General features: G+C 44.7%; 3 protein-coding genes and 1 pseudogene across 6 annotated transcripts; 1 reads left to right on the plus strand and 3 right to left on the minus strand.

The window, feature by feature from the left end:
* Positions 1 to 2,121: 2,121 nt before the first annotated feature.
* LOC146337762 (small nucleolar RNA SNORA17) lies at positions 2,122 to 2,217 on the minus strand (annotated as a pseudogene).
* Positions 2,218 to 8,596: 6,379 nt separating this feature from the next.
* On the plus strand, positions 8,597 to 28,692 carry LOC146337763 (phospholipase A2 inhibitor and Ly6/PLAUR domain-containing protein-like). 4 transcript variants are annotated; one of them, XM_084815218.1, is made up of 6 exons: positions 8,597 to 8,791; positions 18,105 to 18,197; positions 19,935 to 20,051; positions 21,874 to 22,026; positions 26,368 to 26,511; positions 28,351 to 28,692. In XM_084815218.1, the coding sequence occupies exons 2-6, from the start codon at positions 18,149 to 18,151 to the stop codon at positions 28,497 to 28,499; spliced, it is 612 nt and encodes a 203-aa protein (XP_084671344.1). In that variant the 5' UTR covers positions 8,597 to 8,791; positions 18,105 to 18,148; the 3' UTR covers positions 28,500 to 28,692. The 4 variants fall into 4 exon arrangements, with proteins under 4 accessions (XP_084671344.1, XP_084671343.1, XP_084671341.1 ...); XM_084815217.1 differs by having other exon boundaries at positions 8,597 to 9,760; positions 14,722 to 18,197; positions 28,351 to 28,673; XM_084815215.1 differs by lacking the exon at positions 28,351 to 28,692 and having other exon boundaries at positions 8,597 to 9,760; positions 14,722 to 18,197; positions 26,368 to 27,922.
* Positions 28,693 to 32,920: 4,228 nt separating this feature from the next.
* Positions 32,921 to 40,882, minus strand: LOC146337764 (phospholipase A2 inhibitor and Ly6/PLAUR domain-containing protein-like). The gene is made up of 6 exons (XM_084815219.1): positions 40,645 to 40,882; positions 38,753 to 38,837; positions 37,941 to 38,057; positions 36,403 to 36,552; positions 34,886 to 35,041; positions 32,921 to 34,225 (listed from the first exon to the last, which is right to left on the minus strand). The coding sequence occupies exons 2-6, from the start codon at positions 38,799 to 38,801 to the stop codon at positions 34,086 to 34,088; spliced, it is 612 nt and encodes a 203-aa protein (XP_084671345.1). The 5' UTR covers positions 38,802 to 38,837; positions 40,645 to 40,882; the 3' UTR covers positions 32,921 to 34,085.
* A 21,314-nt stretch (positions 40,883 to 62,196) lies between these two features.
* LOC146337765 (phospholipase A2 inhibitor NAI-like) lies at positions 62,197 to 70,297 on the minus strand. Its single transcript, XM_084815220.1, has 4 exons — positions 70,205 to 70,297; positions 68,080 to 68,204; positions 66,124 to 66,240; positions 62,197 to 62,516 (listed from the first exon to the last, which is right to left on the minus strand). Exons 2-4 carry the CDS (start codon positions 68,126 to 68,128, stop codon positions 62,329 to 62,331), a joined length of 354 nt encoding a protein of 117 aa, XP_084671346.1. The 5' UTR covers positions 68,129 to 68,204; positions 70,205 to 70,297; the 3' UTR covers positions 62,197 to 62,328.
* Positions 70,298 to 70,816: the final 519 nt, after the last annotated feature.

The following is a 70,816-nucleotide window of genomic DNA, read 5'->3' on the forward strand; positions in this document are numbered from 1 at the left end:
TTAGACTATGACGAAAATAAGGGCAACGCTATTTGCATGAACACTTTTCACAAAAACTAAAACCAAAGAGCACACAATAAAACAATACAAAATATATAAAACATTAAAACTACAGTAAACAATTGTTGTTGTTGTTTATTCAGTCAGTCGCTTCCAACTCTTCGTGACTTCATGGACCAGCCCACGCCAGACCTTCCTGCTGGCCGTCGCCACCCCTAGCTCCCCCAAGGTCGAGTCCATCACCTCCAGAATATCATCCATCCACCTTGCCCTTGGTCGGCCCCTCTTCCTTTTGCCTTCCACTCACCCTAGCATCAGCATCTTCTCCAGGGCCAAAGTACTTCAGTTTTGCCTTTAATATCCTTCCCTCAAGTGAGCAGTCTGGCTTTATTTCCTGGAGGATGGACTGGGTTGATCTTCTTGCAGTCCAAGGCACTCTCAGAATTTTTCTCCAGCACCACAGTTCAAAAGCATCTATCTACCTTCGCTCAGCTTTCCTTATGGTCCAGCTCTCACAGCCTTTGGTTACTATGGGGAATACCATTGCTTTAACTATGCAGACCTTTGTTGTCAGTGTGATGTCTCTGCTCTTAACTATTTTATCAAGATTTTGTCATTACATAGACTAAGAGGGCGAAAATAAGGGGAACGCAAATAGCGTCCACTACGCTATTTGCGTTCCCCTTATTTTTGCCGTCATAGTCTACGTAAATATTTACGTAGATTAAGATGGCCAAAAAGAAGGAACGCAAATGGCAGCGGCTGTAGCCGCCGCCATTTGCATACGTGGGTTTTTTGTTTTGTTGTTGTTGTTGTTTTTACCCAGAGCCCTCTGCGGCCGGAAATCCGGCTGCGGACAGCTCTGACCTGGCTGGGCCTGGCCGGCTGCTTCACGGAGCTGCTGCGGAGCACAGCCGGCCGCGGAGGATTCCATGGGGGAGGAACGGATTGCCTCCCCCCCCCGTCCGGGATTCCAGGGGGAGGGACGGAACGCCTTCCCCCCCCCCACCATCAGCATAATCCGTGAAATTACAAAATTTGGGGAAACGTGCACAAATTTCACATTTGATTGCAGCTTGATTTGTACAATTTTCCCTTTTGCGCAGACCAAGCAGCGATCCAAAATGCAAATAGGAATTAGGCATGAGACAAGCTGCATGATGATATTTGGAGAATCCTAGTGATCTTGAACATCACTTGTTTACCCATCGTTATTTCTAGGTGTGGTTGTGAAGCGTTGAATTGCTGTTATAGTCACGTTCATAAAGGAAGTGCTTAATAGGTTGAAGAAACATGAATCTGTCAAGTTAGAATGCATTTGTCTGTTTCATTCTGCTCTGCCTTTTTTCTTTCTCCAGTACTCAAGGAAATTGCACTCTCTCCTTCTCCATCTGTAAATCAGAAATGAGATTTCCTGCTTAATGACAGGGCAATCAACATAAAAAAACAGCACTTTAGCAGATTAGAAGTGCAATGTACACTTCAACAGAGTATCACAAATCCCCCATGTCTTGAATGTCCAACCATATTCTCCAAAAGTCTGCCGCAGAGGAAAAGATGGGAACTGAGGAAGCTTTTGCTTCCACTTTCAGTTAACTGCAGTTTAGAATTACATTTGAAACCAAAATGATGCTTTCTCTTAAATGTGGTTTGTTGAAACAAGCCAGCTTCATCAACCGTGGTTTGATGTTGTTTCAAATAAGCTATAGTTAAGATTAGCCAGTTTGTCAGGTTCAGAGAACAGAACAAGCTCCAGTTAATGAAAAATGGAACTGGAAGCTTCCAAACACCTTCTCACGGTTGAGTAGGGGTGTACGGATTACTCACCCCGTTCCGGGTGGGGCTGTCCACTGGGGGGGGGAGGTGATCCGTCCCTCCCCCCAGAATCCTCTCAGCTGGCTCCGCTCCGCAGCCAGCCTGCAGAGCCACCGGCCGGGCCTGCCCGCAGCCGGACTTCCATCCACTGCCAGGCTGTGGCCGCAAATGGCAGCCACTGTAGTGGCTGCCATTTGCATCCCTGCATTAGTTGTGATAGGCTACTTATATATTTATGTAGCCTATCACAGCAAAGAGCAGGGATGCAAATGGCACCCGCTACGCCATTTGAGTCCCTGCTCTTTTCGTGATAGGCTACATAAATATATACGTAGCCTATCACAGCTAACACAGGGACGCAAATGGCATAGCGGCCACCATTTGCATCCCTGTATTAGCTGTGATAGGCTACGTATGTATTTACATAGCCTATCACAGCAAAAGGCAGGGACACAAATGGCATAGTGTACGCATGCTACTTGTGTCCCGGCTCTTTGCCGTGATAGGCTATGTAAATACTTACGTAGCCTATTATGGCTAAAGTAGGGAGGCGAATGGCGGCCGCAGACTGGGTAGGATCCGTCCCAGGGAAGTTTTGCGGGGTGGCAGGGGGGATTACTCCATTCTGCCACGGACTCCGGGGGGCCAAATTCTAAAGAATCTAGACTCATTGGAGTCCATGGTGGAATTCTCTAACATCCCTACGGTTGAGTCAGGGAAGGAGAGGATGCCACAGTAGAGAAGGAGAAGGGAGGTAAGGCTCATTCCCATGATGATAAACTGTGGTTTATTGCAGGGGTGCTGATCAATATGTGGGTGGGGGACAGTTTCTCCACCACCAGGCCTTCCACAAGCCAGATGACATTCATGGGCATGACTGTGCCCACTGACATCATCATCCTGCTCCCCCCTTCTCCATTTTAGCTTCTTCCATGCTTCTCTCAGCTCAAAGAAAAGGATTCAGATGGAGCTGGGTCACATAGCCACTCTTTCCAATGCCAGGTGAGTACTTGGGTTCGTGTGGTGCATGGTGTTTCCAAAGGGGTGTCATGAATCACACAAAGCACCCAACTGGTACAGGAAAGAGTGGCCAATCTTACCAGTACTAGCCAAGCCCCCACTGACCACCTCACAAAGGATGGGAAGAATGTGTTTAGCCACAGCATGAAGAACTTCATCAGGAGGGCTTTAAACTGAATCCTATGGGGAAGGGAGATGTAATGTTGGGGGTAACAATGGACATAGGCACATGCACTGCAATGGAGAGAACAGCTCTGATAGCGCCCAATAATAGTCTTCGGACACATGTAGGAAGAAAGCCAGACTATGAAGCACATGGTCTTCGATATCTATATACTAATGCCCAGAGTATGGGAAACAAACAGAACGAACTTGAACTCTTAATACAAGAGGGAAATTATGACCTGATAGGTATAACTGAGACTTGGTGGGATGACTCTCATGACTGGAATACAGCAATTGAAGGATATAACTTGTTCAAAAAGAACAGGAGGAACAGAAAGGGAGGTGGGGTTGCACTGTATGTGAAAAATACATATCTCTGCACAGAAATACAGGAGGAGGAGCTTGGTAGCCCCATCGAGAGCATCTGGGTTGAAATAAATGGAGCAAAGAATAAAAGGAACCTGGTGGTCAGAGTTTACTACCGGCCACCCAATCAAGGAGAAGACAAGGATGAAACTTTTGAAAAGCAAATAGCCAATGTTTTAAGGAAGCATGATGTAGTAGTAATGGGGGACTTCAATTTCCCCGATATTTGTTGGGAGACAAATTCTGCAAAACATGGCCCCTCCAGGAAATTCCTGACTTGTGTGGTGGATAACTTCCTCCTACAGAAAGTAGAGGAAGGAACTAGAGGATCAGCTATCCTTGACTTGATCCTAACCAACAGAGATGACTTAGTGGATAAAGTAGCAGTTACAGGAACTCTGGGGGAAAGCGACCATGTTGTACTTGAGTTCTTGGTTCTAAGGGAAGCAAAAGCCAAGTGTAGTCAGACGCGTACCCTGGATTTTAGGAAAGCTGATTTTCATAAACTAAGAACAATGATCAGTAAGGTCCCATGGCAAGCGATGCTAGCGAGAAAAGGAGTCCAAGATGGGTGGGAGCTTTTAAAAAAGGAAATTCTCAAGGCACAATCACAAGCAATTCCAACAAGAAGAAAAGGTGGAAGACAACAGAAGAAGCCAATGTGGCTTCACAAAAAGCTTAGGGATGATCTGAAAACAAAAAAGCACACATATAGGAAGTGGAAAGAAGGCCAAGCAACAAAGCAAGAGTACAGGCAGATAGCACAGAATTGCAGGGATGTCGTCAGGAAGGCTAAAGCTGAGAATGAGCTGAGGTTAGCAAGGGATGTTAAAAACAACAAAAAGGCTTTCTTCAGCTACGTGCATAGGAAAAGGCAGAGGTGCTCAATTCCTACTTTGGCTCAGTCTTCTCCCAAAAGAGGGTCTATGACCCCCCTGGCAAAGGCGAAGTACAGGCTGAAGGGGCAGGATTGCAGCTTGAGATCAACAGGCATATGGTCAAGGAACACCTCATTACTTTGAATGAGTTCAAATCTCCAGGGCCAGATGAACTGCATCCTAGAGTCATAAAGGAAATGGCAGAAGAACTCTCAGAACCGCTGTCTATTCTCTTTGAGAAATCATGGAGGACGGGGGAAGTGCCAGATGACTGGAGGAGGGCTAACGTTGCCCCTATCTTCAAAAAGGGTAAAAAGGAGGAACCTGGGAACTACAGACCAGTCAGTCTGACATCAATCCCTGGGAAAATTCTGGAGCAGATCATAAAGCAATCCATCTGGAAGCACCTTGACAACAATGCCGTGATTACTCGAAGCCAACATGGATTTGTCAAAAACAAGTCCTGCCAGACAAATCTGATCTCATTTTTTGATCAAGTAACCTCCCTTGTGGACCGTGGGAATGCTGTAGACATCATAAACCTCGACTTCAGCAAAGCTTTCAACAAAGTGCCCCATGATGTCCTGATGAGCAAACTAGCTCAAAGTGGGCTAGATGAAACAACGATCCGGTGGATCCAGAGTTGGCTACAGAATCGGACTCAAAGAGTGCTTATCAATGGGACCTTCTCAAACTGGGGAGAGGTAACGAGTGGGGTACCGCGGGGCTCAGTCCTGGGCCCAGTGCTCTTCAACATTTGTATTAATGACTTGGAGGAGGAGGTGCAGGGAATTCTGATCAAATTTGTAGATGACACAAAATTGGGTGGGATAGCTAATACTTTGGAAGACAGAAACAAAATTCAAAGTGATCTGGATAGACTGGAGCGCTGGGCAGAAAACAACAGAATGACATTTAATAGGGACAAATGCCAAGTTCTGCACCTAGGAAAAAGAAACCAAATGCACAGTTACAAGATGGGGGATACATGGCTCAACCACACTACAAGCGAGAAGGATCTTGGAATTGTTGTCGATCACAAGCTGAATATGAGCCAACAATGTGATGTGGCTGCAAAAAAGGCAAATGCTCTTTTGGGCTGCATTCATAGAAGCATCGCTTCCAAATCCCGGGAAGTACTAATTCCCCTCTACTCAGCACTGGTTAGGCCTCATCTGGAATACTGTGTCCAGTTCTGGGCACCACACTTTAAGAAGGATGCAGACAAACTGGAGAGGGTTCAGAGGAGGGCAACAAAGATGATCAGGGGACTGGAAACAAAGCCCTATGAAGAGAGACTGAAAGACCTGGGCATGTTTAGCCTTGAGAAGAGAAGACTGAGGGGAGATATGATAGCACTCTTCAAGTACTTGAAAGGTTGTCACAGAGAAGAAGGCCAGGATCTCTTCTTGATCATCCCAGAGTGCAGGACACGGAATAATGGGCTCAAGTTAAAGGAAGCCAGATTCCGGCTGAACATCAGGAAAAAATTCCTGACTGTAAGAGCAATACGACAATGGAACCAATTACCTGGGGAGGTGGTGGGCTCTCCCACACTAGAGGCCTTCAAGACGAGGCTGGACAGCCATTTGTCAGGGATGCTCTGACTTGGACTCCTGCATTGAGCAGGGGGTTGGACTCGATGGCCTTGTAGGCCCCTTCCAACCCTACTATTCTATGATTCTATGACCTGCATCCCTGCTGTTATCTCCAATTGGAGATTGGAGATAATAGCATGGAATAGATTCCTTTGCACACCTCCCACTGGTGTGCACGGGAATCTGTTCCCTGCTGTTATCTCCGATTTCCAATTGGACGTAACAATTTGGATTCCTCCAGGGGTCAGGGCTTGGAGGCCAAGCTCCAACCTTGGAGCAACCCATGGCTCTGCAGGCTAAATTGGAAAGCCCAGTGGGCCAGACCAAACCCATAGGCTGTGGGTTCTGTAGCCAGTCCTGTTTTATTGTGATGTCCAAATCCATCCAATACCTCAATGTTCCTCATAATATCCATTTACCATACCAAAAGCTAACTGAAGTTTAGCAACACTAACAAGGGAGGAGGGAGAAACAAAAGGGGAAGTGGTGCACACTGATAATATGAAGTTGGGGGGAACCTCTCTGTGGATTTAATTTATTATTTTTTCCAATGTGCTGGGCAAAATCAGGAAAGAGTGCATAACATCAAAATTGCTGCTGATGAAAGTCAGTAAAAACTATGGAACAAGCAGTTTTCTTGGGTGAACTTAGCAACACAAAAAGAAGGAGACGAAGAAAGTATGATTTTGATTTTTAAAATGGTGGTAGTTTGTTTGCCATCTCCAGTGGTAGGGCACATGATTTGGAGCACTCTTTAATTTATGCTTTATTCAGTGACAGAGTTGTTCATCAAAAACTGTAGCTGTGTGTCCCTCTTCCCATCTGCTGCCTCAGCCGCTCACTGCTCCACCTCCTGTCTCCAATATCTCATGCCTCTACAACATTCCACCCACTCCCTCCTCCTATGAAGTGCTTCCTCATTCTGAATCTTGGTGCAGGGCTACTAGAGAGAGGGACTTCTTGGTGGTGGCCCCTTGTTATAGAATGCTCTCCCCAGGGAAATTTGCCTGGTGCCTGCCGCCAGCTAGGGATGTACGAAAGTGACTTACCTTTCGCAGATTATGTTGATGGGGGGGAGGCATTCTGTCCCTCCCCCCGGGATCCTCGATGGGGGGGAGGCGATCCATTCCTCCCCCCCCCGGAATCCTCGAACGGCCGGCTGTGCTCTGCGGCAGCTCCACGGAGCAGCCAGCCAGGCCCAGCCAGGCCAGAGCCATCCGCCACCGGATTTCCGGCCGCAGAGGGCTCTGGGGGGGGGGGAAGACCCAGCCATGATAGGCTACGTAAATCTTTACGTAGCCTATCACGTCTTTTTTTTTTTTTTACCAAGACTGGAAATGGCGGCGGCGGCAGCCGGCCGGAAGACCAGCTGTCGCAGCTGCCGCCACCGCAGCCACCGCTGGAGCCGCCGCCACCCAGAAGATCCGCCCCAGGTGAGTCTCATCCCGGGGGGGATCCGTGGCGGGGCGGGGGGTGGCAGGACATTCCGCCATGGAGTTCGGGGGGCCGAATGCGCTGGCATTCGGCCTCACCGAGATCTGTGGCGGAATTCTCTGACATCCCTACCGCCAGCATCGTTCTATCTGTTTCCATCTCTACTTTAAGGCTTTTTGTCCTCCTGGGCCTCTTATATCTTTGCAACTTTTGGTGGTTTTAACTCTTGTTAAAACCACCAAAATTCTTGTTATAGAATGCTCTCCCCAGGGAAATTTGCCTGGTGCCTGCCGCCAGCTAGGGATGTACGAAAGTGACTTACCTTTCGCAGATTATGTTGATGGTGGGGGGGGAGGCATTCCGTCCCTCCCCCCGGGATCCTCGACGGGGGGGAGGCGATCCGTTCCTCCCCCCCGGAATCCTCGAAAGGCCGGCTGTGCTCCACGGCAGCTCCGCGGAGCAGCCAGCCAGGCCCAGCCAGGCCACAGCCGTCCGCAGCCGGATTTCCGGCCGCAGAGGGCTCTGGGGGGGGGGGAAAGACCCAGCCATGATAGGCTACGTAAATTAGGGATGGCGGAGAATTTCTCCCCGAAACTTCGGGGGGCTGAGCGCCAACGTGTTTGGCCCCCCGAACAAGTTTCGGGGAGAAATTCTCCACACCCCCCCACCCCCCGCACCCCACCCGGGACGGGACTTACCTTTCGCGAATGTCCCTCCCGGCGGCGGGTCCGGCCGGCGGTTCGGCGGGTGTTCGTCCGGGGCGGGAGCGGCAGCCGGTCTTTCGACCGGCTGCCGCCGCCGCCATTCCAATCAAAGAAAAAAAAACAAAAACGCCCCTGTCATAGGCTACGTGACGATTAACATAGCCTATCATGGCTAGATTTGCAAAGTCAGCCATGATAGGCTACGTAAATCGTCACATAGCCTATCACGGGTGACTTAAAAAAAAAAAAAGCACGTATGGATAATGGTGGCCCCCATAGGGAGCCGCCATTCCCGTTCCTTATTTGGTCTCTGTAGTCTACGTAAAGATTTACATAGACTACTGCGAAAATAAGGGCAACGCTATTTGTGTTGCCCTTATTTTCGCCGTAGTCTACGTAAATCTTTACGTAGACTACAACGACCAAATAAGGAACGCGAATGGCGGCTCCCTATGGGGGCCGCCATTTGCGTACGTGCTTTTTTTTTTTTTAAGTCACCCGTGATAGGCTACGTGACGATTAACGTAGCCTATCACGGCTGACTTTGCAGATCTAGCCGTGATAGGCTACGTTAATCGTCACGTAGCCTATCACGGGGGCGTTTTTTTTTAAAAAAAAAACTTTTGAGTTCGCAGCCGGGCGAGGCGAGGCGCCTCCTCCCCGGCCTGAATTTCAGCCGGGCGAGGCGGGAAGCCTCCCCCCCGGCCTGAATTTCGGCCGGGCGAGGCAGGAAGCCTCCCCCCGCCGGCCTGAACTTCGCGGGTGGAGCAGCGAAGCGCCCCCCTCCCACCGCAAAAAGCTTTGAGGACAGGTAAGTGACTTTCGTCCACCCCTAACGTAAATCTTTACGTAGCCTATCACGTCTTTTTTTTTTTTACCAAGACTGGAAATGGCGGCGGCAGCAGCCGGTCGGAAGGCCAGCTGTCGCAGCTGCCGCCACCGCAGCCACCGCTGGAGCCGCCGCCACCCAGAAGATCCGCCCCAGGTGAGTCTCGTCCCGGGGGGGATCCGTGGCGGGGCGGGGGGTGGCAGGACATTGCGCCATGGAGTTCGGGGGGCCGAATGCGCTGGCATTCGGCCTCACCGAGATCTGTGGCGGAATTCTCTGACACCCCTACCACCAGCATCGTTCTATCTGTTTCCATCTCTACTTTAAGGCTTTTTGCCCTCCTGGGCCTCTTATATCTTTGCAACTTTTGGTGGTTTTAACTCTTGTTAAAACCACCAAAATTCTTGTTATAGAATGCTCTCCCCAGGGAAATTTGCCTGGTGCCTGCCACCGGCTAGGGATGTACGAAAGTGACTTACCTTTCGCAGATTATGTTGATGGTGGGGGGGGAGGCATTCCGTCCCTCCCCCCGGGATCATCGACGGATTTGCATTTTTATTGTGTTGGTTTTGTATTAGGTTCTTAGATCTTCCTGTGTTTCACTGTATTATTGTCTTCTTTTAAAATAATTGTAGTATGACCCTTAGAGAACCAGTTTTATGGACACATAATAAATTCATTAAACAATGCATAAAATAAAATGATATTCCACCACATGGCCATGTCATAGTATCAAGGAAGGGGAAATCTATCAGATCATCCTTACCTTGCCATATTAAGTTTTCAGTTTCTTGTTTGCTTCCCAGTAGTGATGTTACGGGCATTCGACTGGGTCTGGGAGTCCATCGAGCTCTGCCCCCACCCCCTGGACTACTCCTGCTGAGACATTGTCCTTGCTCACCCCCCCTCGCCCCTGCTTACAACCTTCTGGACTCTCCGTGATCCCGTCCGGTGAGCACCAGCCATTTTCCCACCATTGATTTCTGCATAAAAAAGGAAGTTTAAAAATGTGCATATTGAAATAAGCACAGTTTGGGGCCAGGAAAGCTTAATATGTGCAGTACTGGAGTATTGGATTCTGTGTCATCACAGAATCAATGTGCAAACAGGATAATAGAAGGGACCCAGTGAGTTTGGATTTCTATGTAAGTCTACAGGCCTTTCTCTCTCCAGACAATATTTATTAACCCTCCTCAAGACTGAGATGTGCTCATTTTTATTACTTATTTATTATCTATTTTATTCATTACACCTTTCTTCCACTGTGGAATTCAAGGTGGCTACATGTGATTTCTAGGTGGTCTCCCCTTCAAGTACTGACCAGACCCAGACCTAATTAGCTTCAGCAAGGTGGCTGCCTCATGTGCCTTCAGACTATGACCTTAGGCCACATTTTGTGCAATGTGGCCTAATACAAACACAAGATTATGAAGAGAAGATGAAAACAGCCACTTCCTGCCAATGTGAGCAGGCCTTATCTGTTCTGTTATCAACACATAGTGTCCCCAACAAAAATAGATTTGTTTTTAACAACTTTCTTTTTTAACTCTCTACCTCCACGTACCCCAATAGTCAGGCACCAGATTCCAGGTCACCTGCTCCTCCATCCCTGACTTGGGAGAGGGCAAAAGCAGAGAGGGACAACCAACCCTACCATTAGGCAGAGTGACAGAGCTCAGGTTGGCAGATGCTGGCTGGTGGGGATGGGGCAATGGCAGATAGGGATGGACAAAACCTCCTCCCTGCCTGCCCCACATGTGCTCACTGAATCCCTGCTACTTACCCGATCTGGTGAGCAGTGTGGGGCAAGCTGCTGGTCCATCTGGGTGGCTCTAATTTTTTCAACGAGCCTCCATTTTTGCACAAGATGATGCTCTGTTTGCACAGTACATCTACACAATGCTGACCATGGAGGTTCATTTCTATGGCTGAACACACAACTCTGTCCTCTATTGGATTTGTGTGTTCCAAGCAGCGTGAGCTGCACCCCGTAACCTAGTCAGATGCCCTTAGGTGCAGCGTAAGACAATGTACCTTTACCAGTATCAAAGTAAGATCCAAGTGCCCATCTGGTTGGCTTCTGAAGGTGGAATTTGGGAGATGGATGCCATCCTGTCCATTGACACAGGCAGAAAAATGTCTTGGGTTGGCCATGCAACCAGCTGATAGAATCCACCCATCAACAAGGAATAGTGCTGGCTGTGCTTCCCCAAGCCACAAATTAACTCATTCCATTAACTTGTGTGGGGGACGCATGCAGGGACAAGCTTGGAGGATGGTGGAGAGGGACCCACTCCTCAATAAGGACCACCTCTTTCTCACCTTATGATTTTGCCACTGCAAGGTTTCCCTAATGCAGCAAAACTTCTCCTTTAGCTAGCATGGTGGTGTTCATACCTTGCAGGGATGAAATTGGAGGGAGGGGGAGGGAGACCTCCACCCCTGCTAGTCCTCACCTATCCCTATCATCCAGTTATTCCCCAGTAGTGCCCCCACCAACACATGCTAATAGCACAAACTAGCTCCATTTGCTTATATAGGGCAGGGTTTGGAAAGACATGTCATGGTCTAAGCCAACAAACTTTCTCCAGATCAAACTGGAATCTTAGCTCAAATATCATTTGGGGACTTTTAAAACATTCATTTGAGGCAGGATTTAATCCCCCCTCCTTCTCTGACTCTGGCTTGGGGGAAAATTGACAGTATCTCTTGTAACAAGTTGCCAAGACTGAGGAAGTGGATCCAATCTTGAAAGCTTATAGCAGGCAGAATCATGAGACTGGCTCTTCAGGATCAACTGATTCCCAGGGACATGAGAATTCTAGTCAGTGATTTAATTATCCCAACTTAAACTACATGCAGTTTCCTCCTCAGGCCCACAATCCGGGTAGCTTACGGACTAGGAAAGTATCGGGTTCCTTTTTTAAGTCTTTCAGCAGTCAACACTTTCTGTACAGTGGCCAGATCGGTCATAGCTCCTAACTGGAAATCAGTAAAGGAGCTCTTATCATATGGAAACAGAAAAATCTGGGACTTTGCACTAAAGAAGAAACTCACTAACACTTTCAGGTACAAAGAAGCCAAGTAGAAACTGACATTTTAATGGAATATGGTATCCATTTATTGAATTTACTAATATTTGACGACAACCTCCTAAGACACACAGAATTCTATGGAGTGATGTATTAGGATGCTGAGTGGTAACTTCCTCAAATAATCTTGCTTGTACCAAATAGAGATCCTGAGTGATCAGAAAGACTGTACAAATGTTGACTCACATGTAGTATATTTGGATTTGTTACTGGTCATTGTTCCTTTGAAAAATTCAATTAAGAAAACACTGGTAAACATAGCAAACAAATATATCTTGCTGAAAAAGAACTTCTGATAGGTAAGATTTTCAGTTTCATCAAAGGGCTGCTCGCTCTCTCTCTCTCTCTCTCTCTCTCTATATATATATATATATACACACATACTGTGTGTGTATGTGTGTGTGTGTGTGTGTGTGTGTGTGTATGTATGTATGTATGTATGTATATATATATGTATATATATATATATATATATATATATATATATATATATCTCCTACCAGGTATACATGCATAGCAAGAAAACATGCTCATCACTTAATCACTGGTTTCACTCAGGTTCTCATTTTTTTTTCACTTTTAAGTTCATTCTGTCTCATTTTTTGCATGGGATATTAATTTGTGTCATGTGTGTTTTTCATATGCATGAAAATTTGTATGGGTTATGGTGTGCATTCTTTGACAAATACATATTATTGTATACATTTTAATGTGCAATTTTTGTGCTCACTTTTGCAAATGCGCACATTTTTAGAAGCAATTTTCCAATAAATAAAGTTTGTCTGTTTTGTTTTTAATCTATTTTTGAAATCTGTGCATTTTCTGAAATGTACATTTTGTGTCCATTTCTTGGGTGAGCTACATTACAAAATGAGTCTTAATATGACAAAACTCATATGCCATGAGATCTTCACACATGATTGTGTATACCAGTAGTGGGGAACCTTAAAAAAAAAATCTGTTTATTTACAGATGTGCAGGTTGGGTAGATGGGAAACCAACAAGCGCATGGGTAATTCTAGATCCTAAACAGGACCCATAATGCCAGAACTCAAAATTACCTAATGAAATTGATCAGCAGTAGATTCAGGACACACAAAAGGAAGTTTCCCTTCACACAGAACATAATGAATTTATGCAATTCACTGCCATGAGATGTGATTATGGCCAGTAGCTTAGATGGCTTTCTAAATCAGTTAGACAAATTCATGAAGGATAGACCTGATCATGATATGGTTATAGCTGAGAGACTATAAGCTACAGAATACCAGTTGCTGCTGGGGAATAACAGCAGGTGCCTTGCTGGTGGGCATCCCAGAAGTATCTAGATAGATCCTGTAGGGATGTATGGATTTTGTTAAATCCATTCCATCTGTGGATTTTCAGGTGCCTTGCATTCCATGGTCTGCTCATTGGAAGAATCAGATTTTTTTTAGGGAAGTACAAGAATTTTGTTCCTGTTTACAAATGCACACATGTGCAAATCCCCTCAAAAAGTAACAAAACAAAACAAAACTGGTCTGCAGAATCCATGCAACTCAGAAAAGCAGAATCCGCAGGTCAGATGTATAGAAGTGTGGACTCATTTTAACCCATTGCAGATTTCTCAAACTTCCCTAGGATCCTGTAAACAGGATGCTAGACCAGATTGACCTTTTGTTACGATCCTGCTTATGTTGTGTGTGTGTTTGGGGGAGAATTTAATTTGGTTTGCATTTTTAAGCACTTCTTACATGAATATGCAGATCAGAATGCCATTAGCCTTCGGACTGTGCACTTTTCTGAATTTCGCCTTCTCAAAAAGTGTACAAAAATGTGTATCTTAGGGAAAATGCATACCCAAATGTATATTTTCTGGAAAACGAGTAAGAAAATAAATGTGAATTTTCATGCTTTTTTTTTTTTTAATTCCCAGAGAGATGAGGAAAGGGGAACAAACTTATGAGTGACATGTTTAAATAAACACTTGAATTATTTTATGTACTGCTTATAACATTAGTTTTATAAAACTAATGTTTGGGCCCAAAAGGAGGGGGGGGAGAGAGAATTTTAATCTCTGTGGCTGTGAGATAACAATATGTTTTGAGTTGTGAGGCTGTGTGTTAAGGAACCACATTGTTATCATTTTAGGCTACTTTGAATCTGGTGTGTTACTGTAACAGAGAATGGGATAATATAAAAGAGAACCTCTAATGATGAATGATAATTTATTATTTAATCAACAAAAGCAGTATTGCACTTCCTTCAGTATCAGACACAGACACACTAAAATTGTGGTTGTATGCTGATATGCTCATGTCTATCAGTACAATCTGCTGTTTAAATCATAGCACAATCCTAAACACATTCAATCAGCAGTAAGCCCCAGTCATTTCAAGGAGACTTATTCCCTAGAAACTAAGTGTGTATAAAGTTCCAACTGTACTAGGAAGTGGGTTCCATTGAATTTAGTGGAAGTTACTTCTCAATAAATGTGCATCTGTATGCACTGCTGTGACCTAAAGCACAGAAAGGATCCAGTCCTATGGATATTTATTTGGAAGTAACTTCCACTGAGTTAAATGCATCCTAGTCAATGTGCATATAGGTTTGCAGCCCTACTTGGAAATAAGATGCATCAAAATCAGTAGCAGTAACAAATGAGTTGAACATGAAAGAGTTGTACTGAAGTTCTCATCAGTCCACAGCACTCCCAAAAATGGAAGTGAATTCACACCAGTGCAGAAACTGAAGGAATTGGATTCAGAACTGTTCTGAAATAGGTGGAGCCAGGCACAAGTTTAGGAAATATGTGATCAGATTTCTCCTTTATAAGGGTAGAAGGAGGACTGACTAAATCAAAGAGACAGGGACAACACATACCAAGGCTTCTCCAGAGAAATTGCCTCTTCCTAAAAACACCCTTCCCAATATCTGAGGACCCACAGGTGAGTCCACCATCATCCTCTGTAATGTCTCTAATCTTAATTGCATATTTCTTTCTTGGACTAAGCCAAGGAATTCTACATGCTGCTTCAGTCCATAGAGCCAGAGTCCAAGAAGAATGGGATGTGGGAGTTTGGGTTATCTGTTCATTTATTCCTATCCCTAATTCTCTTTCAGAATGGAGAGCAAGGTAAGAACTGGGGATGGGTGAGATCCCCAACATTTCCCTTGGATTAATTAAGAAATTACCAGAGTTCTTCCCCTGGGGACGGGGGAAGATATTGGAAGAACTCTGATAAATTCTCAAGCCAAAATGAGGGCTCAAAAACAAATGCTCATCATTGGTGCCCTTTCCCCACCCACATAGAAACTAGTGGATCTTCAGACAGGATTAGACCCCCTTCCTCCCGTTCTGCTCCTGCAGGCCCCCTCAAAGCAAGCTAATGGAATGGATTGGGAGATGTGAGAGGTTGTGCATGAATGGAAACTCTGCTAGGCTGATTATTTCATTTGAAGGCAATTATGTCATCCAAGGAGGAGGTGAGGATGGATGTCCCATACAATCACTGAGCCCAAGCTATGGAGGATGAGATATAAGGGGCAGGAGAGATAGGCAAAGGAAGGTCAGGGAGGCAAAAATGCTAAAAGTCCTGTTTGTGTAGATGGACAAATGGACAGGCAAGCATTGTTTCTAGCAGGATTGCTGGGGACAGCAGGACTAAGAAATGGATTGATTGAGCCAGGGAGTGGGTATAACAAAAACACCAGCCTCTGTGATGAGCTAGCTACCTCTCGTTCAAGGCCAAGTCTAGGGGTGTATGAGTATTTCATTGTTGTTTGAAATCATACAAACATGTCCTGTTCTCATCCAGAATGCAAATGCAAGCGAGAGCATAATCCTCAGAAAATGTTCACCTTTCCTGAGCTTGCGTTCACATTCAGAAGTGTGTACTTCCACAACTGAGCACTTCTGAAAATGCACATTTCTCCCCAAAAGCTGCATTTTCACACTTTAGCCTATGGGGGAAAGTGCACTTTTGGGGTGCATGTGCTTTGAAACACATGCATTTTTCATGTTCAAAAATGTACACTTTTCCAGTTAAAAAAAAAACAAATAACCCAAGATGCTCATGGCTGGGAATGAGAATGAGGCAAGATAAGCATCAAGGTGGAAAATGGAGAAGCTTGATGAGCTCAAACATCACTTGTTCTCCTATCCCTAGCCAACCTGGGAGGTATTCTCAAAGAATGTAGAGAGGCTAAATTAGTTCTAAGAAGTGAAGTTTATCACAGTTGAAGTTTGTTAAAGCCATTTTGAAGTTGGACCCACTTGTATACTGGCTCCATCTTTGAGACCCACTTTCTCCTTCTACAACAGAAAACACAGGATTATCACATCAGTAGTTAACCATGAGCAATTCTATATTTTATTCACTTATAATGTTAATATAGTTATACATGGGCAATATGAGTTTGATGGGAATAAGGGGGGAGAGAGCTCTGATGGAAGGGAGAAAATTGTCTCATTGTGTGACCCACCCCAGAACAGACTGGGACTCACCTTTGGGTCATGGCCCACAGTTTGAGAAGCATGTCTTAAATCCAACCTCAACTGACGTGAGATTTAACAAGCCCCCCAAATATTCCTTTGGCTCAGACAGATCCAACCTGGATGTGAACACTGGTGGAGGGTAGAAAGAGCTGCATGGGGAAAATCTCGTTGTGGAGGTCAGAAGCCAAGATCTCACAGGGCTGGAGTAAATTCACCCTCACACTCCAAACTTCTCCAGGAAGTATCTTTCAGCTTCTTCCTACTTTCTTCCATAGGGCCCAATAGAGTAACACCATTCCATTTGGTCTTATGTGGAAGAGCAAAGAGGCTGCAGGTGAAAATTCTAAGGATGGGGAATGAGCTAGGTCCCAGCCCTCCACCCACGAAGTTTGCCTTTGCAGCCTCTCCCTCTGGCAATGTTTTCTGGCTCAGATCAATATGTGAGCTTGGGGAGAGTTGGGGTGCTTGCTGAATCTCACTTTGGCTTTCACGTTTGTTCCCGAGCCTGCAGTGGTCCACTCTCAGTAGCATCAGAAAGTGAACAAATTCGAATAGGAAATAAGATTTAGATTCTTACATGAGGTGATTCAGTCTCAAGACTACGACAAACGGCATCAGCTCAACAAATGGAACCTCCAGGGTATGAGATGTTTCCTGCATCCCAGAAAGGAAATTTCACCAGGTGTGGCTTCTCCCCTCACTGTAGCACTGTGGTAGGAAAGGGTTCTCAGAAATTTTGCCACTGTACTACTCTTAAAGGCACCAGAACCCACACATGATCTGGACCTGTGAACTATAAATGTGTCCTTCAAAGTCAGAGTTACATCTAGTAGAATTTGGACAAACGAAGCAGCATTCCATGATAGGGATAGGGAAGAAATTTGTTCAGTTTCTGAATGCAGATTTACCTAATTTTGCACTATCAAACCAATTCATGAACTGAAACTTTGTTATCCTTCAAAATTCACATTTCTCTGAATTTTGCAATGCTGTTCTCCAAACAATGGAGAAAATAACATTAAAATGCATTATATTTGGGTAATTAGACACAAAACATTGTTAATTACAGGGAAGTGCATACAACGTATTAGGGAAAATGTGCACAAAAATGTCTTTGACTTTTCATGCTAAACTTTAACAAAAATAAGTTCCTTAAGAACATAAATTTGGAAAAAACAATCAAGGTTCAGGACGAACCAACCTTAAGAATGGGGGGGGGGTGAGAAGCTGAGAGAAAATATAACAGATGGATTTATCCATCCCTACTCTATGATAAAATCTCTCTTTTTCTGTAATGGAACGGATGATAATTAACTAATCAATTGTATCTATAACTTGCCTTTCCTCCAAGGAGTTCAAGGAAGTGTGATTGGTTCTTGCCCCTGCGACCCCCCCCCCATTTATCCTCAAAAGAACCCTGTGAGGTAGGTTAGTCTGAGAGATAGTGACTTGCGCAAGGTCACCCAGTGAGCTTCAAGGCTGATTGGGGATCTGAACCCAGGTCTCCCTGGTCCTAATCTGACACTCTGACCACTGCACCGCACTGGCTTTGCTCACTATAATGTCTTCAGCTTTCTTTTCAACTGGGAAAAAGAATATTTGGAGGAGTATTTTATGCTATACATTTTTAGACTCAGAATTGTGTAACTGGACAGGTTGTCCCCCTCTCTGCCAAATAAAGTTTGTTAAAATGTCTCAGTTTACTGCTTGACATGTCCCATTACAGGTCCAGTTTGGTTCCCAAGCTATTTGTCTGTGTTTGACATCACCATGCAGTTCCTGCTGGGACTCTTCATTTGCTTTGTGATTGTAAATACAGGTAAGGAGCAGCTCATGGTCACCTGTGGTATAATCTGGTGTATCTATCACTGTTGTATTCCACAAGCTAGAGGAGGATGGGTTTTGCAAAGGGATGCATAGGGATGCTTCAATCAGTTTGCACAGAATTTAATGCAAATTGACCCAATCTGCACCTCCTGGACTAATGTGTGGATCAAAACCTAATTATCTTTCAGAATTTGAACTTCTCAAAATTCTGTGATAAACTTCTCAGTAGGGATGAATGAGAACTTCATTTTTGCCCACAAAAATGTGAGCATGCCCTGTTTGAAGCTCCAAGCATGAGCACATCTCCACTAGAAACTGGCGAACATGTGCTCACGTTCATCTCATTCCCAATTCCCAGTTTGATTTGTGCTAATTTCCCCTGAAGGCAAAATCAGCGCCGCTTTAGGCTATGGAGGACGTTTGTGCAAATTTGGGAAATCTGTGCAAAACTCCCATTCGATTGCTGCTCGATACGTGCAATTTTCCCATTTGTGCACTGATCACACACACAATCAGGTGCAAGACTGTCTGTAAGACGATGTTCGGAGAATCCCAGTGATCTTGAACATCACTCGTTTTCCCATCCCTACTTCTCAGCTCAAATGGAATATACTAAAATGCATTGAAAACTCCTAAAAGACATATAGGAATGCATACTTGGTTAGAAAATACATTTAAAAAGCCTATTTAAATGTATATTTAAAGACAAATGTTGGTGCAGATTTTAAAAAAAAATGCAGAAACAGGCCAGGACAGAATTATGAATTAACGCCACCAAAATTACCATGGACTGGAAATCGGTTGATCGGTCCATCCCTCATTTTGCAGAATGCTAGCAGTCCACACAAAATATTCAGGCTTCTCTGGATTTCACAGCTTATGAGAGAAGGGGAGTGCATCCATCTATTGCCTTCCTCCTTCTCATCACTGTGCTCTCCCCTGGGATTCCTGAAAGAGGTGCAAGGTAGTACACCGTTTCTTGCCATGCCTATATAGCTGCCAGCAGCCTCTACATTGCCCTACACCCTCCCCCAATCCCACAAAATATCCAGACCTTGTTCCTCCAGGCACAATATTTCCATTGCTGTTCGAGATGGCTGTCACGGTGAAATCTGGCTGTTTTTAGGTTCACCAGATTTCCCCAGGGCCCCCAACTCAGCTTGCATTTGTGAGCTGAGCTGCAGGCTTTTTGCTGAAATCCGGGAACACTTCTGGGGGGGGGGGTTCCCCCTTACATTGACATTTTCAGAAATTGTGGCTGCAATTTGCGTAATTTTGCACAAACTTCAGCCATAATGTGCTTAATTTGTGCAAATTGAGGCCGTAATAACGTTTAATCCAAACTATCTTATCCAAGAATCCGAACTATCCTATGGACCCACAGACACTGTCTCGGGGCCATAAGATTGCTCTTCCTGTGGCTTATTTTCCCAGCTCCTCCAACTGTCAGGTCTAGGGATGATTAGTTGCTTGGGAGTGTGATAAGCAGAGAAGAAGAGCAGATGGTGTCTTTTACTGAAATCCCCTCCGGCTTTCTCTGCTTGCCTGTTGGAAGGGGAGACCTTAGAGTTCCTCAGTAGAGTTGGGCTGCTCTCATTGGGTGAATGCAATGTGCAGCCTGGCTCCTCTGGAACTGGAACTTGTGCACCATATCACATCAGGAATAGTGATCGGAGCACCACACCATCAGAAAACGGCATGAGTCATTTACTCTTCCCTCCTCCTCCAGGTACTTCTTTGGAATGTGAAGTCTGTGTTGGTACCGGCACCAGCTGTACTGGCAGCATGCAGACCTGTGAGGCTGGCAAAGACACCTGTTTCATCATGGTATCTGAAAGCTCGCTGGGTGAGTAAGAGGGGCTTCAAGTAAATCTGGGCCTCTGAACAGCTGGGCCAGCCCTACTGTTGGACAGGATGAGGCAATCCACAAAAAGTGGCAGATCATGGCTTCCATTCAAGCAGCAAATGGTCACAAATAGAGTTTAGTGTTGTGATATCCAGACATGGTGCCAGCGATGCCCACAAAAAAGATTGGGGAACCCTGTTCAGTATGAGTGTTCAGTGGGTGTGGGGTGGGGTTCTGAGTAGGACTGATGCAGGCACCATCTAGATTTTCCACCCTTGGCATCAAAATAGCTTAGGCAAATCAGCTTAAGGTTTGTGCACCAGAATGGCAGCAGAGTGTGTGATTTTGACTGTCAGTTCTGCATGGCTCAGGTCAAGCACTCGACTGAACACACAGAGAAATCCATCTCCTCCTCCAGGTCCCATTTTAATCAGGAGAGAGAGAGAAAGAGGAGGAGGAGATCAGTCATCATATGTGTGTTACTAATATATTTGCCCTGTTCAGGCATTCCTCTGAATGTGCGAGGGCTAAAAGTATGCAGGGGGGGCAGCAGCTCATGTGCACGCCCTGCCCACAATGTCCACATACATGTGGGCTCCACTTTAGACCTTTGTACATCCCGCGAAAAGGTCTGAAAAGGGTGCTTTTTAGTGTATTCAGCTGACCATGCCTACAAATCTCTGCACAATCAGGAACCCTAAGTGGAGACTCTAAATATGTTTGGTAAAAGGTGCTTAGAAACCTTAGCTGAAGATCCAAAGAGGAGTCCCCACATGTCAGGATGTGGAGTGGGGCTTGTGTATATGCCCCCATCCCCTACAAATTTTTAGTCCTCATGCTTTCAAGCAAATACCTGAACAGGGCTACAGTCAGTGTTACCTTGTACTTCCATCTGTCAGACCATTTAGGTAAGTATTACCTACACCAGAGGTAGGCAACCTGGTGCCCTCCAGATGTTTTCAGCTAGAACTCCCATAAGCTCCAGCCACCATGACCAATGTCAGGGATTCTGGGAGTTGGAATCTAAAACATCTGGGTGGGGGGTCAGGTTGCCTATCTCTGGACTCTGCTCTGACTGGCCATAGTTCTCCAGGACTTCAGACAGAAGCTTCTCCCAGCCCTACTTGGAGATTCTTGGGTTTGAACCAGGGGCCTTTGCATGCAAAGCAGGTGCTGTACCACCGAGCTACAGCTCTTCTGCAGAGCCTAGCACCATCAGCCTTAGAGATGATGCCAGGTGAAGTCCATCTTATTTGTTCAGGCTTCTAAAAGTAATTAAAAACAAAACCCTGAAGCTGTGATAGCTTTAATGTATACTTTATCTGCTGCATTGCCTTTTTTTACGTATTAACTTAAAAAAGAATCTATTATTGATGTTGCATATGGTTTTAGCTAATAGAAATTAAATAAGTAATTACTTATTAATTACTTCTTAGAAATAAGTAATAGTGTAATCTTATACATGTCTACTCAGAAGTAAGCCCTTTTGGGACTCTTGAGACTTACCCACAAGTGAGTATAAGACTGCAGCTTAAATTAAATAGAGGAGAAATTATATCTCTTAAAAAATAGAGCTTTGTTTTAGATTCTCCATCCCTGAAAACTTGCAAAGGTCATTGATAAGAGGAATAAACAATTAACACATAGAACAGAATCATAGGGTTGGAAGGGGCCTACAAGACCATAAAGTCCAACCCCCTGCTCACTGCAGGAAGACTGATTCCCAGGCAGTCTCCCATCCAAGTACTACTAACCACGGCTGAACCTGCTTAGCTTCATCCAATGAATCCCCTTCATATTAGTAATTACTTTATATCTGCAGCTGGAGCCCGCATTCAGACAGTAGCTAAGAGCTGTGAATCTTCCAGCATCTGTAAATACGGACCACAGTATATGCATTTGGGCCAAGAACAAGAGCTAAGGACAAGAGTGGCTTGCTGTGTGGGAGATGCCTGTAGAACTGCAACTCCTCAATGTAAGTCACACATCCTCCCCATATTTCCACCCTTCTCCTGTTCTCATCATTTGTACCAGTTCATCACCATTTCCCACCTTATTGTCAGTGACACAATATGGCTCCAGGGTCTGTATAAACTTCCTATACAGTATGGCTTTCTTGCAATTACTAATAATCTTGTTTGCTTTTCCCTTTTTCTTTTTGCAGAGATATGTGTCTGTTCCTTTTTAATATGTAAGCATTTAGAACTACGTTTTCTAAAAGAGCAACAAATACAACATTCTGTTTTTGTAACCTACTAGTATAAACACAATTCTCCACCCATGTAGCAGCAGACTACTTAAAGGTCAAGTGTCACCAAATAAGCATTTTGGTTCAGGGTGTACAGATTCCCCACCGTCTGTTCTGGTGGGAAATCTGTGGGGAATCCATGGGGGGGGAGGCAATCCGTTCCTCCCCCCACCGGAATCCTCCAGAGCGGCTCCCCTCGGCTTGGATTCCGGGGGGGGGGACTGGCTTGGGAGCCACTTACCTTCCCTCCTGCCAGTCAGAGCCATTTGCCTCCTCCCTGTCCCAGCCGATTGCCATGTCTTTAAAAAAAAAAAATGGTGATCTGGAGGATGTGCCCATAGACTTAGACGCAAATAGAGTCATGAATCTTGCATCTAAGTCTATGTGTCCATAGGCTTATATGCAAGAGTCACGGCTCTATTTTGCGTATAAGTCTATGGGCAAATCCTCCCGATAGCCTTTTTTTTTTTTTTAAGACATGGCAATCGGCAGGGACAGGGAGGAGGCAAACAGCTTTGGCTGGCAAGAAGCAGCCGAGTGCCGTTCCACCTCCAGTCCTCCTGGAGCGGAGGTAAGTGGTCCCAATCCGCTGCGGATTCCTGGGGCCAGATTCCAAAGAATCTGGCCTCATTTGAATCCGCAGTGGATTTCTCTGACATCGCTAGTTCAGATGTGCTTTCCAAAAGACCACAAGCAGATTGCAGTTAGCGTAACAACTCCTTGCTCTATTTATCCTTTCTCTCCTGTCGCGAGAGCTCATCAGTATTAAGAATGGGGAAGTTCTAAGAAAAACATATGTTTTCTGAAAATCAATCCCCTTACTCCTTTCCTCCTCAAGAATCCTAGGCACTTAGAAGCATCTCCTTACAGGAGAGTAGCATTCACACACGTATACACAGAAAGGTGCTTTGGCCTCACTGACTCTGACTTAACACATGGGAGCATCAACTGGTTAGAGTAATTTCTATTGAGCTGGAGCCCTGGAATATGGCCACCAGTAGCCCAAGGCACACCAGTAACTAGGAGAAAAAGTTCTGGAAATTGTGCCTTTAAATCTTTTCTTAAACCAAAATGGCAGACCCAACAGGTCTACCATAGCTACAAAACTGAAATTTCCCCCCACTGACCCCATACTCCCCCCAAAGTAAAAGGTTTTTGTTTTGTTTTTTTAAGAAACAACCAAAAATAGCATCTGAACCACTATTTTTATTATTATTATTATTATTATTACTATTACTATTACTATTACTATTATTATTATTTATTTCATTTCTATACCGCCCCATAGCCGAAGCTCTCTGGGCGGTTTACAACAATGATAATAAGTATTACATAGAAAAACATTAAATGCTTACTTGTCATATAAAACAATGTCTAGAATCCATATTGAATCTGAAGGGACACAAATAGATGTTATTCCAGCATACGGTCCCATTTCAGTTTTACATCAACCCATTCCTGCTTCAACCAAACATTTGTTGTCATTTCTCTCATCCACATCCACCAACTAGGTAATTGCAAGGCCAAATTTCACTTTTATTGTATCATTCAAGTGTTCCACTGGGCCAATCCATTTTTCGTAATCTTCAAATAAGTGTTTAAACAAACAGTCTTCACTTTTAGCAATAAAAGAAGGTTCAGATGTACCTGGACAAGGAGTGCCACCCGTGTCGCTCTCGGTATCGGTTCCCTCCAGGAGGGGTGGCAAGAGGAGGAGGAGGAGGAGACGGAGGCAGGTGGGCATGAGCAGAGGGTGGCCACCCAGGAAAAGGACAGCTCACCACTGAGACTCCACCCTGGCTCAGCGCAGCAAAGCTACTATGGAGAACTGCAAAGGGTCAAATCTAGATTATTGGCAAGCTAGATTTATTTAAGCCCATAGCTGCTATGGTCAGAAGGATCGAAGCTGGCCTCCAAACAAGCTAGATTTGACCTTTTTGGTGCTCCATAGTGCTCCAGACACCTTTTTTTCATTATTACTTTTAAATTCCGTTTTTTGAAGTTGCCCAGCACTGTGGCCCATGGGAGGGGCGATCCGGTGGGGATGTATGGATTGTGTAAAATACATTTCATCTGTGTTGGCGGGATTGTTGGGTGCCTTTCATTCCATCAACGGAATCAGATTTTTAAACAAAATTCTCAATTTGCATGAATTTGCAAATGCAAAAATGTGCAGATTTCCCCCAAATGCAGAATTTTCCCCAAAAATGTTCACATGTCCCTAAAATGTGCATTTTAGCAATTTAGCCTATGGGATAAATGAACTTTTTTTGCTGAGTTTTATATTTTGCATTTTTTTTCTATGACAAAGTTTGTGCAAACTTTGGGAAAGTCAGAAAAATGGTCCGCAATTCCATGGAATCCACCTGACAGGGGAAAAGCCAGTCCACTGTGGAATCCATAGGTCAGATTCATAAAAATCAAAACTCATTTGGTTTCATTGCAGATTTTGCTGACATCCCTAGGATCCAGGCAGGGGGTGAAAATGGCTCCCAAGCCTCCCAAAGTTGCCTACCCTTGATTTAAAGCAACTTGGGTTCTCCTCAACTATCTCAACTTGGTGAAAAAATAGAAGTGACTTGAAAAGGGAGGTATGAAGTGATACATGGCTAAGATTAGTAAGGGTATGGGGTAGGGGAGATCGGGAAAGGAGCTGGTATGGGGTACAGGAGAGAGGGAAGAGAAGCCAAGCTCACTTGTGATGGAACAATCTAGGAGAAATCCTACGAAGACTGAATAGTGAGGATTTGGAGTGGGGGAACCCATATAGGTTTGGTTTCATAGGGGAGGGCTCAGCCAAGAACAAAATGAGACCATGAACATTCTGGGGTACTGAGTTGTTCCAGAGTGTCACATGGATACATCATGCTAATACTCTTCCCACTACGCTATTTGCATTCCCCTTTTTTTGGTCGTTTTATCTTACGTAAATATTTACGTAAGAGAAATTGGCGAAAAATAGGGAACACAAATGGCAGCTGCCATAGCCGCTGCCATTTGTGTACGCTGGGTGTTTTTTTGTTTGTTTGTTTTACCCAGCCGTGATAGGCTATGTACATTCTTACGTACCCTATCACGGCTGCAAGCCAGGATGGCAATGGCGGCGGCAGCAGCCCAGCCATGGCCGGCCAGGAGACCAGCCGCCGGAGCTGCCGCCACCGCCACGGAAGCCACCGCCGCCACCGAATCCACCCCAGGTAAGTACCGTCCCAGGGGGATTCTGCGGGGGGGGGGGGCAGGAGGCCATTCCACCACGGATTCCAGGGGGCCAGATTCTAAAGAATCCAGCCTCACTGGAATCCGTGGCAGAATTCTCCACCATCCCTATGTTGGAAAGACAGCCCCCTGCCATCTTGGCCATTTTTTGTTGTTGTTAAAGCTTGATTGGATAGCTTGATTAGGGTAGTAGCTCAGGAAGACATTTACATAGGGATGGACAAACAAGCGATGTTTGAGATTGCTGGATTCTCTGAACATTGCCTTGATGCTTGTCTTGTGCCTGATGCCCATTCTTGTTTGCTGCCGGCTTTTCATGAAAGGGACACTTGTGCAAATCAAGCAGAGATCAAATGGGTGATTTGCACAAATCTCTGCAAATTTGCACAGATCTCTCCAAATTGGGGCAGATTTCCTCCATAGACTAAAGCAGGGCTGATTCAGTCTACTGAGGAAATTTGCACAAAATGACCTGGGAATCAGGAATGAGACGAACCCGTCATCAATTTGCAAATATTTTGGGTGGGCATGTGCTCGCACTTGCATTCAAAACTTCCCAAAACAAAATTCTCATACATACATCCCTACTACATTTACATGCCCGGGGTGAGAAAATGAGGGCCTCAGCCATGTGCTAAACTTCCCTGCTCTAGTTTATCCTATATCCAGGCTTAGGTAGCCTTCTCTTCCTTGTGTTGTTCAATAACACTCTGGCACTGGGGCCATTGCAACTTCTTAGTAAGGTACAGGGGTGCTCGTTCAGAGCTAACTATGTTCATGGACTGGTTCCCTTCTGTGTCAAGTTCTTCTTTTGCTCCAAACTGATGATGGGCTTTGACTGATTGGTTTCAGTGCCTCCAGTCATCACCAGACCCAATGGGAAGTACTGTCCAGCCTGCTACAGTTTGCTTTCTGGCACCTGCAATGAAGATGAGATGACAGACTGTGTTGGGCCAGAGACTGAATGTCTTGATTTGGCTGCAACAATCACTTATGGTAATTCTAATTACATGTACGCTGTAGGGTGGGCAGATGCACTGGGGTTAAATGGCCATGAAAAGCATGAGGCATCATTTAATATACCGTTTAACCACATAGGAGATAAGCACAGTGGTAGTAACCAAGAACAACACTTATTATATCGAATGGTGGGTTCTACTACATGCTACAATCAGCATTTGAGGTGCTCCAGGACATTGTGTTATTAAAAATGAAATCTGTCAGTCATCACATTGCTTCAGAAACATTCATATTGGGTTGAATCCAAAGTTAGCCATGCAGAAAGTAGACTAGGTGTGGGCAATTTTGAGGGATCCAGAGGCATCTTTCAAATCCATTGATCTCCCATGAGGCCCTGAATTTGGCAGAGCAGCAGTAACCCCCCCCCCCCAACAAACAGTGGTTTGCTGCTGAATTTCAATGGCAAACTGCACAGTGGACTACAATGGACAAATTTAGCTTTGGAGTTGACATTTAGCCGCTAACTGCCATTTTTGTTTTCTGCCAGTGCAAATGTCGGTGGTGTGGCAGCAGGGGATGGCAATGAATGCACTGAGGGGTCATGGGGCTACATGCAGCCAGCAGGTCATGTGTTACCCACCCCTGGAGCAGACCCATTGAAATCAATGGGACTTAAATTAGTCATGAATAATGTAAGTCATATTGGTTTCAATGGGCCTGCTGTAGGCATGATGAAGTCTGGATTCAAGCCATTGGCAAGAAACAATGTTTTCTTCCATAAAAGCAATTCCAATGTTGGGGATCAGGAATGGCTGGAGCAGGAGTGTGCTGGAGGTAGAGAGTGATCAAGGAGCAGGAGTCCTCAGAGACTACCTGAGAACATCATGAAACTGTTGAATCAGAAGGAGCCAATGCTCATGTCCTTTGGGGTGAGGTAATGTGTAAAGCACATGTAAAAGGGATCATCATGGGACATGGATCCACAACAGGATCTGAGATTCCTATCTGATTTTATTTAATGAGTCTTCTACCCAGAAAATTATATGAATGATCAGCCCTTATGGAATGCTGTCAGGGTGGAAACTGAGCCGATAGAACCCCAGAGCAGTTCTGATTCTGAGGAGGAACAGCAATCCATGGGAGAGGAGCTCGCTCATCTCTCACAGGCACAGCACCTGGTAAAGATTCCTCCAGCCAGCATTCCTGGGATAGATAGTGACCCTGGCAGCGAGAAAGTGCTGGAGGGGGGCTTGCTGGATGCTCGGCACCGGCACAGAGAGCGACAACAGATGGAGGGCGCAGAAAGGAGGCGTAGCGCCCCTTTGGCGCGCAAGCAACGGTCGCGTCCCGAGGACCCAAGGGAAAGAGGGAGGATCTCTCCCTAGCCCATAAGTTCAGGGTCTTCCCGTGATTCTCCTTCAAACGGGGACCAACTGCCTAACCTGGAGCATAGGCTACTCTGCTATCTTTCCCCAGTGCTGTTCCTTGCTTAGTCACTGGTGATTAGTATCTGAAAGAGTCATTAAGTTGTAAAAGGAATAAAGGCTTGAAAAGAATCCTTTTTGTCTGGATTCTTATAGTTGAATAGCCTTGAGTTGGCTACTGGAGTAGACTGTAAGAGGCAGCTAGGGCGCTCCTGACAAACACATCCACATGTAGGCCCTGTCATTATCCCACCAATAGGCCAACACATGAATGCAAACTGTTAGAACTGATAAGGATTGTGGAATGTCCTGGAGCTTGTAAAACCTGGATGGAGGGCCATTTGTCGATAAGGGTTGCGGAATGTTCTGGAGCTTGTAAAACCTGGGTGGAAGGCCATTGTTACTAGGAATCCATGACTCTATGTTACTACATTTTTTCTCCCATATCCAGGAAGTCTCATTGTCAACACTGCCCAGAAAGGCTGCATCACCACGGGGCTTTGTAATGATCTAAAATTAGGTGAAGCAAATGTGGTAGGGTTTCGCACCATTGTCACACGAGCTGAATGCAAAGCAGCCACCACCTCAGTGATGGCTTGATCAACTGCCTTCTCAGGGTTGCTGGGCTCCTGCTGGTGAAGAACCTGTTTTAATCCCTCTGCATTGTGCTGCATGACTCAGGAGTCGGTATAATGCCTCTGGATTGCTTATCCGTAACCTCCTCCAAAACTATTTCTGCCACTCATGGGGCTTTGTTGTTTGCTCTGTGAAACAATAAACTCTGACTTGCATTAAAACACAGGAAAGATGTTCCTTTTTATCACTGGTAGGGTGATTCAATAGGGAAGGAGACCGTTTTTGTTGGGTTTCATGTCCTGTTTGTCTAAGAAACTTCTCAATGTAAATTTTGTATTCAAATAGATACTATTCCCCATCTTGGAAGATCAATGCAATGGTTTAAAGAATTTGAAGTAGCCCAAAAAACAATTATACCAAGAATAAATACAATTCTGTAAAGAAACTACCCATGTTATATTGGTGCATTTCCAGTGCCCAATTCAAAGTGCTGGTTTTGACCTTTAAAGCCTTAAACAGTTTGGGACCAAGTTACTTGAAGGACCGCCTACACCCATATCAGCCTGCCTGCACTTTAAGATCAGAAAGAGAGACACTTCTCATTTTCCCACCTGTGAGAACAGTCAGGTGGGTGAACACATGTGAGAGGGCCTTCTCTGCAGTGTCCCCGCACCTTTGGAACAAGCTGCCATCAGAAGTCTGCCATGCTCCCTCATTGCAGACTTTTAAGAAGGCCTTGAAAACATTATTTTACCTTGGCCTTCTATTGATACAGCTGAGACTGTTGCTGCTGTTAACATCATTGTTGGTTTTTATTGTTGGCTTTTATTGTTTTTATTTTTATTGTTTTTATGTTTTTAGCATTTTTAATATTTTAACTGTTTTTATGTATGTTATTGTTGTAAGCCACCTTGGGAGGGCTTCTGCCCTGAAAGGCGGCCAAAAAATTATAAATAAATAAACAAACAAACATTACCCCCACACTCACATACACCACCAGCAGCAGCTAGTGTTAACTGTGACAATTCTAAAATCACCTGTTGTAGAAAATATTCTCATGCAGGACAGGAGCACTGCCCAAGTCCTATTCAATCTGAGCAAAGCCCACCTCTACTCCTAGAGCTATATTTGTGTCAGGATTTCTGTCACCTGCATTCTAGCCTTCGTGACACCTACTTCATCACTCCCAGCTCCAAGAAGAACCAAGGAAATGAACAAATGCTGTCCAAGACTGGTCAAGGCCCCAAGCTTCCCCACGTTCATTGGTCCATTCTTATCAGTGAAGCATGAAGAGGGAGGAGAGAAACTTGGGGACATTTCTGTTGTGGGGGGTGTGTGAAAGGCATGTGACTTTCAGATGGGCAGGGGTGAACTTAGCACTTACCATTCATATGGACTGCTCCAAAGGCTTTCTTCTTATTTTTCCTTCCTTTTTACACTTTGAAAAACCGTGCCACAACTTTTGGTATTAGAGACCCCATTTTCAAGGTGTGCAACAGCTGGGATGCTGAGTGTGTAGCCAAGTTGCAGCTTACCATACTAAGTGTCAGTTACTGAGTTCCCCTCCTCATCTGAATGTCTACCTCCACAACAAAGAAAAGCCTGCCCCTTACTGAATTTTGGGAGGCTTCAGTAATCTAACCATGGACAGACTTTCAGGCAACACTTATTTTCTATTTAACCCACAGTTAAAGTGGCAGTCACATGAATCCGTAGAACCAGATGGGGAACAAGCAGTTAACACAACACTGGGCTGCCCCTCTAGAATTAGTAATAAGACATTAGCCAGAACTTGGAAGAACTCAGTATAAATTGTATTCCAGACAAAGAAAAGAAATAATACATGCACACAATTTGATAGGTGTGGCAGCTAAAGAGTTAATTCTATGGGATGAGGTGTTGGATAGAGGGGGATGAGGACATGAAGTCTGTATGTGCATTAGTTAGGGATTGTAAATCAAATAGGGGTAGGAAAGGGCTAAAGGAGGTTAAGAGCACAAGAGCATAAGAAGAACCCTGCTGGATCAGACCAAACGCTGTTGGATCAGCCCATCTAGTCCAGCATTCTGTTCCCATGGTGGCCAACCAGATGACCCAATGGGAAGTCCACAAGCAGGACATGAGTTCAATAGCACCTTCCCATTCATGTTCCCCAGCACTTGGTATTAACTGGCCTACTGTCTCTGGTAATGGAGGCAATATCTAACTATCATGACTAGTAGCCATTGATAGCCTTATCTTCCATAAATTTGTCTAATCCCCCTTTAAAGCCATATAACTTGGTGGCCATCATGATATCTTGTGCTAGCAAATTCCACAGTTTCACTTGTTTGTGACTGACCAGAACATCCCACCATCCAGCTTCATGTGATGACCTGGGTTCTAGTATTATGGAAGGTGTAGAAAAACTGGGAGGAAATCCACTTTCTCCATGCATGCTATCAAAATGTCTGTGTCCCACTAACTCACCTTTTTCTTTATAAGTGAAGAAGTACCAAGTGCTGGTGCTCCAGCCCCTTGATCATCTTGGTTCCTCTTCTCTTCATCTTTTCCAGTTCTGAAATATCCTTTTTGAGGTATGAAGTCCAGAACTGTACACAGCATTCCAAGTGTGGTTAAACCACTGATTTGCATAAGGGAATTATGACACTGGCAGTTTTATTTCAAGTTCCTCTCAGACCACTCCTAGTGATCCCCAACAAGGATTTTGCCTTTTTCACAGCAGCGATACACTGGGTTTCATAGACCTATACACCACAACCCCAATATATCTTTCCTGTTCAGTTCACATTAAAAAATTATATGCCCTTTTGTATGCATTTCTCCTAATACATGCATTTGTGTGTGCAGTTTTGCCTAACATACACATTTTGCAAGTAATTTTCCTAATATAATGCATTTTCATGTTACTTTCATGAATATACACATTTTAGTGCACTTCTCCTTAATATATAGATTGCTGTACTCATTTTTGATTGGTTAACTCCATTGCAAAATTTGGAGAGGTGAGAATTTCAAAGGAAAATTGGTTCAGAAGTGCAAAATTATTATTATTATTATTGCATTTATATCCCGCCTTTATTCCTCTTGCAAGGAACCCAAGGCAGCTTACATTATCCTCCTCCTCTCCATTTTATCCTCACAACAACAACCCTGTGAGGTAGGTTGGGCTGAGAGTGTGTGACTGGCCCAAAGTCACCCAGTGAGCTTCCATGGCTGAGTGGGGACTAGAACCCGGATCTCCCAGCTCCCAGTCCAACACTCTTGCCACTACACCATACTGGCTCTCAGTATGTGAGAGCCAGTATGTGAAATGTGGTAAGTTTGTATTAAAATGTGAACTTCAGTGAATTTCTCTCCCATAGCTAGGGTCAAGGGAGAGCACGTAAATGTGCCCCCCACCCCTTCACTCCGGAAGTGTCAAAAGGAGGATGAAATTGGCAAGTTCTTTGACAAGTAGGAAATATGGCTCTGCTGAGCTAAACAAAGTAGTGCATGGAGATAACGAAACTGACAACGATGTTGACAAGAGAGAATATATGCCAATGCAGGGCTAAAAAGCAGACAGGCAGGCTTGTGATCACGCACACTTATGCAAGATCAGCAAATATATATATATATATATACACACACACACAGGATATATGTAAGTGTGTATATATATATCTCGCAACACCATTTGTGCAAATTTCAAGATGCCTCCCAAATTTGTGCAAATTGTAATTTGCACAAATTACAATTTGCACAAATTACAATTTGCACAAATTACAATTTGAACAAATGGCAGAAGAGGAAAAAAAGTAAAATATTTCCAGAATCGGGGGGGGGGGATCTGCTACAGTCTGCCACCACTTACCAGAATGGAAATGCTGTGGAATACCATCAGGCTTAAATGGAACAGAATTCCCAATGTTGCACATCCCTATTCCAGAGGGCCACACATCCCCACCTCTGCCCTAAAGGAAAGCAACTTCTACATTTGCAGGCCCTGCCAGCTGTGGCCAAGGAGGATTGAGCCATGCCTAATGTTGTTTGGTCCCTCCTTCTGCAGGTAAGCCTGCCTCCGTCAGTTAAAAATTCTGAGCTTGGACATTAGAAAGATGCTTTTGGTATGTGGCTATAGAAAGAGAACTCTGTGGACTAGAAATGATGATATAATTTCTTACTTCTTCTTGGCTTTGTTATCAAAGCCAATGTGCCTCTTGCCGTCTCTGCAGAAAAAAAAGAAGCCCTTTGTTTTACCCCCATCTCTAGAGATGGGTAAAACAAAGGACTTCTTTTTTTCTGCAACCAAGGACACAGATAATCCATGGTAAGAAAACATCTTGAACCAAGTAGTATGAAGATCTGTCATTGTTCTTTTTGTTTCCATCTTTTTCTTCCTTTCTTCACTTTAATGTCATATGAATGTTGCTTTTTTAAACCAATAAATGCACATATCTTTTGGATTACTTTTACTTTTTAAAAATGTTGTGCCTGGGCTTCTCAAACATTGCCCACTTATGCTACTCCTTAGCTAATTACTCCTGAACATGGAGGTCCTTTTACAAAAGGTGTTTGTTTGTTTTACTTCCCATCCTCATTCATGTTCTTTTCTTGATTCTTTTGTGTGAGGTTTTTAACAAGATTTTTACTTGTTATTTTCTGGTGTGTTAGCAACTGATATAAGTTTTAGATGAATTGACTGGTCCCTGTGCCCTTATTTTGACTCCGATCTCCTTTCACATACAGGGTGGCCCAAAAGTAGGTATACAGTTGTTTAGAATGTTGATGGGAGGGGGAGAGAATTTTCAGTCTTCCAGTACTGCTTTAGAATCCTTGACTCAAGTTCGCTGCCATCATTCACGATATCAGTAAAAAAAAATAACTAAACAAGCAACTAAACAACTGTATACCTACTTAAGGGCCTCACTCCCCTCAGTCTCTACACTTAACTGATTTAACTGTCACTCCCTGTCATTCACTCTTCCCAACTTGCATTCTGACTCCACCCGCACATCTTCTACTCACACATTCTCTCCCCCTCGCATCAACATTCTAAATAAATGTATACCTACTTTTGGGCCACTCTGTATATATGTAGACTCAGGACTCTTTGTCATTTCTATATCTAAGGCCCATCTTTTAACACTAAAATTCAGCATGGATCCCATTTTAGTTTTCTGTTCATACATCTAATTTTCATCTTCATTATATCTATCTATCTTTGTCCTTTCTCTGCTTTCTCTCACTAAATGTCTCCTTCCCAATTTCTCTCTCCTCACCTTACCCACTTCCTCTCAATTCCTTTTCTCCAAAAATTGCAACAATTGGTGTAAATCCTCCTTAAGGTCAATTCATTCTCAACCCCACTAACTGAAGATCAATGGTGTAGGCCTTAGCCTCAAGTAACCTGAGGCACCACTAGGGTTTGCCATACGCAGCAATACCAGCGTAGCTCAAGATAATTGCCATTTTCTTTATAAAACCAGTTAAGATATGTCGAGAAATACATTTTGTTTCATTGCCTTTGGGGATGCCCATCAACAGAGAGATATTATTCCTCTCAAGCTAACACAGGGGGATTACAACAGAATCTCCAACATGAGCAACAAGTGGCCAGAGAGTCATTCAAGCCACATAAGAAGCTGGGTTGCACTCAACTTTGGTGATATCAGAATGAATTCCCTCCGAAGCTGATTCAGCTTCTTTTGCAGCACACACAGCTTCAGTAACACAGCCCTTCATGATGGTGTTCACAACAAATTTACCTGGAGATGAAAATCAAGGTAGGTAGTCAGAAAAGAAAGGCTGAACACTGGCCTCAGTCATAACCATTCCTCATCTAGGTCAATACTGGCCTGAATCACAGCATACTGGGCATAATGACAACAACATTAAAAAATAAAATTAATCCTGCTTTTCAGCTACAAAGTTTCCTATAATGGCTTTTAAAATGAGACTGCCCTTGCCCACAGGCGTATACTCTAAAATATATGATAGGAAAGGAAAGGGGATTGGGAGGAAGGAGGGGAGAATAAATCCAGGTACTCGATTCTTAGACACAATTCTTAGTTCTGTTGTCCAGCAGATCATGAGGTTGGATCTAAACACAATGGAAAGGCTGCTGCTTCCTCTTCCTCTGATGTCCTCACCAGTGGCAGTTGGTTGCATGAGGGAGGGGGCGCTCAGCTGGAGGTGAACCCAAGCATGAAGGAAGGTGCTTGACTGATTCTTCTGCCTCTCTGGCCTCAACAGTGGCAATAATATTCCATTACATTGGTCCACATCTCAAATTGTGAACAGGACAACATACAGGAAGTTATCCCAAATAAAGCAAATTGCTTGGGAAAATAAGTTACACATGCTGCCCCACCACCAGCCTCAGTGGGCACCAGCTGTCAATGGCAGATCTGCAATTCAGAACTTACCGTATGTTATTTTTTCCACCAGATCAAGGCAGTGGTTCTCAGCTCCAACACAATTCACAGTTTCTGTTCCACATCCCAAAGGAGCATCAGAGAGAAGAGAGAAGGCGTAGCAAGCCGGGCATTGCTTCCCATTGGGTTTGTTCATTGCTGGTGGAACTGAAACCATACCGAGGCAATTGGTCAGTTTGTCAGGCAAAAGTAAAGGTGACTATGGATACCATGAGGCGGTCACTTTTTTTTTTTCTTTTTTCTAATCAGGTCTCCTATGTATGGACATTTCCAAATTCTCCTGATCCAATTCTATCCCTGGAGTTTCGAGTTTTGAATTACCTGGTCTAGATTCTGAGGTGGAAACAGTGCATTAGGCGTCAAACTGGACTGGATATCACACACACTTCTGTGGGGCCATTCAGGGGCTGCCAGGTTTGGGGGGGAGAAGGGAAATTTTAAGAATATTCATCTTACGTTTAAATATAAGGTGGCTGAGGGTTCTCTATCTCTTTTCTTTTAGCAACAAAAAAAGTCAAAATGTAGCATCATTCCCAGAGGGCCTTGAATCTAGGCTCCTAAGAGATGCCAAGCCACCACCTTAAGCCTGTTGTTGTTGTTGTTGTTGTCGTCGTCGTCATTGTTGTCATCAGAAAGAGAGAAACCCTCAGCTACCTCATATTTGCAAAGGGGGGCTTTCCCACCATTTTTCCTTTTTTTACCTTCAGAAAACGTCATGCCACTGCTCCCAGTATGTCTTAGCAACCCAGCTGCCAAGTGCTTTGCAAATGAAGCTAGAATGCCTCTGATCCCATGAGGGGAGCCATCATATATATATGGCCTATATCCTAAAAGTACATTATAGGACATGATTTAAATGGCATATTCATGACCAGGCAAAACTGCATCAATATTTCATTCCAGAAAAGTGAGATCATCTGGCAGCTTTGGAGGAGATGGAACAAGTCTCCTCCAGTCTGAAATGCAGCATCTGTCAGACTGTGTCAACCTCAAGGCATGGAACCAGACTGGGTTCTAGTATACCATAAGCAGAATCCTTTAACCCAGACTTTCCCTAGAGGTTGTTGGACCACAATTTCCTCCATCCCTGGCCACTGGCCATGCTGGATGAGGATAATGGGAGTTGTAGTCCAGCAACACCTGAGGACCTGAACTTGGGAAAGGCTGTTCTAACCCTATATCTTGGATCATTTTATAAAGGGACAGAACAAATCTCCAGGTGTTATAGTCTGGCAGGTTACCTACATTGAGGTAGGTTTCCAGCATACTGTCTGGTCTTGTTTTGTGGGATGATTAATTTCAGTTGCTGAAGCCTAAGGGCATAATCCAGGTGTTTGGTGGGGTGTGGCCCAGTATGGCTGATAACATGTAGCACAAGAGAATTGACTCATTGGGTTACGGAGGTGATGAATGTCTCTATAACAGAGATAACAGTCCCAGCTGCCTTGAAAGAGGCAGTCATGAGGCTGCTCCTAAAGAAAGCCTCTTTTGATGCCAAGGATACCTACACTGAGCAGCTTTTCTGCAGGCATCCCCCACGCAACAGGTGACACTTGACCGTACGTATTTCCCCTGCCCCAGATTCATATATACTGGGGGTGAAGTGCAGACATAGGAGGACTCGCAGGCCTTCACCACTGTCTGAATCATATTTCCATCTGCAAAAGAAGAAGAGAAGGGAAGCTGCACAGAGGTTCCTGCCCCAGGGACCAGATTACCTTCTGGCTCACCCCCTAGGATGATATCAGGAGGTGGCACCATCCCAACTGTAGCCCCAGCACTTCCCCTGAAGCCCTGCCTCCACCCCCAAAGCCCAGCACCCTGGCATTATGGGTCCCTTTCTCCATGCAGAGAGTGAATGCTTCTGCCTCTCTTTCCAGGGAGAAAAGAACTGTCCTTTCCTCTGTGCAGACAAAGGCATAGAGTGGTCACTCTAGTCTATGCCTGTCTGTGCATGAGAAAAAAAGGGGGTTCTCTGTGCAGAGAGAAACTGGAGGAATCACTCCTGCTTCCCTCTGCACAGAGAAAGCACAGTTTCTCTCAGTGCTAGAAAAAGGCACCCTTTCTCTAGTGTGGGGGAGAGGGAACACTCACTGTTATCTCTGATCAGTAATCAGAAATAACAGTGGGGTTTCATCTCCCAGTAGTAGAGAAAGGCTGCCTTTCTCTAGCACAGGGATTCCCTGCTCTTATCTCCTATCCATGTTGGGAGAGGGGCTGAGGCCTAGAAGAGGGGCTGTGGCAGGAAACCTCTTCAGCCTGAATCAGGCCAGAGGTTCCCCAGCCTTGCTTTAGCACCCTCAGCTGGATCCCTCGTGCACCATGTAAGTCTTGTGTAAAACGTAAGTCTTGTGTGAATCTCCTCTGGGAACCTGTGTTTCTCATTTGGTTTGGTTCCTTCGGAATTCCAACACACATCTTGCCAGCATTCATCTCAGCATTCACTTTGCTGGCATCTCCAGGAAGCTGCCATCTCTATCAGCATGATAGTACCTCCATATTAGCTCTAAAAATTGAATACTGGGGACAGACAATAGGAGATGGTGCTCCCATCACACCTTGTTTCTGAGCCTTCCAGAGGCATCTGGCTGGCCTGGCTGCTGCTGAAAGCAGATAGACCTTTAATGAACAAGATAGACCTTTGGTGTGATCTGTAACAGCATGCTGCTGCTGTTGTTGTTGTTGTTATGCAACTATAGGTGAGTGGAGCCTCCTCATTCAATGGAAGTATACTTACGATACTGGGGACAAACTTGAGGTTCCGAATGTTACTTTCGTGGCCCGCTTGTTAGCTTCCCAGAGGAATCAGGCCGAATGATCTTGGAAGATAAAAGATGGACTACATGGATCCTTGGTCTGACTGTGCAAATTAAATCTGCGCTTTGTCCAAAATGTGCAGTGTGCACACTTCTTACTTGATCTGTAGACCTGGAAACAGGACTTAGAGATACAGGAGCCCACCAACGGTCCCTGCCTACTTTAGCCAAAAGATGCCATGTTTTGCGTAAGCGTAAGCCTGGTCTGGCTTATGGTTTTGCTCACCAACCTAGAGAGTTTTCAGACAATATGATGGCACATGTGTCTTGGCCAGCATCACAGGTCTTCATTCCTCCAGCACAGCTGCTGCCGATGCCATTACAAACTTCACATTCCAGAGAAGTGCCTGAGAGGGGGAAGGCAAACAGATTCATATCCATTTGTGCAAGTGTGCTCAACTTTTGCCAGCTAAAGATTCCTTCTTACTCCATTCGACACCGCAAAACTCCGTTGGCATGGATAGGTGTATGTCTACACCACAAGGTTTTCCACCAAAGAATATTGGGAAATACAGATCGTTGAAGGTGCTAAGCATCCTCTCTGTCAGAGATTGCAGAGCTACATTTCCCGTAGTTCTCTGAGGAAAGGGGATGACTGTTGACTATGCGCACATCTCATCTTATGCAAAATGGTGTCGAGAATGGCCAGATTACAGGCATGAATGGGCCATTTATGCCTGCAATCTTACATATATCAGCCATTAATGGTGCCATTTTGCATGAGATCAGATGTGCGCATTTTCACAATTGCCATTTTATTTCCCAAAATGGTGATCACAGCCCACCAGACGGGCCTGGGATGAGTATCGGCAGCTCAGTAAGCACGGGGTGGGGGGAACTTGAGCGGGGCAGGGGGTTCAGCAGGTGTGGCTTGGGGCAGCAGGAGGTCTGGCAGCTTCCCAGACCCAACTGGATGCTCACACCATCCTTACCGCTGACCCAGTTTATGTCAGTACTGGGAAGTTCTTAAGTTACATGCCAGTTATGTGTCTCCTACCAAGGAAGCAATTCCCCACAGGGGTGCTTACTAGTCTCTCCTTACCTGTCCTTAGAAGCACAGAGAAGAGGAAGAATCCCAGGAGGGTCTGCATGTCAATGGGAAATGATCACAGGAAAACAAAGAGTATCTGTAATGACATTAACATTCAAGGAGGGAAATGTCCATGCAAGGCACTGGTATTCCCTAAAATTCCCTATATACAATAGCGGGCACAACAGAGAATGTTGGAAAAGACGGTTAGTTCCAGATTTAGTCACACTGAGAGTAGACCTACTGAAATCAATGGTACTTATGTTAGTCTTGATTATCTTGTATTCCATTGGTTTCAGTGGGTCAGTTCGAAGTGTGACTAGGTTGGGAACCCTATACATTTTTTTTTAATTTTTTACTGTAGTTGTATTTTTATTTATTTTGCAATAAGAGCTACAGCTAAAAAAAATCCAACAGAGAAAGCTTGGATTAAACCTGCTTTTAGATTACAATCTAAAATTTCAAGATCTAAGAAGCCCACCAACATATTGTGTAATTCTGAAAAAGCATTATGAGAAAGATTAGTGTGGCAACAGCTCAGATAGCAGGACAGTTTTTAGGAATGGTTGAAAAGCTCCTGCGTCAGAACAGAATGGCTCAGAATAAGGGGAACTATTTCCTTCAAATTTGGGAAATAGCTAAGGTCATTTTTGCCAAATCAAGCTGAGAAATGTAGTTTCCCCATGGACTGCTGGTATTGCATCTTCTCCAGTCCAGACCAGAACTGAGCCAGAGATGAATGTGGGAACTGTAATACCCATTTGGAATTCACGGCAAACAGTACAAGCCCCTGAGAGTTGCATCTCTAAACCAAGATACTCGAATCTTGGCATCAAGTCTAGTTCTGAGTTGTTCGAGATGGTTGCTGTGTTTTCTTTCCTGTAGAATGTTTGGGACTTGAGTGAATATGAGTGAATATTTGGTGATTCTTCCCCCAATGTCTTCCTGAGATATCCATCACCTTATTTTAAGTGCTGGAATATGCACACACAGAGAATCCATTTTGTTAAAATGTGGGAAATTGCTAACTTAGACAGTTTTCATATCTTCATTCTAAATGACTACTACTGCATACCAGCTGACAAATATTCTCAAGTCAAGTATTCTCTCCCTGCCATTCCAACCCACTGACCTGTGAGCTAGAGAGGAAGAGGAAGTTAACTGTCACTATCCCCACCTTTTCTATTGGACAGCCATCTGTCAAGGATGCTCTGACTTGGATTCCTGCATTGAGCAGGGGGTTGGACTCGATGGTCTTGTAGGCCCCTTCCAACCCTACTATTCTATGATTCTATGATTCTATTAGGTTTTTGAACAGTCGACGCTGGTGACTCCGATGGCAGTGGGGCAGTAAATCCGCTTCAGGTTTCAGTCAGAACCAGTCAGAATTCTAAAGGAGTTATCCAAGATGCTTCTTTCAAGTTCTGACTGGTTCTGATTGAAAGCTGGAGCGGATTCATTGCCCCATTGACATCAGAGTCACCAACATCCGCTGCTTTTAAAACTATTTTAATTATCTAAATCTTCCCACCTTATCCCTTATTCCTAGTGTCTCAAGTCTTACATTTATATTGTAAGCCTGAAGGCAGGGATTGTCAGGTTATTTATCTCTGTAAGGCACCCTGGGAGTCTTTTTTGGCTAAAGGCTGGGATATAAATGCTATAAATAAATGAATTCATCCATAGATCTGAGCATATTGTTAAACCAGTTGGCCGTTATAAGGCACAAGAATCAAATCACATATGATCAAACCACCTTGAACATAATCGTTCATTTCCAATATGCAGAAAAAAGGTAAAATTACCAAGACTGGTACATACATACATATGCTGAGTTACATATGCAGAGAGCTGAGCAAGGAATTTAGGCTGGAGACATGCTGGATAGAGGTGGAGAGGCTTACCAAAAGTTCCTGTGTACTGCAGAGAAGTTATTTTTCAGAGGTAGAGAACAGCTATTCTGCTCTTCCGATGAAATTTGCCTCCTGGTTCACTCCTACCTTGTCTCCTCCTTATAAAGAAGGAGCCTAACTTATGAGCTTCTTGGGTTTTGTTCTGACACCCCTGTTAATGACAAATGATTGTGATTTCTGCCCTTTCTCCACCTATTCTTCTCACAATTGCACAACCCTTTCCCTTTCTGCAAGCAATGGAAGCAAACCAACCAACAGCTTGGCACAAGGGCAAACATCAGAGGCAGAGAGGTCACTATTGTGACTTGTTATCAGCTAGTGAAAGCTGGAGGACAACAGAGAAGGAGGAAGTACATCCTAGAGAGACTTTTGTTAGGGTTACAGACTAGGGATGTGTGACATTTGTTTCAATTTGTTTTACCAAGATTTGCAAATTTCTTCATGTTCAAGATGGAAAGAACTTGATATGATTCATCCAGCCAGGCCCAGGGCTTAGAGCACTTAGTTCTTAAAGGACTGTTGAATCACTGTGCATTCAGTCATGTTAGTGTTGAATTAGGGTTGCCAGTTCTTCTCTTTAAAAAAAAAAATTCTGATAGGCTCCTCATCTTGAACAACTATATGGCAGGCAGGTACAATCCAGTTCTCTCCATGCTGGGAATAGCTATTGAATTTAGATGGGCCTGAATTTTGTGTCAATTCAGTTTGATAAGAATTTACCAAAATGCATACATTTCTTTATATTCGGGACAGAAAAAACCCTCAAGATTTTAAAAATCTGAATGCATGAGAAAGTGAAACTGATAGATTTATTCATCCCTTTTGCAGACTTGAAGGAATCTCCTGTTCTGAATCTGAACTACAGATGATTGATTTTAAAAAAAAGTCCCATCGGGCCTTGCCCCTGCAATGTCCTTCATATTGTATTAAAAAAAAACACACACAACACTATCGAGCCATCCACTTGCAAGAGAAGCAACCTAAAGTTGCAGTCCTCTGCATGTTTAGACAAAAAAAAAAAAAGCCCTGCATTCCCCATGCTGGCTGGAGAATGCTGGAAGCTGTAGGACTTTTTTTTCTGTTGCAACTTGCATGGGAGTGGGCCCTAAATGTGCTTTTAAATTTAGCGGATTCTCAGCCAGTTGATTGACCTGAAAGTCTTAGGGAGTTGTTTTATACTGAGACAGACATATCATCCACTTAGCTCAGTATTGTCTATAAGGTTGGTCTTCACAACTAGTGGATCAGAACCTACTATCACCATACAAATAGTAAACAAAATTAAGAAGCACATGCATGTTTGGGCTAAAGGTGGATCCCAGGTCTGGGAAGACCAGAACTGTATACAGTTCTGGTCAACACACTTAAAAAAAAGATATTGTAGAGCTGGAAAAAAATGCAGAAAAGAGCAACTAAAATGATCAAGGGGCTGAAGCATCTCTCCTATGAGGGAAGGTTACAACAGCTGGGATTGTTTAGCTTGAAAAAAAAGGAGGGTAAGGGGAGAGATGATAGAGGCATACAAAAGTATGCATGATGTGGAGAAGGTGGATAGGGAGACATTTTTCTCCCTCTCTCAAAAATAGAACCTGGGGTCATCCTATGAAGCTTATTAGTGGGAGATTCAGGACAGATAAAAGGAAGTATAGTGCATAGTTAAACTATGGAATTCACTACTACAGGATGTACTGATTACCACCAATTTGGATGGCTTTAAAAGGGGGGTGGACAAATTCCTGGAGGAAAAGGCTATCAATGGCTACTAGTCTTGATGGCTATGTGCTATCTCCAGTACCAGAGGCAGTGAGCCTATCTGCATCAGTTGCTGGGGAGAGTGCTGTTGTGATCACATCCTGTTCGTGGATTCCTGGTTGACAGCTGGTTGGCCACTGTGTGAACAGAATGCTGGACTAGATGGACCCTTGGTCTGATCCAGCATGGATCTTCTTATGTTCTTAAGGTTGAAAACTAGTAGGACTGTCAGTGACTCTCCAGTGTTTCAAATGAGAATTTTCCTCAGCCCTACCTAGAGATACCAAGCATAGAGCATGAAACCTTTTGCATGCAAAATATGTGTTCTACCAATGACCGATAGAGTATATTCATCTTTTAAAAAATAAACTTTATATAGAAATGGTTACAAGTACATTTCATCATGCATGGTTTTATGTGTTACGATATTTCAAATTTGTTATTCTTCAATTATTTGTGTAATGGTTATTGATCAGAGGTATGGCGGGAAGTTGCAGGAAGCAGTGTCTCCTCAGTGGTGTACCCACCTTCTGGAATGGCCTTCCAGTTGAGATCTGTCATGCATCAACAGGCTTTTCAGAAGTGCAGTTAAAACTTGGTTATTCCAGAAAGCTTTTATCTGAATATTTTCCTTATTTATGTGCTATGCTATTTTTTAAAACCTTTTGACTACAGTCGTATGAATTATTGATCTTGTGGCTTGATGAAATTTTTGGCTTGTCATGTCAAATGCAGTTTTATTGACTGTTGCCTTATGTGTTATTGTTGTAATAAAATTTTCATTGTACATTAAATCCATATATCAGCCAAGATTATTCTTTTCCCTGTTATCAACATTTCTAGAGTTAAAAGGCAACTTAACTATTGCTGGGAGCAGATGTCCAATAGTAACTTCTGTGCCATTTTTAGTCATTGTGTTTGCTATTCTAGTTATCTAGGAATAAGCCTCACTCAACACACTGGACATACATTTGAGTAAACATGTACAGCAGGGGTACAGTGGCCGTGGCACATTTGGCAATTTGAGAAGGTGTCCTGGGCACCACCACAACATGGCTGGCATGGGAGGCATGGCAAAGGACAAGTAACCTGCCCAAATGACTTGGTACAAGGCAAAGGTGGGATCTGAGCCCCAACACACTAAACAACTCTTTTGAACCCACAACTTTCAGAAACCTATTTCATAGCAATCCCAGCTGCCAGTTAAAAAAAAAAAAGTGTTATTTCTTTTTTTTTAAGTGGGAGGGTAGGGCACCTTAATGAGTGCCAAGCAGGGATGTCAGAGGAATCTGTCTGGGGGTGAAGTCTGCTGAGCTTTCATCATCTTGGCCCCACAGAGTTTGGCTCACTTACCCACGAGCTGGCCCAACTTGAAGCCGATCGAGTTGGGCCAGCTTGCTGTTTTTCATTTTTTCTTTTCTTAAATCAACCTTTGCGCAAATTGTGGTTGCAATTTGCACAAATGATGCAAATTATGGTCACAATTCACACAAATTATTCAAATTGCAGTTGCAATGTTTGCAAATGTTGATTTGAGGGGAGGGGGGGCAAAAGTTCCTGGATTTCAGGAAAAGCCTGCAGCACAGCAAGCTGAGCCGTGTGGGCAGCAGGGATCTGTTGGGCCCCAAATTGGCTGGATTTGGAAATTACAGGCATCCCTAGTGCCAAGCATGCTGTCCAGGAGGCATATTGGTATGCACGGGCACCATAGGATTGTGCTGCATATTGGACAGAATACATCCCCTTGAACAGGTGAGTAAAACCAAAACAGCAGACATATGATGTCAAATCTCTATTCTCGAATGTCAAATGTTGGAGGGAAATTTCTGTGTCAAAATCTAGAGGGTTTGAGTATGCAATTTATGGCATTAAAACAATCATTTCAATATATTTAACAAAAGGATGGATTTTTTTGTGTTATATCTTTCAAACCAGTTTTTTTCTTCTTCTTTAGAACTCTACAGGTATGATCCCATTACAAGTTTCCTACATTACTCTGCCTTTTTAGCAAAGTCAACAAAGGGGAAAGGAAGAAAGCTTTTAAATATGATATGTCTACATTTTGTTATCTACAGCATTTTTTGTACAGTTAATTCCTGTGACAACACAGCATTCCCTCTGCCCTTCCCACCAAATAAAGGACTTCCCTTTCCATTCTTTCCATTTCTCACCCTTAAACAGAGAACTGAGAGGGCAGTTTTAATCATAAGTGCCTAAGATATCGCAAAATGACCTTGAACATGGGCATTTTGATATCACATGGGAAGTCTGACAGCACCATAAACCAAACTTTAGTTGCCACATATATCACCCTTCCAAATGGAAAGGAAACATTTGTGCGGGAGAGGAGAATTCCCAACAATTCAGATGTCCTTACAAAATGCCAAACAGTAATTCTTCCCTCTTCTTTTTTCCTGCCAGTATTACCTGTTCTGGATACGACTGGATTTACAAAAGGATCATAACCTTGCTGACTTGGAAATCAGTCCTGCTGCGTTTAATAGAACTTCATCCTGAGCAAGTGCACTTAGGAATGTCATAGCAGTGTTCCCTTCCCATTTTGAGTGTCACAAAAATATTGAGTGCTCAATTCAATCAAAGCCTTGAGAACTGTTCAATACTAGCAGGACAGATACTGAAACTGAAGCTCAAATATTTTGGCCACCTAATGCAAAAAAAAAAAACTCATTGGAAAGACCCTGATGCTGGGAAAGATTGAAGGCAAAAGGAGAAGGGGATGGCAGAGGATGAGATGGCTAGATAGCATCACCGATGCAATGAATATGAACTTGAGCACACTCCAGGAGAGAGCACAGGACAGGAAGGCCTGATGTGCTATGGTCCATGGGGTCACGAAGAGTCAGACATGACTTAACGACTGAACAACAATAAACCCCTTCCCTGCTCCCCCTGCTTACATTGGGAAAGAAAGAGAGGAAACAAGGAAGCAGGTCCCATCTACAGAGGAGAGGCCTTCAGCTGAAACTAATGTAGAGCATCTTTCCCTGGCAACAAATGATGCTTTAGAGTCAATGAATGGCTCTTATTTGCTGTAGAGGAGGTTGCCCCCTAGAGCCTCTGACTGGCTGCAAAGGACATGTGGGGAGTCATTTCTTATCAGGGATTATAGGCTTCTAGTCAAGCCCCGTGATGCCTATAAGGAAAATAGGGCTTGCTTAAAATCCTGCCCACCTATGAAATTGGGGCGGGGGGAAGGGATCTTGTAGTTGCTCCATGTGCACATGCCCATATCCCCCTTGGCACCGTATCATTATGTAACATCGCACAGAAGGGGAGCTGATGGCTGCCAGCCCCTGGGGGAAGCACCAGTCCCACTGCAAAACTGGCAGCAGCGATGGCAAAAGGGTGAAATGTTAAGCCCCATGTCATACACATACACACACCTATTTTTGCCCTCCCCACCCCAACATTCAAGCCAAGCCAAGTGAGAGTGTTTGTTTGGCTCAGCCTTTGGAAAGGTGTTCTGAGTGTCAGTTGCTGGCAAAGAAAGACAGGCTCCGCTCCAGAGGGCCTGTTCTGTGCAGATAGGAACTCCCCCTCTAAAAGAAATATCTCATCTCCAGTGCAGCACTGGACTTAGTAAGTTATTATTATATAGTCCCAAAAGTTCTTAATTAAAGTAACCAGTCTCATAGGAAGTGGAATGTAGGAAGGGGTCATAGACTGAGTCATTCAATTAGTTCATCTTGTCGACCCTGACTGCTAGCAGCTCCCCAGGGTTTCAGGCAAGAATACTTCTACCCCTTGAGCCCGTGCCCTTTTGTATGCAAAGAAAGTGCTCTACCACGGAGCCACAGTCCTGCTCAAGAAGCCTTGGCATGAATTCATGCCAAGAACCCACAATTTCAGATTAGACATTTTGACTTGAATTTGAGTATGTGGGGGGTTTCCTCATCCAAGGTTTGTTCTTCTTATGTGCTGTTCGTTGTGCTTGGTTTTCTCCCCTTGGGGTGTTTTGGATCAATTGTTTTAGATCTATGAGTGACCTTAGTAGAATGTTTTGGAATTGGTAGTTGTGGTTTATATCACCCCTCCTTCATACAACCACTCACCCCAAGTGCCTCGGCAACATAATATCTCTACACACACACACACACACACACACACACACACAACATTTTCCCTGTCCAGCTTATGAACCCCACAACCTCCTGTGTATTGTCTTGGAAGGGGGAAAATAAATCATTAACACGCAAAGCTATAGAATGACTGGCTGTTAAGCTGGTGAAATATTTGCCCTTTATGCTGAAACAACTAGCCTTTTGTTCAGAGTGGCAAAGGAAATCTGATCACCGTTAAACAAAAACAAAAAAACTCTATCACAATTCTGGGACAGGGCTTGTCTTTCTTGAGGCCTGTAAATCATGGCTTCTGAATGGGCCTCTGTAATTCATGGATGGCAGCTGTGCCTTTCTCCACTGCTTGGGTCAGTTTTCCCCTCTCTGTTGACCCCTCAGTAGAGGACAATCATGTCTTAAGTGTTCAGACTTTCCACACTCCCAGCAACCTCTTTCCCACTCTTTATAAGTGTTGCTGACCACTCTTTCTTCTCTCAACTTTCAAAGCAACCATATTTTATTTTATTTTATTTTTAGCTTATCCAGTAGAGCCAACAGGGCTTGTGCTGCAGGGTCATCAGGGCACGTGCTATGTGAGGAGTTCTCTTTCTCAATACCGACAGCCTACATCTGGTTGGAATCTTTGCTACAAAAAGTCTCCATTCCCCTTCATCATCTCCAACTCCTTAGCCACCTTATTCGCCTGAGGCTCTGCATTTCTGCTGTGCAGACCTCTTTGTTTGTTTGCCTGCTTGCTTGCTTCTGTTTTTTGGTGTGTGGCTATTCAATTGTGCAGTCCCCCCATCTGCTGCCTGTAGTGATCCATCCCAGGAAAACCTCTCTGCGTTGATTCTGCTGCTTATAGACAAGAGAGGGAGCATGCCAGCCCTGCCACCTCCATCATCATCTTTGTCATTCATGGAGGGCAAGTTTCTGAAGAGGGGAGTCTCCTGTATCCACGAAGGCTTTCCATGCAATACGGAGTACTGGAAAGTCAGCATTCAAAATCACGTGGAGAGACTCCATGGAGACGGGAGGGTCTCCTCTTCAGAAACTTCCCCTGCATGAGTACAGGGTGACCAAAGCAATGATAGATGGGGGCAAGGTTAGCACACTCCCTCTCTTCTTAGGTTTGCTCTAAGTGGTTTAGTAACACCTGAATAGGGCTAATGTAAGTGCATAATTGTGAGATGTTACATATAGTTTGATCATCTATGTCAGGAGTGGGGAACCTCTGGCCCTCCAGACTATGTTGGACTACAACTCCCATTAGCTCCAGTGAGCATGGCAGATAGCTGGGGATGATCAGTATTGCAGTCAAACAACATCTGAAGGGCCACAGGTTCCCTGCTCCTGATCTAGGTAGTATTCCTATGCAGAGGATTCCATGAATACATCAAGTTAGGAATCTTATCCCCTGTTCGTGGATCCATCTGCAGGTCCTTCGACCTTCACCAAAAACTATGGGATACCAAAAACTGCTCCTGCTCCAGTGGTCTCTCTCATCTATGTGCCCAAAGAATGGCTTGGAGGCATCCTTGGCAATTCTGTGACATTACCTCAACCACTCTACCCCATTCCTGCTCCAAGCATATCTGATCCTCAAAACTAAAATTATTTGTATGGATTCTGTCTTATCAATGATAATGTCATTTGCTTGCCTGTAATCTTGCATGTATGGGCTGTTAACTGCCCCATTTTGCATATATGTGAACGTGCACCTTTGCAAAAATGTGCATATTTGCATATATGCGAATATGTGCATTTTTGAAAATGTGCATATTCACATGTATGCAAAATGGGGCTGTGAATAGCCCATATGCACAAGATTACAGGCAAGCAAACACCTGCAATCTTGCATATATGGGCAATCCACAGCCACATTTTGTGTATACGCAAATATGAACATTTTCACAATCACCATTCCCCCCGCACACCCCAAAAATGGCAATCGCAGAGCTTGACAAGGATGCCCAGATGAGTGCGGGTGGCTCGGTGAGTGGTGGGGAGCTCGAGTGTGGGTCTGGGTGCACGCAAATGGGGGCAGGGGCTCTGCAGGTGCCCAGAGAATCCAGATGGGGGGGCACCCATCAGTATTCTACTTACACATCAGCAGGGGGCATTCACTTCCCCTGAGCCTCAGCTCTGTAGCATACTTAGCCTAACAATTAATCCAGTCATATGGATATTATAGAGAAGGTGCATGATGAATTGGACTTGCAGAATGGAATGGAAACTGGAGAATCACTGGTTTGGGGGGAGCAAAAGAGGTGTTGTGGCACTGGAAAAGCTGTGTGGAAATGGTAGATTGCAATGCTATGGGTAGAATACTTCCCTAGCATACTGATTCTGTCATTTCCTTCCCATTTTGTATTTTAGGTGGCCTTGAAAGAATGCATGCCATTGACCACTCCTCCTGCCATATTGGAAGTGGTGGAGGCACAAAGGCATGCTGAATGTGAATTGTGAGATCAGAATTACCATGAGTGACAGTCACAGCCACATCAAGACAGTTTTCCTCTGGTCCAACACAGTCCACTGTCTTCTCATCAATGCAAGGGCTGATTGTCATGGACCAGCAGCCTGGGCATTGCTTCACATGGGATTTCATGATGGCTGGAGGCACTGCAACCAATCAGAAACATCCCATCACTTTAGTAGGTGGGGGAAAGGGGGAGCTTGATGCAGAGGATAAAGATCATATAAACATAATTAGGGCAGAAAGCCAGTCAACCTAAATCTTACTAACAAACAGAGTTTGCATTCTGTAGGCAGGGGTGGGTGGGCTCCAGATAAGAACATAAGAAGAGCCCTGCTGGATCAGATCAAGAGTCCACCTTGTCCAGCATTCTGTTCACGCAGTGCAGTGGCCAACCATTTGCCTGTAGGAAACCCACAAGTAGGACATGAGTTCAATAGCACTCTCCCGCTCATGTTCTGCTTCGGATCCTGGAGGGAGCATATAGCCATCAGGACTAGTCACCGTGATAGCCTTCTCCTCCATGTCGTTGGACTGCAGTTCCCTCAATCAGTCAATCAATCAATCAATTACATTTGTATACCATCCAATAGCTGAAGCTTTCCGGGCAGTCCACAGAAGTTGAGACCATAAGATACAACAACATGATATATGGGTGCAATCCTATGGCCCCTAGGCGATGTCTCAGGTGCTCTAGGAGCCTCCAGATCTCTTCCTCTGTGCCCACAGACAGACCTACAAGCAAGGAGGAGGAGATCTGATTGTGGATCTTCACTCCCCACTCCCTCCCAGCCCCTGCGGAAAGCTTCTGTTCCAAGGCTGAACTGCAATCTCATAAGATAAGTCACAGAGGGAGAAAAGAGGGTGTGATGGGGTAGGGGAAGGGAGAAGCCAGGTTGCATAGTATCTAGGGTTGGCGCAGGCACCCAATTCAGTCCAGGAGTCCAGTGGACTCCCCCTGCCCGCACCCCTGAGCTGTTCCCGCTGAGCCCCTGCCCCTGCTCAACCCCTCCACGGCGCTTGCCCAGCCGCCCACACTCACCTGGGCCCTGTCCTCTGGTGTCGCAATTGCCATTTTGCAAAAAACACGGAGTTCATGAATGTGCACACATAGAGCTATATGCAGAATGGTGCTGCAAATCGCCCATATATGCAAGATTACAGGCTTAAATAGGCTATAAATGAATAACAAAGGATGAACACCAGATTATTACCAAATACCATTAAATATATTGTGGGGAGTCAATGTAGGCTTGGGGTTGTGTCACTGAGAGTAAGGTAAGGATGCTCAAGGTTTTTGTTCTATCTACATTATAAAGTGAACCGACTTGAACCATACCTTTCGGACTAATGTGCAGATCACAATGCAATTATCCGTCTCCAAATTTTGTGATGCAGTTCTTAGCTTGAAAACAATACCAACAGGAGAGTGTGCAGAGGAAGTAAGACTTACACTGAGGAATTGCTGTTCTTCAGGCATCCCCCACACAACAAGTGATGCTTGATTTTACTTTTCTTCCCTGTCCCAAGCTTATATACTGGTCCAAGTTCACAGACGTTGGAAGATTCACAATGGTCTGAAATGGGTATCCAACTAAAGAAGAAAGAGTGAGAAGGGGGTGTTTTGGCTCACATTGTAGTCTCTGCCTCCCCTGATCAGTGTCCTTTGCAAGTTGGCACCCGAGGTAGAAAATCCATTCACAATTAACCTCATGCAAATTTCTCTCTGGATTTGGACATTCCAAATGACCTGGTCTTGTTCGCAAAGTGGAAATGATGAGCTCTGTGTGGGGCTGCCTCTGAAGATTGTTCGTAAAGTGCAATTTATTCAGACTGTGGTACTTATTTTAACTTCTGGTGGTAGCCACGGAGAGCACACACCCATTCTGTATGAGTTTCATGGGTTGCTTATTTGCTTCTGGGCTACATTCAGCATGCTTGTGCTTACTTTTAAAACCCTGAACCTGGGGAGCTTGAAAAAGCACCTTGTTCCATCAGATGGACACTTTTAAGAGCAATCGTTGAGAATCTTTTGAAGGTCTTCCTTGGGAAGGGTGTGTGTGTTCAAACCCAACCAAAATGGATTCTGACTAGAAAACAGTATACTCCTGGACTCTTCTCCAAAAACAGGAATAGGATTAAATAGGATTTTTTTGTGTGTGTGAACAAGGTTTAAGAAAATAAAGTATTAATAACAGCAGAAATAACTAATATGCTGTACTCCCAGGCATAGGAACATGAGATCTCCCTCCATTCAGGTGAAGTCTTACCTTTGACTTATAAAGTGATGCACACTGGGGCAAAAAAAACCCAACTTCAAGTATAGCCTGATGGGATCTGAGCTAGCAGTGACTGACCAGGAAAGAGATTTTGGGGTTGTGGTGGACAGCTCAGTGAAGTATGCTCAACCCAGTATGTGGCCACTGTAAAAAAAAAAAGGCAAACTCCATGTTAGGCATAATTAGAAAAGGAATTGAGAATAAAACTGCCAAAATCATACTGCCCCTATACAAATCTATGGTGTGACCATACTTTGAGTACTGTGTCCAGTTCTGGTCACCACACCTTTAAAAAAAGATATTGTAGAGCTGGGGGGGGGAGTGCGAAAAGGGTCAACTAAAATGATCAAGGGGCTGGAGCATCTCCCCTATGAGAGAAAGCTACAACAGCTGGGATTGTTTAGCTTGGGGAAAAAAGGATGGTAAAGGGAGATATGACAGAGGTCTACAAAATTATGCATGGTGTGGAGAGTGTGGATAGGGAGACATTTTTCTCCCTCTCTCAAAATACTAGAACCCAGGGTCATCCTATGAAGCTGAGGACAGATAAAAGGAAGTACTTTTTTTACACAGTGCGTACTTAAAACTATGGAATCTGCTACCACAGGATGATGGCCACCAATTTGGATGGCTTGAAAAGGGGGTCGGACAAAATCCTGGAGGAGAATGCTATCAATGGCTACTAGTCCTGATGGCTATGTGCTACCTCCAGTACCAGAGGCAGCAAGTCTATGTACACCAGTTGCTGGGGAACATGGGTTGGAAGGGTGCTGTTGCACTCATGCCCTGCTTGTGGGTTCCTGGTTGACAGCTGGTTGGCTACTGTGTGAACAGAATACTGGACTGGATGGATCCTTGGTCTGATCCATCAGCAGCAGGGCTCTTCTTGTGTTCTTATGATCGTAAGATCTTCTACCAAGCCTCTCTTTAGCATCCTGAAGATCTCTTTCATTTATTCAGAAGGCTGAGGTATGCCTCCACAATTTTTTTCCCATTGATTTCCAAGCATTTTTCAGCTTTCTCCCCAGATCATACATAGGTCTCAAGCAGATCTCTCTTCCAGCTTTCTGCTTTTCGTCCTCTCTCCAGCTGCTCACCTGACCTGAGTTGTTTCAGTTCTCATACAGTAACTCACTTACTCACTCACATTCTCACTCATCTCCCCCTGGTCTATTTTCATCTCCCTCAGTCTAATTTCACCCTGTCCCAAATGGCCGCTCCCCTTATAAGCTTTGCAACAGATCCTGCTGTCTACTGGGCTGATTCCCACTACAGAATGAGATTTTTCGGTAGTGGACCCCAACCACTACTTTAAAAACAGGTGGATAAACTTTTATTTTTGTCCTTGAGGATAAACTGTTGGCAGGGTGGGCATCAAGGTTAGGCATGGTTGGGTACCTGCTGAGGGCCCCTACTCCAGCAGGGGTCCACTTACAAGAGCCCCCTAGAGTTCCTCCTCCTCTACACCATTGCTAGGGATGGTGCAGGCACCCAATTCCATCTGGGAACCTGACAGAACCCCCTGCCTGTGACCCCAAGCTGTGCTCACTGAGCCCCTGCCCTCACTCACCCCCTGCCCACACTCGCCAAGCTGCCTGCACTCACCTGGGCAGCCTTGTCGAGCTCCACCCATATTTGCGTATACGCTGAATGTGGGCGTGAATCACCCATATACTCAAGATTACAGGTGTTTGTAATTCAAAATCAGCAGAGCCAAAGACAGAGAAAGAAAAGTGGACAGGATCATGTGTAATTTATACTAATTTGGACATTTCCCCACCATGCAGACAAAGCACTGATCAGGTCTAAGCATGTCTACTCACGAGTGAGCCCCAGTGCAACAGCTGTCATGCCTGCAAAAGCAACAGTTCATATCCTGTGCAGGGTATGCAGATTAATTGCCTTTGATATCCTCTTATCTCTGATCTTGGTAGAAGATGATCTCACTGATCAGAGATAGGAGTAAAACAAGCTTTCAGGCCAGGGGTCCACAACCAGCCCACATGCCACCTTTACTGCTTTGCAAAAACCTTTTGTAAGGTTTACAAAACCCTCCCCGTTTCTGCTTTACAAAAACCTTTCTTCCTCACACAACAAGCTGTTCCATTAGCATCTTTACTGGAATGATAAATGACAAAGCCAAGCCCCAGAAAGTTGGCAGAATGCCATGAATGACTCCAAGTGGATTGAAGGTCACTTTTGCATGATCCTTCCTTTTGTTTTCTGGCCCTGCTCCTAGGCTTTGAACAGCAGCCAGTTGTGCAGAAATTTAATCTGGTGAAATGTTTTTCTGTTGCTTTTGTCTTCATGCCAGAAGAACCTTCAGCTGCTCTTTGTCTGTGTGCCATGCTGCTGTTAGAGGAACAGGAGCAGAACATTCAATACCACTTTGCCTAATGGTTGGCTTTTTAGATTCTATAGAATATAGAATCTGTGGGATCTAGAATTGTTTATTTATTCCATTCATTTAAAACATTTCTTGGCCACCTTTTAGGACAGGAGCCGTCCCAAGGCAACTTACAGCAATGAAACACATAAAAACAGTTAAAATCTTAAAAGTGATAAAAACATAAAAACAATAAAAACAACAATAAAAGCCAACAATAAAACCAGCAATAACAACAATGGCAATAACAGCAACAATAGCAGTCATAGTAAGAGAAGGCCACCGTAAAGTAATATGTTTTCAAGGCCTTCTTAGAAGCCTGTGATAATGGAGCATGGCAGACCTCCAATGGCAACTTGTTCCAAAGGTGTGGGGCCACTGCAGAGAAGGCCCTCTCACTTGTGGTCACCCACCTGATTGCTCTCATGGATGGGCAAATGAGAAGGACCTCTCTTTCTGATCTTAAAGTGAGGGGAGGCTGATATGAGTGAAGGCGGTCCTTCAGGTAACCTGGTCCCAAACCATTTAAGGTTTTAATAGTCAAAAACAGCAGTTTGAGTTGGGCTCAGAAACACACCAGTAACCAGTGCAGCTGGCACAGTTTAGGCATTATATGATCAAATCACCTTGCCCCCACCAAACCTGGATGGCTGCATTCTGTACCAGCTGAAGTTTCTGAACTGTCTTCAAAGGCAGCCCCATGTACAGCACATTACAGCAGTCCAGCCTGAATGTCATTAGTGAGTGGATAACTGAGGCAAGGTCCATGCTCTCCAGATAGGGTCACAGCTGGTGTACCAGCTTAAACTGGTAAAATACACTCCTGGACACTGCAGCCACCTGGGCTTCTCCAGCTAGCTCAGAGTCCAGGAGGACTCCCAGGCTGCACACTTGATCTTTTAAGGGGAGTGTAACCCCATCTACAACCAGTTCTAAACCTCCATCCAGAGTAGTTGGTTTCCCAACCCACAGTACCTCTATCTTGTCTGGATTAAGTTTCCACTTGTTCACCTTCATGCATCCCAAAACAGCCTCCAGCCTCCTGAACTCCAGTTCAGAAGTTCCACAGCCTCCCTGAGATGTGCAGGTGGAAACGAGAGGTAGAGCTGAGTACCGTCCATGTACTGATGACATTCCAACCCAAACATCCTGATGGCTTCCTCCAGCGGTTTCATGTAGATGTTAAAAAGCATGAGGGACAAGATAGAACCTTGCGGCACCCCACGGGCTAATGGACATGGGGTGGAACAGAAGTCCCCCAGCACCACCTTCTGAGACTGCTCCTTCAGGAGGGGCCAGAGCCACATTACAACTGTGCCTCCCAAGCCCAATCCAGACAAACGATCCAGAAAGATACCATTGTCAATGGTTTCAAAAGTCACCGAGAGGTCCGGAAGAACCAACAGTGTCCTGGAGTTCGGCAAGTAGGGGCCAGGGGGGTGGGCATGGGGGATTTTTCTGGCTTCCCAGAGTAAATCGTGTGGTCGTGACATCCCCAGATTTAACCATCCCTGTATGAGATACTTTAGAAAGCTTGGCAGCCCTTAGTGAGTGAAGGATTAGAGAACATAGCCTGGAAACTGCCAGTTATTAAAGGAATCCACCAGTGACAAAACTCCAGAGGAGCTCCTTCCCATTTGGCTTGAGGAGAGCAGAGAAAACACCCCACCTATTGCTACTTGTGAACAGCTCAGGTTGCAACCTCCGTTTTTCTATAACTAGGGTTGCCAGCTTTTTCCTGGCATTGTAGCTAGGGATGTAAGAACTCACCCCAGCTTGGCTTCTCCAGGTGCTCGCTAAAGTGGCACCCCCGCTCGCACCCCCCCCCCAGAACCACGCTCAGGACACCCATGAGCTCAGCGAGTTCTTCGGGCTCACCATGATCCTGTTCGTTGAGTGCCCACCAGTTTCATGCCTGTGATTGCTACGTAAAACAGGAAGTTTTTAAAAATCACATATTTAAATATGCGCAGTTTGGAGCTGGGAAAGCTAAATAAGCGCAATATTAGAAGTATAATCCCTCTAATATTGCACTTATTTAGCTTTCCCAGTTCCCAACTGCACATATTTGAATATGCGCATTTTTTAACTTCCCATTTTACATAGCAATCAAAGGTGCAAAAATGGTGGGCGCTCACCGAACAGGATTGCGGTGAGTCCTGGAGAGTGCGAGCAGACATGAGCGGGCGCGAGCTGGGGACGAGCAAGGACAGTGTCTTGATGAGCGCAGTCTGGGGGTCGCAGGCAGGTGGAGCCCGACAAATTCCCAGTAAGGATGTACGAATTGTGGACTTTCCATGCCGCTTGACTTCCGCAGTTTGCAGCCAGTGCTCCGTACCGTCGTTCGCAAGTCCCCAGAATTCTCTTTTTTTTCCGCTCCAAGAATTACGAAGATAAAGCCATACCGACAGCCGTAATTCTGCATAACTTCCATAAGAAAGGCTATTTTTCATAGATATTTACGTACTTTTTCCCCTGCCCTGAGATGTGCAGTAATTACTTTCAGCCAAAACAATTCCTCCTCCTCTGGGCTTCCCAAAACAAGGCTGCCCTAGGTGTGCCTGAGCAATGCACTCTTTGTTTCAAGCAACGCTGTTGAAAGAAAGAAAGAAAGAAAGAAAGAAAGAAAGAAAGAAAGAAAGAAAGAAAGAAAGATCCTTTTAAAATGACCATGCTGGTCTGGAGCCCTGCACGAGTATTATTCCCCCTGCTAGGCTTTCTATTTCCACATCCAGCCTTGTTGGTGATGTTGTGAGGCTATGAAGAGGAGAACCAACTCTGTGCATGTCTACTCAGAAGTAAGTCTTACTGAGTTCAATGCAACTTACTCCTACACATGTCAGCACCCCACTTGCCCCCAGCTCAGCTTTGTATTTCCACATCCAGCTCATTAGCAAACCTCCTGTTAGTTATCTCACTGGGTGACTTTGGGCTGGACTCTCACCACTGCACCACACTTCTATTATGAAACTCATGAAGAAAAAGAGATAGTATAATGGAAAGTTCTTTCTGAAGCAGTCATACTTGTATAGGGGTGGACGAAAGTCCCTTACCTGTCGTCGAAGGACGTTCGCGGTGGGGGGGAGGCGCTTCGCTGCTCCCCCCGCGAAGTTCCGGCCGGGGGGGGAGGCTTCCCGCCTCGCCCCGGCCGAAATTCAGGCCGGGAGGGAGGCTTCCCGCCTTGTCCCGGCCGAAATTCAGGCCGGAGAGGAGGCTTCCCGCCTCGCCCGGCCGCAAACGCAAAAGTTTTTTTTAAAAAAAAAAAACGCCCCCTGATAGGCTACGTGACGATTCACATAGCCTATCACGGCTAGATCTGCAAAGTCAGCCGTGATAGGCTACGTCAATCGTCACGTAGCCTATCACGGGTGACTTTAAAAAAAAAAAGCACGTACGCTAATGGTGGCCCCCATAGGGAGCCGCCATTCGCGTTCCTTATTTAGTTGCTGTAGTCTACGTAAATGTTTACGTAGACTACGGTGAAAATAAGGGCAACGCTGCCCTTATTTTCGCCGTAGTCTACGTACAGATTTACGTAGACTACAGCGACCAAATAAGGAACGCAAATGGCAGCTCCCTATGGGGGCTGCCATTATCTGTACGCGCTTTTTTTTTTTTTTAAGTCACCCGTGATAGGCTACGTGACGATTGACGTAGCCTATCACGGCTGACTTTGCAGATCTAGCCGTGATAGGCTATGTGAATAGGCTATGTGAATCACGGGTGACTTTGAGAGAAAAAAAAAAGCGCGTACGCAAATGGCGGCACCCATGGGGCACCGCCATTTGCGTTCCTTATTTGGTCCCGGTAGTCTATGTAAAGATTTACGTAGACTACGGCGAAAATAAGGGCAACGCTATTTGCGTTGCCCTTATTTTCGCCATAGTCTACGTAAATCTTTACGTAGACTAGACATGCCAAACTAAGGAATGCAAATGGTGGCGCCCCATGGGCGCTGCCATTTGTGTGCGTGCTTTTTTTTTTTTCAAAGTCACCCGTGATAGGCTACATAACGATTTACGTAGCCTATCACGGCTAACTTTGAAAATCTAGCCGTGATAGGCTGCGTAAATCGTTACGTAGCCTATCATGGGTTTTTTTTTGTTTTTACTTTTTCTTTCGTGGCCGGGTAGACGGGGCACTTCTCCCCGGCCTGAATTTCGGCCAGGCGAGGCAGGGCGCCTCCCCCCTGGCCTGAATTTCAGCCGGGTGAGGCGGGGCGCCTCCCCCCCAGCTTGAATTTCGGGGGGAGAAGCGAAGCGCCTCCCCCCCACCGCAAAGCAAGCTGCGGGACAAGGTAAGTCCCTTTCGTACATCCCTACTCGGTTGTTTTCTGTCTGGTTCTTACTGTTGCTTCTTGACCCTTGTACAGGTTTCTCAGGAGACAGGTAAGGTGGTCTGGTATTCCCATCACTTTAAGAATTTGCCACAGTTTGTTGTGATCCACACAATCAAAGGCTTTAGCGTAGTCAATGAAGCAGAAATAGACGTTTTTCTGGAATTCTCTTGCTTTCTCCATGATCCAGCGAAAGTTGGCGATTTGATCTCTAGTTCCTCTGCCTCTTCGAAACCCCGCTTGTACTTCCGGTAGTTCTCGGTTCGCATACTGCTGAAGCCTAGCTTGTAGGATTTTGAGCATCACCTTGCTGGCATGTGAAATGAGCGCAATTGTGCGGTAGTTTGAACACTCTTTGGCGTTGCCCTTCTTTGGAATTGGAATGTAAACTGACCTTTTCCAGTCTTGCGGCCACTGTTGAGTGTTCCAGATTTGTTGGCATATTGAGTGCAGCACTTTAACTACATCATCTTCTAGGATTTTAAATAGCTCAGCTGGAATACTGTCATCTCTGCTAGCTTTGTTGTTAGTAATGCTTCCTAAGGCCCACTTGACTTCACTCTCTAGGATGTCCGGCTCCAGTTCAGTGACCGCACTATCATGACTATCAGGGACATTAAGATCTTTCCTGTATAGTTCTTCTGTGTATTCTTGCCACCTCTTCTTAATCTCATCTGCTTCTGTTAGGTCCCTGCCTTCTTTGTCCTTTATCATGCCCGTCTTTGCACAAAACGTTCCCTTGAGATCTCTGATTTTCTTGAAGAGATCTCTAGTCTTTCCCATTCTGTTGTTTTCCTCGATTTCTTTGCACTGTTCATTTAAGAAGGCCTTCTTGTCTCTCCTTGCTATTCTCTGGAACTCTGCATTCAGTTGCATATATCTTCCCCTTTCTCCCTTGCTTTTCGCTTCCCTTCTTTCCTCAGCTACTTGTAAAGCCTCATCAGACAGCCACTTGGCTTTCTTGCATTTCTTTTTCTTTGGGATGGATTGAGTTGCTGCCTCCTGAACAATGTTACGGACCTCCGTCCATAGTTCCTCAGGCACTCTGTCTATCAGGTCTAATCCCCTCAATCTATTCCTCACCTCCACTGTATATTCATAAGGGATATGATTAAGGTCATACCTGAATGGTTTAGTGGCTTTCCCTATGTTCTTCAATTTAAGCTGAAATTTTGCAACAAGAAGCTCATGATCTGAGCCACAGTCAGCTCCAGGTCTTGTTTTTACTGACTGTATAGAGCTTCTCCATCTTTGGCTGCAAAGGACATAATCAATCTGATTTCGATATTGACCATCTGGTGATGTCCATGTGTAGAGTCGCCTCTTGTGCTGTTGGAAAACAGTGTTTGCTATGATCAGCGTGTTCCCTTGGCAAAACTCTATTAGCTTTTGTCCTGCTTCATTTTGTATCTTACCTTTGGTGAATGTCCCTCCCGGCAGCGGGTCCGGCCGGCGGTTCGGCGGGTGTTCGTCCGGGGCGGGAGCGGCAGCCGGTCTTTTGACCGGCTGCCACCGCCGCCATTCCAATCAAAGAAAAAAAAAAACGCCCCCATGATAGGCTACGTGACGATTAACGTAGCCTATCATGGCTAGATCTGCAAAGTCAGCCGTGATAGGCTACGTTAATCGTCACGTAGCCTATCACAGGTGACTTTAAAAAAAAAAAGCGCGTACGCTAATGGCGGCCCCCATAGGGAGCCGCCATTCACGTTCCTTATTTGGTCGCTGTAGTCTACGTAAATCTTTACATAGACTACGGCGAAAATAAGGGCAACGCTATACGTTGCCCTTATTTTCGCCGTAGTCTATGTAAATCTTTACGTAGACTAGATGTGCCAAACTAAGGAATGCAAATGCCGGCGCCCCATGGGCGCCGCCATTTCCATACGCGCTTTTTTTTTTCCAAAGTCACCCGTGATAGGCTACGTGACGATTAACGTAGCCTATCACGGCTGACTTTGGAAATCTAGCCGTGATAGGCTACGTAAATCGTTACATAGCCTATCACGGGTGGTTTTTTGGTTTTTCTTACTTTACTTTTTTATTTTGCAATGGCAGCGGCGGCAGCCGGTCAGAAGACCGGCCGCCGCCACCGCCAAAACGCCGCCAAAATGCCACCGGGACCCGCCGCCGGGAGGGACATTCATAGGAGTTAAGTCCCATCCCGGGGGGGGTGGGGCGCGGAGAATTTCATCGCCAATTTCGGGGGGCGGAATGCGTTGGCATTCGGCCTCCCCAAGATTCGGGGAGAAATTCTCTGCCATCCCTACTGCGGAGCAGCTTAATTCCTCAAAACTGCCTGTACCCCCTAGACAATGGGGCATATTGGGCAAATTTGCAGTGTCTCCAATTTTGCACAGTTTACATTGCTATTCTTACTGTTTTGAATAATTTATTCATGTGAGGCTGCTTTGTCTATTCTCTGGCTTTGGGAAGCTGGACAGAAAACAACAGAATGAAATTTAATAGGGATAAATGCCAAGTTCTGCACCTAGCAAAAAGAAACCAAATGCACTGTTACAAGATGGGCGATACTTGACTCAATAATATGACAAGCAGGAAAGATCTTGGAATTGTTGTAGATCACAAGCTGAAGATGAGCCAACAATGTGATGAGGCTGCAAAAAAAGGCAAATGCGATTTGGGGCTGCATGAATAGAAGTAAAGCTTCCAAATCACGTGAACTACTAGTTCCCCTCTACTCAGCTCTGGTTAGGCCTTATCTTCTGTAAAAACATCCCTACTGTTAGAGCAATACGACAATGGAACCAATTACCCAGGGAGGTGGTGGTCTCTCCCACGCTGGAGGCATTCAAGACGAGGCTTGAAGCCATCTGTCAGGGATGCTCTGACTTGGATTCCTACGTTGAGCAGGGGGTTGGACTCGATTGTCTTATAGGCCCCTTCCAACCCTACTATTCTGTGATTCTATGATTCTATGAAAGCTCACCAGGGCACACACTTTGAGTTATCTCTTTAGGAACATAACTGCCTTAAATGAAATCAGATCATTGATCCATCTAGCTCAGTATTACTTACTGTTAGTGACTGACTGGCAACAACTCTCTGGGGTTTCAGAGTTTGCGACGGGGTGGGGAGGGTCTTTTTACCCAAGGCTTAAGGGAGGTGCCTGGGATTGAATATGGACCTTTTGTATGCAAACCATCTCCACTTCCACTGAGCTGTGGCCCTTCTCCTTAGGGAATCCAAACAGCTATATATCAGTTGATTGGTTCCCAACACCACACTTTGTTTTTGTCTGTGATTTTGCACAGACATTGGAGCATATATACAGCACTGATTATGACCCATGCACAGAAGATTGTCTTTTACTGAGTAATACTACTTTTTACACTCTTCTCTTACACTAAAATAGGGATGTACAGATTCAGTTACATCTATTCTGTCTGTGTTTCACAGATCGTCTGGGGTCTTCCCTTCTGTCATCCACTCACTGACAAAATCAGATTCTTTTTAGGGATGCTTGCGAATTTCCTTCCTATTTGGAAATACACATTTGCGCTAATTGAACTGACCTCAATCCCAGGCTGCAACCATTGTTGGATCAATCATGTTTCTGTCTCTCTGTCTCTTTTTAATCCCACGGTTTATGTGTGTGTGTTTCTAAAAAGGAGCTGTACTTTGAACTATAACTAGGGTTAGACAAATCTCTCAATTTTGGTTTCTCGACATTTCTCATGTTTCCAGTCTTAAGTTTGTTTCATCTTGAACTTTGAGAATTTCTCCTGTCTTAACTTTGGTTCATCTAGATTTTTTTTTTTTTAAATGCTTCTATGAAAATTCATAAACGCTTTAGCGATCATTTCTCCGTTTAAGTATCTTTGCCTAATATACACATTTTTGCAAGCAATTTTCCTAACATAAAGCATTTTGAATGTTATATATGCATTTTTGTATGCATTTTTGCTTGAGGAACTCCACTGCAAAAAATATAAATTTTTGAAGGATAACCAAGTTTCAGTTCACATAGTGGTTCTAAACTGCCAAATTGCATTGGTTTGCATTAAAGTGCTAATTGAATCATTTTTTCTCCCATCCTGAACTACAACTCCCATCATCCTCATCCAGCATAGCCAACAGTAAAGGATTTTGAAATGTGTCGTCCAAAACATCTGGAGGGCACCACTTTGTCTAGCCAATCGCACTGCCACTGGTGGTATTGAGGAATCTTGTTCATCCCTCCCCCTCAAAAAGAACACTAAAACCAAAGGTTGAATTGAATCTGTTATTTATTTGCTTTGGCTGAAGAACTTGAAGAAGAGAACAAAGCCTCCCAGAGAAGGCTGCATGAAACTGCCATGGGTGCCTCCTTTGGTGCTAAACTGCAGCACCCAAGTGGTAATTTATATGAGGATCTTCCTCAACAGGAATGTGGAGAGAGCCAGGAGGAAGGAGGCAGAAGACGGAGGGCCCTTGCTACATACAATGGTTGATTCCACAGTTGCCTCTTCTACTGTAATGGGAGGTATTCCTTTATCACAGGCAGACTTTACATAGCAGGACTTTACGACTGAGAAGACATCCGCGCCAGCTGGAAATGAAAAATAGAGATGAGTGAGCAAGGCAATCACTGCTCTGAGTAACTGCCACCTAAACAAGTTCATTCATCTATCCAATTTATATCTCAGGTTTCCGCTGGTGTGTGCAAATTAGCTAACAAAATCAAAATGGCAAAAGGGGAATTACAAAACAATCAAAAATCGTCTGATGTGAGCAGATTGACTATCGTTATGATTATGGGCAACAGGTGTGTGTGTGTTTACATGGAGGGAGGGCTTGTGTATGGGGCGTCCTGTTTCTCTGTGCACAGTATCATATACCCCTGGCCTAGGAGATCCCTGCCAGTGGTAACACACTGATGGAGGGCACATTTTGCCTCCACCCTAATATTGTTCTCAAGTGCAGCACTTCTTTCATTCCCCAGAAGGGTGGGTGAATCATAGAATAGTAGGGTTGGAAGGGGCCTATAAGACCATCGAGTCCAACCCCTGCTCAATGCAGGACTCTAAGGCAAAGCATCCCTGGTGGATGGCTGTCCAGCCTCATCTTGAATGCCTCCAGTGTGGGAGAGCCCACCACCTCCCTAGGTAATGGGTTCCATTGTCGTATTACTCTAACGGTCAGGATGTTTTTCCTGATGTTCAGCCGGAATCTGGCTTCCTGTCACTTGAGCCCATTATTCTGTGTCCTGCACTCTGGGATGATTGAGAAGAGATCCTGGCCTTCCTCTCTGTGACAACCTTTCAAGCCCTTGAAGAGTGCTATCCTATCTCCCCTCAGTCTTCTCTTCTCAAGGCTAAACATGCCCAGTTCTTTCAGTGTCTCCTCATAGGGCGTTATTTCCAGTCCTCTGACCATCTTGGTTGCCCTCCTCTGAACCCTCTCCAGTTAGTCTGCATCCTTCTTCAAGTGTGGCGCCCAGAACTGCACACAGGACTCAAGGGTGGCCCTCTTGTACTTCTATTGGAGGAAGGAAGACAGAGGCAAAATCTGCCTCCTTACACTACCGGTTCCAGTAGTCCCGAGGATTAGGAATCCAGCCTACCCTTATTTGATTAGTGCCCTCCTGTGCTTGTTTTTCTTGGTCACACTGGAGTGAGACAGAATCTCGGGAAATGGCTTGTATATGCAGTGAAACATTAGAAAGCATACCTAAGGACAATACGATAGTGTCCACCCTGTGGAATACCCTCCCAATTGAGATTTATCACACCCCAGGTCTACATGGATTTAAGCCAACCTCCAGCCAGCAGGCTGAATTCAGTGCATGGGGGCTCCCAGTCTGGCCTGTGGAGAAACCTCTGTGGGCCCTGTCCAGGCCCTGCCTTCTCCCCTGACACCATCACTTTCCATTTTACATTCCTTGGTAGAGAGAGAAGCACAGAGTTGCATATCAGCCAAGTCCCTTCCCTTTGGATGTCACTCACTATCTCAGTGGGACATGCACCAACCACTGGCTGAGTCCCTGTACACATCATCTGCCATATGAAATGGGGCACCTAGCAGAGCATGAAGGAGGCACCCCCAACTTGGATGACACCTGGAGGAACCATTCTTTCCTCCAAGTGTCAGCTAAGTCCCTTTCTCCATGCAGAGAGAGGCATGGAGCAAGTAGCAAGGCATATGCTTTCCAAGCAAAGATCCTAGATTTAATCCATGTGATGTCTCCATTTTAGGGATAGCCATCGTGGGGAAATCCAGCCCTCTTTAAGCTCATTGGATTTCCATGAAGTCCACGGTTGGCCTGCATTTGCCAAAGACTCTTCTCCGAGAACTCTTCTCATTTTTTTTCTCTTCTTTTTCTGAAAATCCGTGTTTACACTAAACATGGCTGCAGTTTGCATAATCTGTGCAACTTTTGGATTAATTTGTGCAGATTGTGGCCATAGTATGCTTAATTTGCTCAAATTAAGCATATTATGGCCACAATGTGCACAAATTTAGCAAATTGTGCCTACAATTTGTGTAAATGTCAATTGAAGGGGGGGAACCATGAAATGGGCAGGGGGGAATCTGATGAAAGTTAGGCAAACTTCACCTCCCAGGTGGAGAACAGAATGTTCTCTCTAGCACAAATTATGGAGCCATGCATGATAGATCTCTTTACCTTTGGGTAAATGTGTGTGGCCCCAATTTGGGTCAGGAACATGATGCTCCAGAATGGGAAGGGTTAAACCTTTCAATCCAACCCATTTTGTTTGTTTATTTGTTTTTTACAAAAAAACATGCACATCACACAAGGGGGTTAAGAGGGAGAGAAAGACTCCATTGTCTCCAACGGAGGGTCCCCCCTTTTTGAACCCCACTGCAAGACTGTGTGAAATTTTGCAAAAAACATGGGTGGAATGGAAAGTTTTAACCCCACCTTAATGGACTACTATGGTCCTGATCTGAATCAGGTCTGCATGCGCTTACACGGAAGTGAAGAGATCTAGTACATAAAGGTCCTCAACAGGTGCTAGAGAGAATGTTTCCTTTGGCCCTCAGGTAACAGGGCTGTGAAAGGAGGCAACCTAAGGTCTTAGAGAGGTGCTGCCAGTCAGAGTAGATAGCACACAGTTTGGTGAACCAACAGTTTGACTCAGGATATGGAGTGTGTCATGTTTTAATGTGCTGTGAGCAGTGGCGTAGGGAAATTCTGAAGTGCAGGCGCTCACCCCATACCCGTGCCCCCAAGGATGGTCCAAGAATCCAGGCAGCTCTATTGATCCCAGGGATGGGCAAACTTGCCACAGCTCACCCTGCATGTCACTCCCCAAACCCTGTTCACCATGCATGACGAGCCACTAGCAGGTCCACGAGTGCTTGGCAAATGGCTCGAGGCATCCTGCTGTTCCAGCAGCCACCATTTTGTGCAAAATGGTGACAGACAGAGTCCCCACCACCATCCTCCAGCCCCTTGTGCTCTCCTTGTATGGAGGGAATGAAGGGTTGGCCAGCGGCATGGGATCCCTGCCCCCACACAGCTCAACCCCTTGCAGGCTCCTTGCAAAGAAGGAGACCATGCTAGGTTGAGAGGTGGCATAGGCAGGAGCCCTGTCGCCACAGGCCAACCCTTTGTTCTCTCCTTGCAAGGATACTGCCAGGGGTTAGTGGGCTGTTGCCCAACTCAACACATGCCAAATTCTGGCAGGCTTGGGTATTCCGCAAGCTGGCATCCAGATGGCTGACCTGGCAGTAATCTGCTGAGCTTCAAGCCCCAACTGGACGTCCGCACCATCCCTAATTGATCCACATCAACAAACCAAGTCTAGCAGTTTTATCTCTAGCAGGAGATAAAGCTGATTACTTTTGTAATGCTGATTGATTGATGGATTGATTGATTTGATTTGTACCTGATGTTTCTACCAAAAATGGCACTCAAGAAATTGCATTTGCCATTTAAGGCCAAGCAACACCAAAATACCTGGCCTTACAAGGAACAATGTATTATTGTTGAGAAGATTCATTCCTCCACCCCACCCCAGCTACTATGAGAATTGCAGCTAAGCTCAGAGAGAACAGGGAAGTCAGAAGGGGGTGGAAGCTGACGGCAGCATCGCTGCTAATAAAAAAAAAAGTCCCTGTTGCATCCCTGTGAGCCCTCAGTCCACTGCACCCTTGGACCTGTGTGCACTTGAAGCCTGGCTCTTACCCACCTACTCTGGTTTTACTGAAAATGGTGGCACAGGTATCCATCTGAGGGTCACAAGTCTGTCTTTTGCCGGTACAGCTATTGCCAGCTCCAATGCAAACTTCACACTCTATAGAGCCACCTGGAGGAGGAAGGAGAAAGAATTATGAAGTATATAGCACGGGCAGGTTTTTAAAATCTGCTAAAGAGAGGAAGTAAAGCTCAAGTGAGTGGCTAGTGTGAAGTCCATTGAACCTTGATTTGAGTTGCAGATCACCACAGTCCAACTAGGGCTGTGAACAGATGACCCCTCAAAATTCTCTACCCTATGTTTGAGCAGAGAAATTGGGGGGCCCATTTCACTGAATTTCTCCTAGGGGAGGAGAAATTCTCCAACCGTTTCTCACAGATAAGGCTCACTCTTGGCAGGGGTTGTAGCACAGTTTCTTTCTCTTTTACTAAGGGTTTTTGGTTTAACTGCGCTGCTCCTGTAGGTGGCAACAATATCCACTGTGGTGAGGCTTCCACTTTTTTGAGGCAGAATTTTGGACTTCTTCTGGTGGTATTTTTGAGCTTGCCTAATCTCTGCGAGTTGGCCAGGGGTGCTGTGTGTGTTTTCTCTCTCTATTACACATCTTTCCATCGCTCTGCAGCCTCCCAGGCCCCTTGCACTTTCTGAACTAGAAAAGCCCCATGGAAGGGATTGCCACATGATGGCTTTAACTAGAGCATGGGACAGTGAGGAGCATACAGTCTGCCACAGAGATTACTGTACAATGACTGACAGGCCTCTCCTGCACACTTTTCAGCCACCCTAAGGTCAGCACAAGAACCCCAAGTCCAACCCATGAGAATTTATCAGAAAATTCTTCTCCTTTGAATTTATTTTTGAAAGCCATTTCTTTTCTATCAAATGGAATGAGAATGGTCAAAAAATGTGGGAGAAATTTTTGGCACAATACTAGGTCCAACCCTTGAACATGCCTTCAAATACAGATGGAACAGATCTGTCAATTCCAGTCCCCATGGAGATTGTCAGGTTTTTTAGATCAAGCTCATTCCATTCCATTTTCTAACAAGTTTATGATATATATGTTTAAAAACCCATATGCAAATCCATACATATTTTCATGCATTTTTTCTGACACATGCATCCATTCATTAAAGCAGGAATAGCAAATTTCAGGCCCACAGGCTAAATCCAGCCCTCCTGGGGGCCAACTCTAGCCTTCCTGGGGACCAAGTTTCCCCTTCCAGATGGCCACATAACCCCATCCCCTTCCCGCAATCATAGATCATTTGATGTTTTCTCAGCATTTGTGCAGTTTTCCCACACACACATTCTAAACTATTGAAATGCCTCTCCTTAGTTAATAGCTGCCAGAGCTTTAAGCTACAATATGCTAGTCAGCCCCACCTAGGGATGTATGGATCATGTCATATCTATCCCATCTGAATTTCATAGATTGTGAGGTGCCTTTCATTCTGTTTTCTGCTCATTGATGGAATCGGATATTTTTTAGTTTGCTAATTTGCACTTATGAAAATGTGCGAAACCCCCCCCCCATGTGATCCATGCACATTGTTGAACACTTTTTTTTCTTTTGAGAAACCCATTGCAAGCTCAGAAATGTATGGATTTTTGACCGCAAGTTGTGTTCAGATGCACATTCAGATCTGGGAGTTGTGAATTGGGTAAATCCATACAGAAAGACTCGACAAAGTGATTTTTTCACACAGTCCTACCTCACACGTGCCCTAAATATATGAATGGACCAACTGGTCCCTCTGGCTTTAGATGGGTTGATTCTTTGAGCCCTTTTGGTTTTATTTACCAGCTGTCAACAAGCCAACCTTCTCCCGCTTTGTGGAACCATACTGGTTATTCACAATCATGCCAGTTAAGAGCTTGGATCTGGTTAAACCCATCGACCTCCATGGAACAATCTCTTCCTGATACAGTTTACCAGCTGTTCTTTACCTGTTGTTAGAAGCACCAGGAAGAGGAGGAGTCCCAGGAGAGCCTGCATGATGATGGGAATATTCCGTGTAAGCACTAGTGCAAAGTTCTCCTTCCAATGAAGCAAATTCGGTGGCCAGAAGATTCTGCAAAAATAGTCAGGGAAAGAATGTTTCTGATTGTTTCCCCCCCAAAGTGCATGGTCTTCTTTCCAAAGTGTGACTGATGCATTAGGAATCCTCCTGTGTTCTTATTTTATTTGTATAGAGAGTGGTGGTATGCAAAGGTTAACATGTCTTTCATCCTTGTAATTTATTTACACATGTTTCCCCATACTTTTACATTTATAAAACACCCCGTCAATTAATCTTAATGTGACTGTACATAGGTACAAGCATATTGTTACATACAACTCATTTCTGGGAGTGGTGAGAAGTTCCAAGGGGGCAGTGCTTACCCAGGTTTCGTTTCTTTGGGTGGTCACTGGAGGCTTATCAGCTTTTTTAAATATCTGAGTTAATTTACAAAGATACAGGTTAAGCATATAGGGAGGCAGAGGCTCAGTCCTTGAACCCTCCAAGAAAGAGGTGAAGTCCACTGCTGTCACTCCAGATCTCCTGGGAGACAGCCAGCATGCTAAGGTGCTTACATAAGCCAAACATAGCTCCCTGTCTCTTCCTCTGTGTCGGAAGGACAAACTACAAGATCTGCTGTTTATTTGTTTGTTTGTTTATTTCTATCCCACCTTTCTTCCATTGTGGAATTCAAGGTGGCTCCATGTGGTTCCCAGGCAGTCTCCCCTCCAGGCACTGACCAGACCCAGTCCCGCTCAGCTTCAGCAAGGTGGTTGCCTCATGTGCCTTCAGACTATGCCCTGGGACCAGGTCACAGATTACATAGAAACCCTCTCTTTGTTTCTTAATGTAGAGTAAGTGCACATGGCCCTGATTTGGACTGGGACCACTATGCACCGGGATGGGAGGATTAAACCTTCCCTCGCTCAGCCATTTGATTCCCTGCAAATTACACACACACACACACACACACATACACAACCTGCCCGTGGGGTTTAAAAAGAATAAAAGGTTTCCATTGGTGTCAATGGATGCTTCTTCCTTTTTTAAAAAAACCCTGTGCATGCATGGGGGGGGGTGGATTTCAGAAAGGAAATGGCTGGGGGACAAGGTTTAATCCTCCCCTTCCAGTGCACAATTCTCCTGATCTGAACTGGGGTCACATCCACTAAGTTTAAACTTAGAAACATTTAGAGGTGTCAGCCACATGCTGCATAATTAATATATCATGTAGTTTAACCCTGAATCAAAATTGGGTTTTCTCCTCACACATAAACATTTGGATAACCCTCTTCCTTTCCTTAGTTTAGTGGTTGTTTTGGCCCATTATCTCTCTTATCCAATGACTTGAAGCTCACAACAATATGTATTATGGGATCCAGATTGCTTTTTCCCAGTATTTGATCACTGCAATATGTGTGCATCAGTAACATAGAGAGAAAAGAGATGCAAATGAACCTAAGGAACTAAAAATTGGACTGAATGGGCCATATTCTCATAGATGTCCTTCCCACTCGTTCCACAATGAGTACATATCCCTGGGGATGGGGGAGAAATTAATTTGGTTTGCATTTTAACATGAATTTGCCTCATTTTGCACTTTCAAACCAATATTCAAATGAAAGCACAGATATCTTTCAAAATGCACACTTCTCCAAATTTTGCAATGGAGTTCTCCAATCATAAAATGGATAAAGATGCATACATTAGGGAAGCATGCAAACAAAAATGCATACATTTGTGAAAATATCTTAAAATGCCTTATATTGGGAGAATCGCTTGCAAAAGTTGTGTAGATCAGGCAAAATCGTGTATTGGGAGAAACACACACAAAAATGCACAGACCATTTCAAGAAAACTTTTCATAAAAATTCTCAAAATTCAGAATGAACCATACATAGGATTGGAAAAATGAGAAACAAAGAGGATTAAATTACAGCAATCCCTCTGCAAACTGCCTTCAGTTCTTTAAAAAGAAGTTGTCTTCAGCCTCCACGTGCAAAGAATTGTAGCTCCAGTCAGATCTATAATCTGTTGATTAGAAAGAAAATGGATAGGACAGTATGCCTTACCTTGAGTTTCTATGTTCCACTGCAGGCAGGGTCTTTATTTCTGAGAGACAGTGGCAATGTCCTTCTTTAACAGTTGAATGTCACACATGGCTCAGGCAGGGCGGGTCCTCATTTGGCCCATAAACTTAAGAAACAGCCTTTTCCTTAGGTTTCTGTTTCTCAATGCTGCCAGTTATGGTAACTGGAAATGTAAGTGCAACTAGAGTTCACAGAAGACCTGCTGAACCTCAGACCCGGGAGCTAGCCCTCCAGCTGTCTTAAGTGATTTGCTACCACAGGATGTAGTGATGGCCACCAATTTGGATGGATTTAAAAGGGGTTTGCACAAATTCCTGGAGGAAAAGCTATCAATGGTTACTAGTCCCGATGGCTATGTGCTACCTCCACTGCCAGAGGCAGTGAGCCTATGTACACCAGTTACTGGGGAACATGGGTGGGAGGGCGCTGTTGTCATAGAATCATAGAATCATAGAATAGTAGGGTTGGAAGGGGCCTACAAGGCCATCGAGTCCAACCCCCTGCTCAATGCAGGAATCCAAGTCAGAGCATCCCTGACAAATGGCTGTCCAGCCTCGTCTTGAAGGCCTCCAGTGTGGGAGAGCCCACCACCTC

The sequence above is a fragment of the Heloderma suspectum genome, chromosome 10 (assembly GCF_057233095.1).
Source record: "Heloderma suspectum isolate Gila_16-S chromosome 10, 16-S_ref, whole genome shotgun sequence".
Taxonomy (NCBI): Eukaryota; Metazoa; Chordata; class Lepidosauria; order Squamata; family Helodermatidae; genus Heloderma; species Heloderma suspectum.

What these genes read in the sequence shown, in the direction of transcription:
- LOC146337763 (XM_084815215.1), top strand. Translation starts at nt 18,149, where the DNA reads ATGCAGTTCCTGCTGGGACTCTTCATTTGCTTTGTGATTGTAAATACA. An exon ending in CTTTGTGATTGTAAATACAG is followed by an intron (nt 18,198 to 19,934) that starts GTAAGGAGCAGC and finishes CTCCTCCTCCAG; the next exon opens with GTACTTCTTTGGAATGTGAA. An exon ending in TAGAACTGCAACTCCTCAAT is followed by an intron (nt 22,027 to 26,367) that starts GTAAGTCACACA and finishes GATTGGTTTCAG; the next exon opens with TGCCTCCAGTCATCACCAGA.
- LOC146337764 (XM_084815219.1), bottom strand. Translation starts at nt 38,801, where the DNA reads ATGCAGACCCTCCTGGGATTCTTCCTCTTCTCTGTGCTTCTAAGGACA. An exon ending in ATTGTCTGAAAACTCTCTAG is followed by an intron (nt 36,553 to 37,940) that starts GTTGGTGAGCAA and finishes CTTCTTTTGCAG; the next exon opens with ATGGAAATATGATTCAGACA. An exon ending in GGTGGAAAAAATAACATACG is followed by an intron (nt 34,226 to 34,885) that starts GTAAGTTCTGAA and finishes TTTCATCTCCAG; the next exon opens with GTAAATTTGTTGTGAACACC.
- LOC146337765 (XM_084815220.1), bottom strand. Translation starts at nt 68,128, where the DNA reads ATGCAGGCTCTCCTGGGACTCCTCCTCTTCCTGGTGCTTCTAACAACA. An exon ending in CCTGGTGCTTCTAACAACAG is followed by an intron (nt 66,241 to 68,079) that starts GTAAAGAACAGC and finishes TTCCTCCTCCAG; the next exon opens with GTGGCTCTATAGAGTGTGAA. An exon ending in TTTCAGTAAAACCAGAGTAG is followed by an intron (nt 62,517 to 66,123) that starts GTGGGTAAGAGC and finishes TTTCATTTCCAG; the next exon opens with CTGGCGCGGATGTCTTCTCA.